Source organism: Tasmannia lanceolata, unplaced genomic scaffold (assembly GCF_043159265.1).
Source record: "Tasmannia lanceolata isolate RefF3 unplaced genomic scaffold, GAP_Taslan_0.1 ptg000001l, whole genome shotgun sequence".
Lineage (NCBI taxonomy): Eukaryota > Viridiplantae > Streptophyta > Magnoliopsida > Canellales > Winteraceae > Tasmannia > Tasmannia lanceolata.
In genome coordinates this window covers 3,020,337-3,092,425 of record NW_027518678.1, presented here as the reverse complement: position 1 = coordinate 3,092,425, position 72,089 = coordinate 3,020,337, and positions in this window count along the sequence as shown.

Here is a 72,089-nt window from a genome sequence, read left to right as displayed (position 1 = left end):
TTCATCTCTGTTTCTTTCGTTTTAAACTACATTTCGATTCCTTCAAAATGGAACTAATGTCAATGAATTACGAGTCGAATTAACTGAGTTATGGTCAATCAATCGAAGGTAGGTCAGTAAATTGCTAAACCAAAGCGCGAGTCTAACCACTTCCATCATAACTCTCAAAATACTTGGAGTTTTTCATCTCCGTTAAACTTCGATTCCTTCGAAATGAAACTAATTTCAATGAATTACGAGTTCAATTGAGTGAGTTATGGTCAATCAATCGGACGTATGTCAGTAAATTGCAAAACCAAAGCGCGAGTCTAACTATTTCCGTCATAACTCTCAAAATACTTGGAGTTTTTCATCTCTGTTTCTTTCGTTTTAAACTACACTTCGATTCATTCGAAATGGAACTAATTTCAATGAATTACGAGTAAAATTGAGTGAGTTATGGTCAATCAATCGGAGGTAAGTCAGTAAATTGCTAAACCAAAGCGCGAGTCTAACTATTTTCATCATAACTCTTAAAATACTTGATGTTTTTCATCTCCGTTTCTTTCGTTTTAAACTACACTTTGATTCCTTCGAAATGAAACTAATTTCAATGAATTACAAGTTAAATTTAGTGAGTTATGGTCAATCAATCGGAGGTAAGTCAGTAAATTGCTAAACCAAAGCGCGAGTCTAACTATTTTCATCATAACTCTTAAAATACTTGATGTTTTTCATCTCCGTTTCTTTCGTTTTAAACTACACTTTGATTCCTTCGAAATGAAACTAATTTCAATGAATTACAAGTTAAATTTAGTGAGTTATGGTCAATCAATCGGAGGTAAGTCAGTAAATTGCTAAACCAAAGCGCGAGTCTAACTATTTTCATCATAACTCTCAAAATACTTGGAGTTTTTCTTCTCCGTTTCTTTCGTTTTAAACTACACTTCGATTTCTTCGAAATGAAACTGATTTCAATGAATTACGAGTTAAATTGAGTGAGTTATGGTCAATCAATCGGAGGTAGGTCAGTAAATTGCTAAACCAAAGCGCGAGTCTAACTATTTCCATAATAACTCTCAAAATACTTAGAGTTTTTCATCTTCGTTTCTTTCGTTTTAAACTACACTTCGATTCCTTCAAAATGAAACGGATTTCAATGAATTACGAGTTAAATTTAGTGAGTTATGGTCAATCAATCGGAGGTAGGTCAGTAAATTGCTAAACCAAAGCGCGAGTTTAACTATTTCCATCAAAACTCTCAAAATACTTGGAGTTTTTCATCTTCGTTTCTTTCGTTTTAAACTACACTTCGATTCCTTCGAAATGAAATGGATTTCAATGAATTACGAGTTAAATTGAGTGAGTTATGGTCAATCAATCGGAGGTTAGTTAGTAAATTGCTAAACCAAAGCGCGAGTCTAACAAGCTCCATCATAAGTCTCAAAATACTTGTTGTTTTTTTATCTCCGTTTCTTTCGTTTTCAACTAAACTTCGATTCCTTCGAAATAGAACTAATTTCAATGAATTACGAGTAAAATTGAGTGAGTTATGGTCAATCAATCGGAGGTAGGTCAGTAAATTGCTAAACCAAAGCCCGAGTCTTACTATTTTCGTCATAACTCTCAAAATACTTAGAGTTTTTCATCTCCGTTTCTTTCATTTGAAACGACACTTCGATTCCTTCGAAATGAAACTAATTTCAATAAATTACGAGTTAAATGGGTGAGTTATGGTCAATCAATCCGAGGTAGGTCAGTAAATTGCTAAACCAAAGCGTGAGTCTAACTATTTTCATCATAACTCTCAAAATACTTGGAAGTTTTCATCTCCGTTTCTTTCGTTTTAAACTACACTTCGATTCCTTCGAAATGGAACTAATTTCAATGAATTACGAGTTAAATTGAGTGAGTTATGGTCAATCAATCGGAAGTACGTCAGTAAATTGCTAAACCAAAGCGCGACTCAAACTATTTTCATCATAACTCTCAAAATACTTGGAGTTTTTCATCTCCGTTTTTTTCGTTTTAAACTACACTTCGATTCCTTCGAAATTGAACTAATGTCAATGAATTACGAGTCGAATTAACTGAGTTATGGACAATCAATCGAAGGTAGGTCGGTAAATTGCTAAACCAAAGCGCGAGACTAACCACTTCCATCATAACTCTCAAAATACTTGTAGTTTTTCATCTCCGTTTCGTTCGTTTTAAACTACACTTCGATTCCTTCGAAATGGAGCTAATTTCAATGAATTACGAGTTGACCTGAGTGAGTTATGGTCAATCAATCGAAGGTAGGTCAGTAAATTGCTAAACCAAAGCGCGAGTCTAACCACTTCCATCATAACTCTCAAAATACTTGGAGTTTTTCATCTCCGTTTCTTTCGTTTTAAACTACACTTCGATTACTTCGAAATGGAACTAATTTCAATGAATTACGAGTTAAATTGAGTGAGTTATGGTCAATCAATCGGACGTATGTCAGTAAATTGCAAAACCAAAGCGCGAGTCTAACTATTTCCATCATAACTCTCAAAATACTTGGAGTTTTTCATCTCTGTTTCTTTCGTTTTAAACTACACTTCGATTCATTCGAAATGGAACTAATTTCAATGAATTACGAGTAAGATTGAGTGAGTTATGGTCAATCAATCGGAGGTAGGTCAGTAAATTGCTAAACCAAAGCGCGAGTCTAACTATTTTTATCATAACTCTTAAAATACTTGATTTTTTTCATCTCCGTTTCTTTCGTTTTAAACTACACTTTGATTCCTTCGAAATGAAACTAATTTCAATGAATTACGAGTTAAATTTAGTGAGTTATGGTCAATCAATCGGAGGTAGGTCAGTAAATTGTTAAACCAAAGCGCGAGTCTAACTATTTCCATCATAACTCTCAAAATACTAGGAGTTTTTCATCTCCGTTTCTTTCGTTTTAAACTAAAGTTCGATTCCTTCGAAATGAAATTAATTTCAATGAATTACGAGTTCAATGAGTGAGTTATGGTCAATCAATCGGAGGTAGGTCAGTAAATTGCTAAACCAAAGCGCGAGTCTAACTATTTCCATCATAACTCTCAAAATACTTGGAGTTTTTCATCTCTGTTTCTTTCGTTTTAAACTACACTTCGATTCCTTCAAAATGGAACTAATGTCAATGAATTACGAGTCGAATTAACTGAGTTATGGTCAATCAATCGAAGGTAGGTCAGTAAATTGCTAAACCAAAGCGCGAGTCTAACCACTTCCATCATAACTCTCAAAATACTTGGAGTTTTTCATCTCTGTTTCTTTCGTTTTAAACTACACTTTGATTCATTCGAAATGGAACTAATTTCAATGAATTACGAGTAAAATTGAGTGAGTTATGGTCAATCAATCGGAGGTAAGTCAGTAAATTGCTAAACCAAATCGCGAGTCTAACTATTTCCATCATAACTCTCAAAATACTTGGAGTTTTTCATCTTCGTTTCTTTCGTTTTAAACTACACTTCGATTCCTTCGAAATGAAACTGATTTCAATGAATTACGAGTTAAATTGAGTGTGTTATGGTCAATCAATCGGAGGTAGGTCAGTAAATTGCTAAAACCAAAGCGCGAGTCTAACTATTTCCTTCAAAACTCTCAAAATACTTAGAGTTTTTCATCTTCGTTTCTTTCGTTTTAAACTACACTTAGATTCCTTCGAAATGAAACTCATTTCAATGAATTACGAGTTAAATTGAGTGAGTTATGGTCAATCAATCGGAGGTTAGTTAGTAAATTGCTAAACCAAAGCGCGAGTCTAACAAGCTCCATCATAAGTCTCAAAATACTTGTTGTTTTTTTATCTCCGTTTCTTTCGTTTTCAACTAAACTTCGATTCCTTCGAAATGGAACTAATTTCAATGAATTACGAGTAAAATTGAGTGAGTTATGATCAATCAATCGGAGGTAGGTCAGTAAATTGCTAAACCAAAGCGCGAGTCTTACTATTTTCGTCATAACTCTCAAAATACTTGGAGTTTTTCATCTCCGTTTCTTTCGTTTGAAACGACACTTCGATTCCTTCGAAATGAAACTAATTTCAATAAATTACGAGTTAAATTGGGTGAGTTATGGTCAATCAATCCGAGGTAGGTCAGTAAATTGCTAAACCAAAGCGTGAGTCTAACTATTTTCATCATAACTCTCAAAATACTTGGAAGTTTTCATCTCCGTTTCTTTCGTTTTAAACTACACTTCGATTCCTTCGAAATGGAACTAATTTCAATGAATTACGAGTTAAATTGAGTGAGTTATGGTCAATCAATCGGAAGTACGTCAGTAAATTGCTAAACCAAAGCGCGACTCAAACTATTTTCATCATAACTCTCAAAATACTTGGAGTTTTTCATCTCCGTTTCTTTCGTTTTAAACTACACTTCGATTCCTTCGAAATTGAACTAATGTCAATGAATTACGAGTCGAATTAACTGAGTTATGGACAATCAATCGAAGGTAGGTCGGTAAATTGCTAAACCAAAGCGCGAGACTAACCACTTCCATCATAACTCTCAAAATACTTGGAGTTTTTCATCTCCGTTTCGTTCGTTTTAAACTACACTTCGATTCCTTCGAAATGGAGCTAATTTCAATGAATTACGAGTTGACCTGAGTGAGTTATGGTCAATCAATCGAAGGTAGGTCAGTAAATTGCTAAACCAAAGCGCGAGTCTAACCACTTCCATCATAACTCTCAAAATACTTGGAGTTTTTCATCTCCGTTTCTTTCGTTTTAAACTACACTTCGATTACTTCGAAATGGAACTAATTTCAATGAATTACGATTTAAATTGAGTGAGTTATGGTCAATCAATCGGACGTATGTCAGTAAATTGCAAAACCAAAGCGCGAGTCTAACTATTTCCATCATAACTCTCAAAATACTTGGAGTTTTTCATCTCTGTTTCTTTCGTTTTAAACTACACTTCGATTCATTCGAAATGGAACTAATTTCAATGAATTACGAGTAAAATTGAGTGAGTTATGGTCAATCAATCGGAGGTAGGTCAGTAAATTGCTAAACCAAAGCGCGAGTCTAACTATTTTCATCATAACTCTTAAAATACTTGATTTTTTTCATCTCCGTTTCTTTCGTTTTAAACTACACTTTGATTCCTTCGAAATGAAACTAATTTCAATGAATTACGAGTTAAATTTAGTGAGTTATGGTCAATCAATCGGAGGTAGGTCAGTAAATTGTTAAACCAAAGCGCGAGTCTAACTATTTCCATCATAACTCTCAAAATACTAGGAGTTTTTCATCTCCGTTTCTTTCGTTTTAAACTAAACTTCAATTCCTTCGAAATGAAACTAATTTCAATGAATTACGAGTTCAATGAGTGAGTTATGGTCAATCAATCGGAGGTAGGTCAGTAAATTGCTAAACCAAAGCGCGAGTCTAACTATTTCCATCATAACTCTCAAAATACTTGGAGTTTTTCATCTCTGTTTCTTTCGTTTTAAACTACACTTCGATTCCTTCAAAATGGAACTAATGTCAATGAATTACGAGTCGAATTAACTGAGTTATGGTCAATCAATCGAAGGTAGGTCAGTAAATTGCTAAACCAAAGCGCGAGTCTAACCACTTCCATCATAACTCTCAAAATACTTGGAGTTTTTCATCTCTGTTTCTTTCGTTTTAAACTACACTTTGATTCATTCGAAATGGAACTAATTTCAATGAATTACGAGTAAAATTGAGTGAGTTATGGTCAATCAATCGGAGGTAAGTCAGTAAATTGCTAAACCAAATCGCGAGTCTAACTATTTCCATCATAACTCTCAAAATACTTGGAGTTTTTCATCTTCGTTTCTTTCGTTTTAAACTACACTTCGATTCCTTCGAAATGAAACTGATTTCAATGAATTACGAGTTAAATTGAGTGAGTTATGGTCAATCAATCGGAGGTAGGTCAGTAAATTGCTAAAACCAAAGCGCGAGTCTAACTATTTCCTTCAAAACTCTCAAAATACTTGGAGTTTTTCATCTTCGTTTCTTTCGTTTTAAACTACACTTAGATTCCTTCGAAATGAAACTCATTTCAATGAATTACGAGTTAAATTGAGTGAGTTATGGTCAATCAATCGGAGGTTAGTTAGTAAATTGCTAAACCAAAGCGCGAGTCTAACAAGCTCCATCATAAGTCTCAAAATAGTTGTTGTTTTTTTATCTCCGTTTCTTTCGTTTTCAACTAAACTTCGATTCCTTCGAAATGGAACTAATTTCAATGAATTACGAGTAAAATTGAGTGAGTTATGGTCAATCAATCGGAGGTAAGTCAGTAAATTGCTAAACCAAAGCGCGAGTCTTACTATTTTCGTCATAACTCTCAAAATACTTGGAGTTTTTCATCTCCGTTTCTTTCGTTTGAAACGACACTTCGATTCCTTCGAAATGAAACTAATTTCAATAAATTACGAGTTAAATTGGGTGAGTTATGGTCAATCAATCCGAGGTAGGTCAGTAAATTGCTAAACCAAAGCGTGAGTCTAACTATTTTCATCATAACTCTCAAAATACTTGGAAGTTTTCATCTCCGTTTCTTTCGTTTTAAACTACACTTCGATTCCTTCGAAATGGAACTAATTTCAATGAATTACGAGTTAAATTGAGTGAGTTATGGTCAATCAATCGGAAGTACGTCAGTAAATTGCTAAACCAAAGCGCGACTCAAACTATTTTCATCATAACTCTCAAAATACTTGGAGTTTTTCATCTCCGTTTCTTTCGTTTTAAACTACACTTCGATTCCTTCGAAATTGAACTAATGTCAATGAATTACGAGTCGAATTAACTGAGTTATGGACAATCAATCGAAGGTAGGTCGGTAAATTGCTAAACCAAAGCGCGAGACTAACCACTTCCATCATAACTCTCAAAATACTTGTAGTTTTTTATCTCCGTTTCGTTCGTTTTAAACTACACTTCGATTCCTTCGAAATGGAGCTAATTTCAATGAATTACGAGTTGACCTGAGTGACTTATGGTCAATCAATCGAAGGTAGGTCAGTAAATTGCTAAACCAAAGCGCGAGTCTAACCACTTCCATCATAACTCTCAAAATACTTGGAGTTTTTCATCTCCGTTTCTTTCGTTTTAAACTACACTTCGATTACTTCGAAATGGAACTAATTTCAATGAATTACGAGTTAAATTGAGTGAGTTATGGTCAATCAATCGGACGTATGTCAGTAAATTGCAAAACCAAAGCGCGAGTCTAACTATTTCCATCATAACTCTCAAAATACTTGGAGTTTTTCATCTCTGTTTCTTTCGTTTTAAACTACACTTCGATTCATTCGAAATGGAACTAATTTCAATGAATTACGAGTAAAATTGAGTGAGTTATGGTCAATCAATCGGAGGTAGGTCAGTAAATTGCTAAACCAAAGCGCGAGTCTAACTATTTTCATCATAACTCTTAAAATACTTGATGTTTTTCATCTTCGTTTCTTTCGTTTTAAACTACATTTTGATTCCTTCGAAATGAAACTAATTTCAATGAATTACGAGTTAAATTTAGTGAGTTATGGTCAATCAATCGGAGGTAGGTCAGTAAATTGTTAAACCAAAGCGCGAGTCTAACTATTTCCATCACAACTCTCAAAATACTAGGAGTTTTTCATTTCCGTTTCTTTCGTTTTAAACTACACTTCGATTCCTTCGAAATGAAACTAATTTCAATGAATTACGAGTTCAATTGAGTGAGTAATGGTCAATCAATCGGAGGTAGGTCAGTAAATTGCTAAACCAAAGCGCGAGTCTAACTATTTCCATCATAACTCTCAAAATACTTGGGGTTTTTCATCTCTGTTTCTTTCGTTTTAAACTACATTTCGATTCCTTCAAAATGGAACTAATGTCAATGAATTACGAGTCGAATTAACTGAGTTATGGTCAATCAATCGAAGGTAGGTTAGTAAATTGCTAAACCAAAGCGCGAGTCTAACCACTTCCATCATAACTCTCAAAATACTTGGAGTTTTTCATCTCCGTTTCTTTCGTTTTAAACTAAACTTCGATTCCTTCGAAATGAAACTAATTTCAATGAATTACGAGTTCAATTGAGTGAGTTATGGTCAATCAATCGGACGTATGTCAGTAAATTGCAAAACCAAAGCGCGAGTCTAACTATTTCCGTCATAACTCTCAAAATACTTGGAGTTTTTCATCTCTGTTTCTTTCGTTTTAAACTACACTTCGATTCATTCGAAATGGAACTAATTTCAATGAATTACGAGTAAAATTGAGTGAGTTATGGTCAATCAATCGGAGGTAAGTCAGTAAATTGCTAAACCAAAGCGCGAGTCTAACTATTTTCATCATAACTCTTAAAATACTTGATGTTTTTCATCTCCGTTTCTTTCGTTTTAAACTACACTTTGATTCATTCGAAATGAAACTAATTTCAATGAATTACAAGTTAAATTTAGTGAGTTATGGTCAATCAATCGAAGGTAAGTCAGTAAATTGCTAAACCAAAGCGCGAGTCTAACTATTTTCAACATAACTCTTAAAATACTTGATGTTTTTTATCTCCGTTTCTTTCGTTTTAAACTACACTTTGATTCCTTCGAAATGAAACTAATTTCAATGAATTACAAGTTAAATTTAGTGAGTTATGGTCAATCAATCGGAGGTAAGTTAGTAAATTGCTAAACCAAAGCGCGAGTCTAACTATTTTCATCATAACTCTCAAAATACTTGGAGTTTTTCTTCTCCGTTTCTTTCGTTTTCAACTACACTTCGATTTCTTCGAAATGAAACTGATTTCAATGAATTACGAGTTATATTGAGTGAGTTATGGTCAATCAATCGGAGGTAGGTCAGTAAATTGCTAAACCAAAGCGCGAGTCTAACTATTTTCATAATAACTCTCAAAATACTTGGAGTTTTTCATCTTCGTTTCTTTCGTTTTAAACTACACTTCGATTCCTTCAAAATGAAACGGATTTCAATGAATTACGAGTTAAATTGAGTGAGTTATGGTCAATCAATCGGAGGTAGGTCAGTAAATTGCTAAACCAAAGCGCGAGTTTAACTATTTCCATCAAAACTCTCAAAATACTTGGAGTTTTTCATCTTCGTTTCTTTCGTTTTAAACTACACTTCGATTCCTTCGAAATGAAATGGATTTCAATGAATTACGAGTTAAATTGAGTGAGTTATGGTCAATCAATCGGAGGTAGGTCAGTAAATTGCTAAACCAAAGCGCGAGTCTAACTATTTTCATCATAACTCTCAAAATACTTGGAGTTTTTGATCTCCGTTTCTTTCGTTTTAAACTACACTTCGATTTCTTCGAAATGAAACTAATTTCAATGAATTACGAGTTCAATTGAGTGAGTTATGGTCAATCAATCGGAGGTAGGTCAGTAAATTGCTAAACCAAAGCGCGAGTCTAACTATTTCCATCATAACTCTCAAAATACTTGGAGTTTTTCATCTTCGTTTCTTTCGTTTTAAACTACACTTCGATTCCTTCGAAATGAAGCTGATTTCAATGAATTACGAGTTAAATTGAGTGAGTTATGGTCAATCAATCGGAGGTAGGTCAGTAAATTGCTAAACCAAAGCGCGAGTCTAACTATTTCCATCGTAACTCTCAAAATACTTGGAGTTTTTCATCTCCGTTTCTTTCGTTTTAAACTACACTTCGATTCCTTCGAAATGAAACTAATTTCAATGAATTACGAGTTCAATTGAGTGAGTTATGGTCAATTAATCGGAGGTAGGTCAGTAAATTGCTAAACCAAAGCGCGAGTCTAACTATTTCCATCATAACTCTCAAAATACTTGGAGTTTTTCATCTTCGTTTCTTTCGTTTTAAACTACACTTCGATTCCTTCGAAATGAAACTGATTTCAATGAATTACGAGTTAAATTGAGTGAGTTATGGTCAATCAATCGGAGGTAGGTCAGTAAATTGCTAAACCAAAGCGCGAGTCTAACTATTTCCATCAAAACTCTCAAAATACTTGGAGTTTTTTATCTTCGTTTCTTTCGTTTTAAACTACACTTAGATTCCTTCGAAATGAAACTAATTTCAATAAATTACGAGTTAAATTCAGTGAGTTATGGTCAATCAATCGGAGGTAAGTGAGTAAATTGCTAAACCAAAGCGCGGGTCTAACAAGCGCCATCATAAGTCTCAAAATACTTGTTGTTTTTCATCTCCGTTTCTTTCGTTTTCAACTAAACTTCGATTCCTTCGAAATGGAACAAATTTCAAAGAATTACGAGTAAAATTGAGTGAGTTATGGTCAATCAATCGGAGGTAGGTCAGTAAATAGCTAAACCAAAGCGCGAGTCTAACTATTTTCGTCATAACTCTCAAAATACTTGAAGTTTTTCATCTACGTTTCTTTCGTTTTAAACTACACTTCGATTCCTTCGAAATGGAACTAATTTCAATGAATTACAAGTAAAATTGAGTGAGTTATGGTCAATCAATCGGAGGTATGTCAGTAAATTGCTAAACCAAAGCGCGAGTCTAACTATTTCCATCATAACTCTCAAAATACTTGGAGTTTTTCATCTCCGTTTCTTTCGTTTTCAACTACACTTTGATTCCTTCGAAATGAAACTAATTTCAATGAATTACGAGTTAAATTGAGTGAGTTATGGTCAATCAATCGGAGGTATGTCACTAAATTGCTAAACCAAAGCGCGAGTCTAACTATTTCCATCATAACTCTCAAAATACTTGGAGTTTTTCATCTCCGTTTCTTTCGTTTGAAACGACACTTCGATTCCTTCGAAATGAAACTAATTTCAATAAATTACGAGTTAAATTGGGTGAGTTATGGTCAATCAATCGGAGGTAAGTCAGTAAATTGCTAAACCAAAGCGTGAGTCTAACTATTTTCATCATAACTCTCAAAATACTTAGAAATTTTCATCTCCGTTTCTTTCGTTTTAAACTACACTTCGATTCCTTCGAAATGGAACTAATTTCAATAAATTACAAGGTAAATTGAGTTAGTTATGGTCAATCAATCGGAAGTATGTCAGTAAATTGCTAAACCAAAGCGCGAGTCTAACTATTTTCATCATAACTCTCAAAATACTTGGAGTTTTTCATCCCTGTTTCTTTCGTTTTAAACTACACTTCGATTCATTCGAAATGAAACTAATTTCAATGAATTACGAGTAAAATTGAGTGAGTTATGGTCAATCAATCGGAGGTAAGTCAGTAAATTGCTAAACCAAATCGCGAGTCTAACTATTTCCATCATAACTCTCAAAATACTTGGAGTTTTTCATCTTCGTTTCTTTCGTTTTAAACTACACTTCGATTCCTTCGAAATGAAACTGATTTCAATGAATTACGAGTTAAATTGAGTGAGTTATGGTCAATCAATCGGAGGTAGGTCAGTAAATTGCTAAACCAAAGCGCGAGTCTAACTATTTCCTTCAAAACTCTCAAAATACTTGGAGTTTTTCATCTTCGTTTCTTTCGTTTTAAACTACACTTAGATTCCTTCGAAATGAAACTCATTTCAATGAATTACGAGTTAAATTGAGTGAGTTATGGTCAATCAATCGGAGGTTAGTTAGTAAATTGCTAAACCAAAGCGCGAGTCTAACAAGCTCAATCATAAGTCTCAAAATACTTGTTGTTTTTTTATCTCCGTTTCTTTCGTTTTCAACTAAACTTCGATTCCTTCGAAATGGAACTAATTTCAATGAATTACGAGTAAAATTGAGTGAGTTATGGTCAATCAATCGGAGGTAGGTCAGTAAATTGCTAAACCAAAGCGCGAGTCTAACTATTTTCATCATAACTCTTAAAATACTTGATGTTTTTCATCTCCGTTTCTTTCGTTTTAAACTACATTTTGATTCCTTCGAAATGAAACTAATTTCAATGAATTACGAGTTAAATTTAGTGAGTTATGGTCAATCAATCGGAGGTAGGTCAGTAAATTGTTAAACCAAAGCGCGAGTCTAACTATTTCCATCACAACTCTCAAAATACTAGGAGTTTTTCATCTCCGTTTCTTTCGTTTTAAACTACACTTCAATTCCTTCGAAATGAAACTAATTTCAATGAATTACGAGTTCAATTGAGTGAGTAATGGTCAATCAATCGGAGGTAGGTCAGTAAATTGCTAAACCAAAGCGCGAGTCTAACTATTTCCATCATAACTCTCAAAATACTTGGGGTTTTTCATCTCTGTTTCTTTCGTTTTAAACTACATTTCGATTCCTTCAAAATGGAACTAATGTCAATGAATTACGAGTCGAATTAACTGAGTTATGGTCAATCAATCGAAGGTAGGTCAGTAAATTGCTAAACCAAAGCGCGAGTCTAACCACTTCCATCATAACTCTCAAAATACTTGGAGTTTTTCATCTCCGTTTCTTTCGTTTTAAACTAAACTTCGATTCCTTCGAAATGAAACTAATTTCAATGAATTACGAGTTCAATTGAGTGAGTTATGGTCAATCAATCGGACGTATGTCAGTAAATTGCAAAACCAAAGCGCGAGTCTAACTATTTCCGTCATAACTCTCAAAATACTTGGAGTTTTTCATCTCTGTTTCTTTCGTTTTAAACTACACTTCGATTCATTCGAAATGGAACTAATTTCAATGAATTACGAGTAAAATTGAGTGAGTTATGGTCAATCAATCGGAGGTAAGTCAGTAAATTGCTAAACCAAAGCGCGAGTCTAACTATTTTCATCATAACTCTTAAAATACTTGATGTTTTTCATCTCCGTTTCTTTCGTTTTAAACTACACTTTGATTGCTTCGAAATGAAACTAATTTCAATGAATTACAAGTTAAATTTAGTGAGTTATGGTCAATCAATCGGAGGTAGGTCAGTAAATTGCTAAACCAAAGCGCGAGTCTAACTATTTTCATCATAACTCTCAAAATACTTGGAGTTTTTCTTCTCCGTTTCTTTCGTTTTCAACTACACTTCGATTTCTTCAAAATGAAACTGATTTCAATGAATTACGAGTTAAATAGAGTGAGTTATGGTCAATCAATCGGAGGTAGGTCAGTAAATTGCTAAACCAAAGCGCGAGTCTAACTATTTCCATAATAACTCTCAAAATACTTGGAGTTTTTCATCTTCGTTTCTTTCGTTTTAAACTACACTTCGATTCCTTCAAAATGAAACGGATTTCAATGAATTACGAGTTAAATTGAGTGAGTTATGGTCAATCAATCGGAGGTAGGTCAGTAAATTGCTAAACCAAAGCGCGAGTTTAACTATTTCCATCAAAACTCTCAAAATACTTGGAGTTTTTCATCTTCGTTTCTTTCGTTTTAAACTACACTTCGATTCCTTCGAAATGAAATGGATTTCAATGAATTACGAGTTAAATTGAGTGAGTTATGGTCAATCAATCGGAAGTACGTCAGTAAATTGCTAAACCAAAGCGCGAGTCTAACTATTTCCATCTTAACTCTCAAAATACTTGGAGTTTTTGATCTCCGTTTCTTTCGTTTTAAACTACACTTCGATTTCTTCGAAATGAAACTAATTTCAATGAATTACGAGTTCAATTGAGTGAGTTATGGTCAATCAATCGGAGGTAGGTCAGTAAATTGCTAAACCAAAGCGCGAGTCTAACTATTTCCATCATAACTCTCAAAATACTTGGAGTTTTTCATCTTCGTTTCTTTCGTTTTAAACTACACTTCGATTCCTTCGAAATGAAGCTGATTTCAATGAATTACGAGTTAAATTGAGTGAGTTATGGTCAATCAATCGGAGGTAGGTCAGTAAATTGCTAAACCAAAGCGCGAGTCTAACTATTTCCATCGTAACTCTCAAAATACTTGGAGTTTTTCATCTCCGTTTCTTTCGTTTTAAACTACACTTCGATTCCTTCGAAATGAAACTAATTTCAATGAATTACGAGTTCAATTGAGTGAGTTATGGTCAATCAATCGGAGGTAGGTCAGTAAATTGCTAAACCAAAGCGCGAGTCTAACTATTTCCATCATAACTCTCAAAATACTTGGAGTTTTTCATCTTCGTTTCTTTCGTTTTAAACTACACTTCGATTCCTTCGAAATGAAACTGATTTCAATGAATTACGAGTTAAATTGAGTGAGTTATGGTCAATCAATCGGAGGTAGGTCAGTAAATTGCTAAACCAAAGCGCGAGTCTAACTATTTCCATCGTAACTCTCAAAATACTTGGAGTTTTTCATCTCCGTTTCTTTCGTTTTAAACTACACTTCGATTCCTTCGAAATGAAACTAATTTCAATGAATTACGAGTTCAATTGAGTGAGTTATGGTCAATTAATCGGAGGTAGGTCAGTAAATTGCTAAACCAAAGCGCGAGTCTAACTATTTCCATCATAACTCTCAAAATACTTGGAGTTTTTCATCTTCGTTTCTTTCGTTTTAAACTACACTTCGATTCCTTCGAAATGAAACTGATTTCAATGAATTACGAGTTAAATTGAGTGAGTTATGGTCAATCAATCGGAGGTAGGTCAGTAAATTGCTAAACCAAAGCGCGAGTCTAACTATTTCCATCAAAACTCTCAAAATACTTGGAGTTTTTTATCTTCGTTTCTTTCGTTTTAAACTACACTTAGATTCCTTCGAAATGAAACTAATTTCAATAAATTACGAGTTAAATTCAGTGAGTTATGGTCAATCAATCGGAGGTAAGTGAGTAAATTGCTAAACCAAAGCGCGGGTCTAACAAGCGCCATCATAAGTCTCAAAATACTTGTTGTTTTTCATCTCCGTTTCTTTCGTTTTCAACTAAACTTCGATTCCTTCGAAATGGAACAAATTTCAAAGAATTACGAGTAAAATTGAGTGAGTTATGGTCAATCAATCGGAGGTAGATCAGTAAATAGCTAAACCAAAGCGCGAGTCTAACTATTTTCGTCATAACTCTCAAAATACTTGAAGTTTTTCATCTACGATTCTTTCGTTTTAAACTACACTTCGATTCCTTCGAAATGGAACTAATTTCAATGAATTACAAGTAAAATTGAGTGAGTTATGGTCAATCAATCGGAGGTATGTCAGTAAATTGCTAAACCAAAGCGCGAGTCTAACTATTTCCATCATAACTCTCAAAATACTTGGAGTTTTTCATCTCCGTTTCTTTCGTTTTCAACTACACTTTGATTCCTTCGAAATGAAACTAATTTCAATGAATTACGAGTTAAATTGAGTGAGTTATGGTCAATCAATCGGAGGTATGTCACTAAATTGCTAAACCAAAGCGCGAGTCTAACTATTTCCATCATAACTCTCAAAATACTTGGAGTTTTTCATCTCCGTTTCTTTCGTTTGAAACGACACTTCGATTCCTTCGAAATGAAACTAATTTCAATAAATTACGAGTTAAATTGGGTGAGTTATGGTCAATCAATCGGAGGTAAGTCAGTAAATTGCTAAACCAAAGCGTGAGTCTAACTATTTTCATCATAACTCTCAAAATACTTAGAAATTTTCATCTCCGTTTCTTTCGTTTTAAACTACACTTCGATTCCTTCGAAATGTAACTAATTTCAATGAATTACAAGGTAAATTGAGTTAGTTATGGTCAATCAATCGGAAGTATGTCAGTAAATTGCTAAACCAAAGCGCGAGTCTAACTATTTCCATCATAACTCTCAAAATACTTGGAGTTTTTCATCCCTGTTTCTTTCGTTTTAAACTACACTTCGATTCATTCGAAATGGAACTAATTTCAATGAATTACGAGTAAAATTGAGTGAGTTATGGTCAATCAATCGGAGGTAAGTCAGTAAATTGCTAAACCAAATCGCGAGTCTAACTATTTCCATCATAACTCTCAAAATACTTGGAGTTTTTCATCTTCGTTTCTTTCGTTTTAAACTACACTTCGATTCCTTCGAAATGAAACTGATTTCAATGAATTACGAGTTAAATTGAGTGAGTTATGGTCAATCAATCGGAGGTAGGTCAGTAAATTGCTAAACCAAAGCGCGAGTCTAACTATTTCCTTCAAAACTCTCAAAATACTTGGAGTTTTTCATCTTCGTTTCTTTCGTTTTAAACTACACTTAGATTCCTTCGAAATGAAACTCATTTCAATGAATTACGAGTTAAATTGAGTGAGTTATGGTCAATCAATCGGAGGTTAGTTAGTAAATTGCTAAACCAAAGCGCGAGTCTAACAAGCTCCATCATAAGTCTCAAAATACTTGTTGTTTTTTTATCTCCGTTTCTTTCGTTTTCAACTAAACTTCGATTCCTTCGAAATGGAACTAATTTCAATGAATTACGAGTAAAATTGAGTGAGTTATGGTCAATCAATCGGAGGTAGTGTAGACACCCCATTTTGATTCGTTTTAATCAACAAAGAAGTTAGTGTGATGTTGTCGAATTCTAGTGTTTTCCATTCCCGTGTTCGTCCCTTATGCTTTCTCAATCTTTCCGATCTATTCTGCAATGTTCCGCATTTTTCTTTTCGCTAGTGTTGAGGATGGTTATTCAGGAGAATCCAAGCTAGGGGAGAATTCAGACCCATTCGGTGGGCCCGCATTGGACATTTATTGGAGCTTGGACCGTCGGTGGGCCCGTATCGGATATTTGTTTAAATTTGGATCAATCAAGGGGCCCGCATATTGTTTCAATGAAAATAAGTGTTAAACCTTCTTCGATCCAACACCTAAAGATGATCATCAAGAGAACGGTCAAGATCTCAGAGAAGTCGTTTTAACAACCAATTTTGAAATGATCATCAGGTTGAGTTACTCAGGTCAGCCCATTGAAATGATTTAGGAGGACACAACCTACTTAGGTAGGGGACCCATCAATTGGATGGTCTGGATCGTCATAGAGGAATGATTTGAGGGGGCACAACCAATTTACATTGCGACCCACCATTTGAACGGTCAAGATCATCAATTGTCGCCCATCAAATGGACGGTTCGGATCATCAAATGGGAGTGATTTAAAAATGGGGTAACATATTCACATTTTGATCTATTGGATGGTTTGGATCAGCCCATAGGATTGATTAGTGGAGCACAAATTAAATCACATCGCAGCCCACTATTTGAACGGTCAAGATCATCAATTGTCGCCCATCAAATGGACAGTTCGGATCATCAAATGGGAGTGATTTAAAAATGGGGTAACATATTCACATTTTGATCTATTGGATGGCTTGGATCAGCCCATAGGATTGATTAGCGGAGCACAAATTAAATCACGTTGTCGCCCATCAAATGAACGGTTCAAATCATACTTTGGAGTGGGGCATATGATTTTATGCACAATTGGGAATTTGGTCACATATGGGACCCACTTGGGTTATCTTTTACCTACTCAAAAGGACTTTAAAAAACATGCATGGGGCCACACACATGTCAAAATTCAATGTCCACAATGGTGGCCACCTACCATGGAATATGTCCACAATGGTGGCCACCTACCATGGAATAAGTCCACAATGGTGGCCACCACCCTCCCATTCCTTTGCTATAAATAGTTCAATGAGGGAGAGTAAAAGACAACTCATTTCTCTTCTATGATGTGTTCTAACAAAGTTGCTATACCCCTCTCTTAAAAACAAAAACCCTTTCTCTCTCTCTCTCTCCCCATTCAAAGTGAGGAGAACAAAGAAGAAGAAAAAAAAAAGATCAAGAGGAAGAAGAGCGGAAGCGATCGCACATAGGCGGGATTCTCGTGTTTTTTTCGGCTTTTGGATTCGGCAAGGAACTCATCACAGGTAGGTACACTGTTCTCGGAATTTTTCAGAATTATTTGGTATACATGATTTTTAACGAAGAAAACTAAAAGATATACTAAACAGATTCCAAAAATACTGAAATTTCGTGGGAAAATAATATGTTACTGATTCATTTTACCATGAATTTGTAAAGATTTTTGGAGTTTATTTGGTATATTATTTAATGTTTTCTTTGAAAACTATCAGATTTTAGGATAATTTGTACTAACATCAGATCATCATTAAAATTCATAAACTTTTTACAGAAGTCTTATATTTCACATTTCTTTCTGCTGTAAAAGTTTCAAGTGATTTGGATCTGGTTTCATGTGTGGTGTAGTGTTAATTCATAATCTGGGCTGAAAATTGAAAAATCCGAAGTCAGTAGTAAATAATTTCTAAAATTCATGAAAATCTCACTGCATGCTATTTATATTCATATCGTATTTCTGTAGAAATTTCATAGAATTTAGATTTATATTTCTACTAGTTTCTGTGTTAATTGTGCAATCTGGTCATTTAATTGTTTAATCAAGATTAAATGTGAAATTAATGTAAAAATCTGCAAAACTCATACAGTAAGCTACATACATTCCCATCTTGGTGCTGTAAAAAGTTCAACTTATTTCGAATTTGTTTGCAATAATTTCACTTGTAAAATCACTCATATGCTTAAAATTGATAAAATCCATTGAAAATTCGAAATTAATTAAAAATCATTGTGAAAATTTCCAAAGAACTTTAAAATTCTGTCACATGTTCACTCCTTAATCCATTGAAACAGAAATTTTAGGATCTTTAGATTTCCCTGGAAAAATGGCCAGTGTATCCATAATCGTATCCCAATTGCAATCAATCTTTGACAATTTGAATATTTAAGCTATAACATGCTATTGGCTCCGAGGTTACTGTCCACGGAAATCCTGAGATTTGCCAGGCAATAAGATGCTATAACCTAAGTACTAAATTGCACAAGGAAAGAGCGCACGATTCCCTCCTTTGGATGCCATTCTGGGCCGAAATTGGTGAACCCTAGAACCATTGATATTCCTTAAGTGTCCAAAAACTGAAAATCCTTAAAATCTGAAATTCGTTAACCTCAAGAACTCAAATCGATTTATCTTGTGTCTTTCGGAACCATTGGATCATGGTTTCCGATCTAAGAACCATTAGAGCCCAATTTAGGAACCCTGGTGTCAGGTCGTGTCCTAGGTTTTAGGGAGTCCTAGAGTTAGGAGTCCAGCCTCATCACGAACGTTTGTTATGTATAACAACCGTGCCATAGGTCTAGTCACACTAGTCACCCAATCTTTCCTTAAGACAAGCCTAGTAAACTAGGATGTAGGCAAACCTGCATTAGTCTAAGGAACAATTTGCATTTAGATAAGAATCATATATCATCTCAGATGAAATCCTAAGATAATAAAATCCTCAACTTGAATTAAATAACTTCTCTCAAAACTGTTGAAACAGTCAATTCTGTCTAGGTCGGTGTCCTAGTTGAGTTAGGCATAAGTAGCTTAGCTTAGGTGCACCGAACTACGTCGACTCTGATCCCAGTAAGGCTTGGGTACGTAGGCAGCTTGGATGTCTGATGGCATACCACCCGCGAGTCGGCACCACAAACAAATTGTGGTGTTTTGTATATTAATTTTCTTGTAAATGCTTAATCAAATCACTTAGGATTTTCCATGAAATTAGAATTCTAGGAGAACTTTCACTTAGAATGAATCCAGACAAATTAATAAATCAAGATACACATCTAGGATTCACATTAAAATTAGATCATAGGATGCATGTCACTTAGTTCGCACATTAACATAGAGTTGAATGAGCCATTTAAAATAAATTTAAAAGAATTAGCTTTTGGAATCGAAGACCGATTATCGGGCAGGAATGGTGCATGTGGCGGATAACTCCCCATACCTTCCATTCTCGTAACCAGGTAGCGAGTCTAGATTTCTGGTTAATTACGGGTCCTAGATCCCACATCTAGGTGGCGACTCTGTCAGTCTCTTTCGTGTGGAATTCGGATTGCCTTAGTGATCCCAAGTTCACATAAAAGACGAATTACAATCAACAATTAAAAACACACGCCAATCGCGTGGATACGAGAGACCAAGAGAGAGCGCGTGGCGGCTCGCGCCCCACACTCCCTCACGGGCCAGGTACCACAGTTTGGCGACTCTGCTGGGGACCACCTAACTTCATTAAAATTTCAAAAGATAATTCATTTGAATTTAATTTAATTGGCTCATAAAAACTCTATACTTGTTAGATTAGTTTGTCTTGTTTTATTTTCTCATCACACTTTACTCAAACTTAATCTAACAAAACCTGAAGGCATCATAGATTGCGCAAACATATTGCACACACTTACATCACTTGCATCTAAACTCTGCATCTCACGTGCACACACGTCCTATTTTAGGAACCCGGAGTGTTATCTAGCATGGTTGACTGGGATTTCATCACCTGGTGCCTCTGTGCTAGAGAAGCATTCCACCCTTAGCCTAGTACCATTATGGTACGTAAACGGATCTCTTGTTCACGTACTGATACGCCGGACACTGGTACAGTATATCGAACAGGGATTCGCGCTAAGGGAACTCTTGGCCTTACCCCTAGATTAACCCACACATGCATGTAGTATACGAACACATGTGCATCACGTGTGTGAGCCTAGTTTAGGATATCCTGCCTATTTGTGTCTAGATTAGGCCGTAGACCATCTTCCAATGGCTACGATCGGTCCTAGGTACACGAACAAAGTCATGAGTCGAGATCCTCTCTCCACTCCGCTTGATTAGGATTAGGGTTGATGCCTTCAGGTCACACTGTTAAAATGTGCGAGATTAAAAAAAAAAATTTCCTTTAGGGGTTAGGATATAAATCCTATCATTTCCAAAGATCTCATAGGATTAGTCATTCTTGATCTATCCGTTGAAAGCAATCTTATGCTATCTCATCTAATCTTTCGATCGTATGCCTTTCATTCTTCTATCGTGTGATTCGATCATGTATTCATACTTTCCTTGTACTGGCAGGAACTTATCCTAATCTCGTGTTCATGTAATCCTGATCATTCTTATATCCCTTCTCTTGGCTTACGGGCACTATGTCTACTCGTACAATTCTTGATTGGATCCGTGGTACATTAAGAGAATCCCATATCTACGCCATAAGTGAACAAGAGAAAAATCTCTTCGGCTACGTGGCAACCATCAAGCTCGATTGGGGATTACTCTATGCCGCATCAGAGTGTTGGGATCCCGATCATCATGTCTTCCGTTTTGGCAACCAAGAAATGTGTCCCACCTTTGAAGAATGGTGTGCCTTATTGGAATATCCTGTGGATGGCCCTCTAGTGAAGCCATCCTGTGTTCCAGATTATCGTCCTTTGTTCCTTTGCTTGATGGATAATCCAGATGAATCCATGAACTCTTTCATGAAAGGCCAAGAAGTGTCCATGCAGCGACTGATTGACATTTACCCTCCTGTTGGATACATTGGTGCTGTTGATATTCAAAAAGCTCGACGGCGCGCTTTGAGATTCTGCTCCTTTGCTAGGTTCCTCACTGTCCAGCCTTCTCGCTTTGCGTCAGCTGTTCTTCTGGACCTCGTTGATCAAATGGATCGTGGCGCCAATCCAATTCCTACTATGCTTGCAGAAACTTTCAATGGATTGGATGATATGGCTCACCTTCGTGCCAGTTCAGGTCCAAGCTCTTATATTCGCTCTTTCGTTGGGTCTTTCTCAGGATGTCCTGCATTACTTCAAGTGTGGTTATGCCACAAGCTAAAAATTGCAGCTCCTGTCCATTTTGATCATACGTTATACACCTTCAGTGAATGGCGTCATGATGTTTCTTTCGATCATAAAAGCGATTGGGTTGAATGGTTAAATTCTCGCCAGGAAGATCAGATTTATTGGCAAATTCCCGGAATCCAAGAAGCTGTCTTCAACACCGGAGAAGCTAACTACGTTCGCCTTCTTGGTCTCAAAAAGACTTCCTTTTATGTTCCTGCCAGGATTCAGCGTCAGTATGGAAGGGAGCAATCCATTGTGCCTCCCCTTCATCATTTCTATCCGCCTGAGGGTCTCAAGCCCAAGATTGTCAAAGCTGTTTCATCTGCTTGGGATGCAAGAATCATCAAACCTTTAAAGGAGTCAGTTGAGGAAGATTGTCGTCCGAAGAAGAAGTCTAAAAAGAATGCTTAGTTCCATGTTTATCTTTGAAAGATTGAACCATGTACTCAAATTTTAATGATTGATCAATAAAGTCCATCCTTCTCTTTCATTATCTTTGTCTATGTGTGCATCATCGTCTATTCTTCTCTCTGATTTTAAAATATGTCTTTCGGATATTACAGGGCAATAAACATCATAGCTAACCCTAATACTCCTTGGGTTCGGGTCTCTTCGCGGTTAGAGAGGAAATCTGTTTCTCCGCCACCTTCTCTAAGAACCCCAGCATCTCCTTCTTTCCCGTCCTCATCCTCACCAATGGCAGACAACCAAGATGGTCTTCCACCCGCTGCTATTACCGATACTCTTACCTTGATTCTCCAACAGCTTCAAGAACTCAAAGAAGAAAACCGAGTTATCAAGGCTCAGCTTTCTGAAAAGTTGGGACCGTCGTTGTCCAAGGATAAAGGGCCTATGCGCCAAGCAGCTACTCCAGTAGCACCTGCCCAAACAGTGTTCATTAATATCCCTGATAAAGTCGAAGAAGACTTAGAAAAAGAGCAGTACAGCGAGAATCACAGTAGGCCTTCTCAGTCCATGGTTGATAAGTCTGTTATGGAGAAATTAGAGACTCTTACCAGGAAAGTTCAAGACATTCAGTTTCAAGACCAGGGTGGTTTCAATCCCAGTGATCTTACTTTATTTCCCGAAATTCGCCTTCCTGCCAATTTTCAAATGCCCGATTTCGACAAATATGATGGTGTGGGTTGTCCAATCACACATTTGCAAATGTTCACCATCATGTGTCAGCCTCAAGGGTTATCTTCTGAGCAAATGGCTCAATTGTTCCCAGTTTCCCTAACCAAGGTTGCGAGGAGATGGTTCATGGTCTTGGACAAGACTCGTTACAGGACATGGAAGGATATCGGCGAGCAGTTCATCAGGCAATTCAAATATGATGATGGGACAGAAATCACCAGAAAGGATTTAGAGAGAACAAAGCAAGACTTGAGGGAATCCTTTTTGATTTTTGTGAAAAGATGGAGGAGAATAGCAGCTCAGATGATGGAGCGCCCGTCTGAGGAAGAACAAGTCCAGATAATCATGAAAAATATTTCCCCCCAGCTCCAGTATCACATGTCTTTGCAATACTATCCAGACTTCAAACACTTCATCGTGGCTGGCACCCAGATAGAGGAGGCTATGGCTCAAGGTGTATTCAACCGTAGCAACCCAAACCCCAGAGATTTCAAAAAGTCCCCTCCAGCCCAAGTCAATAGTATTTTCCGTTCCAATGCTCAATCCTCTAGGTCCCAAGAACCTTTAGTAATGGACTATGCTCAAACCGCAACCGCACCTCGGCAACAAACCCGGGTAGAATTTACCCCTCTTCCCATTCCATCTTCAGAGGTGCTTAAGCAGTGTCTTGCTTCAGGTCGCATAACCTTACCTGCCATCCGGCCTCCCCCCAATCCTCTACCTGCAAGTTGGCGAGCTGACCTACACTGTGAGTACCACAGAGGTCCTGGTCATCTTACTGACAACTGCATTGCCTTGAAATTTAGAATCCAGAAACTCATTGATGAGAAAGTCATTGCATTCCAGCCAAGACCCAATGTCACCCAAAACCCATTACCTGGTCATGCAAATCCTCCTGCTGCCGTTAATGCCATAACCATAGGAGATCCTGAGTTTGACCCTCTTACCCTCATATGTGCCTTAGAACCCATCTCTGAACCCCAAATCATATTCTGTGATGAATCACACCTAAGAGAGTCTGTACCTCCCTTGGTAATCACCTATGAGCCACAAGTCCCTCAAATTATCACTTATGATGAGCCTGAATTGGATGAAGTCAGACATGTGACAAGGGGCGGAAGAATTTTCAAACCTGTTGAATTGAGAGTCGAAAATCCAGGGGCATTGGCTCGAGGAGAGGAGCCGCAATATGTGAAAGATCCAGATGATGAAGTTGTGCAGCAGTTAAAGAAAACTCAGGCTGTTATATCTGTATGGGGATTATTGATAGCATCAAAGAAACACAGAGAGGCTGTGTTAAAAGAATTGAATACAACACAGGTATCCTCAGAGATATCTCCGGAGCAACTGGCTGAAGTTGTTGCTCTAACCCAGGCCACCAGGGCCATTAGTTTCTCAGATCAAGAGCTGCCTCCTCAAGGTCGGAATCATGCTAGAGCTCTTCATGTCACTATTGTTTGTGGAGGCAAGAAAGTACCATCTGTGTTGGTAGATAACGGATCCGCGTTGAATGTGTGTCCATTAAGAACTGCCATTACCTTGGGTTTCGGTCCCACTGATTTTGCCGAATCAACCCTTGGTATCCTCGCATATGACAATACCCGAAGAAATGTGGTCGGAGTCCTCACCACCAAGATCGTTATGGGCGGTCAAGAATTTGAGGTTGAGTTTCAAGTTATTGATATCAAAGCCTCGTTCAATATGCTTCTAGGACGTCCCTGGTTGCATAAGGAAGGTGCTGTCGCTTCAACCCTTCACCAAAAATTGAAGTTCATTAAAGATGGGAAGTTGTTCACTGTCAGAGGTGATGAAGAGCCAGAAATAGGGCAAATAACAGGAGAAACTTTGATCCTTCCAGTTGCAAAAGCAGATGACTACAACTTGAATGGTTTCGCATTCGAGGTTGCTGTTATCTCTTACAAGGATGCCTCTCGGGAGGAGTTGTGTTTGCCGTTCGCCATCAGTTCTGTGGTGGCCAAGATGATGAGAAAAATGAACTACTTCCCTGGTATGAATTTGGGCCGTGATCCAAGCAAGGCATCTCACTGGCGCCCAATCAAAGCAAACCATGGAATTTTCGGTCTTGGATATGTACCTACTGAAGAGGAGGAGGAAGCCATGGAAAAATTGTTGAAATTGAAGGAAGAAATCCGCCGCACCGGAAGGGTACTCCTAATGGCTCCATATCCCTTATCAATGAATGGTCATTTTATCAAAGAAGGTGAGACGTTTCCATACTATGGGTTTTCTGAACCATGGTATGACTCAGTGACAGGGATCATGATACCCGGTTTTGAAATATTCAGTGGCCTTGCTCTCCCAGAAACAGAACCGCCGATATATTATGTTGAGAAAACTATTGAGGACTGGTTAGTCTACCTTGAGCCAGATGTGCTGGAATCTTTGTTTGAAGAAAATGTGCCTGATGTTGATTACTATTCTGAAGAACAAGAAGAGACAGATTGTGAAGATATGCTAGTGGCAGTTATTCAGAGTAATGATACCTTTACTGAACCTCAGAGTCAGATTGCACCTGCAACAGAAAATCTTTCAAACTGGAGTTCTGATGTTTTTCCATCTTATTTTATTGCTAAGTCAAGTCTAGTCAAGTCGAGTGAATCAGTGTCAGTGCCTAGTCCAGGCGAGTCATTTTCTGAGTTTATTTACTATGTGAATCCTGAACCTGTTCAGGATGAGTCCAATGATAATGATGTAACTTCTTTCAATTCAATGAAATCTGATTCTCAGTATGTCTCTGTGTTTGCTTCTGACTTTAATAATAATGATAACACTCCCTCCTCAGATGAGGAAGGGGGGATCGACGAAACTCCCCTTGAATTGCAGCATATGCTCAAACAAGAGGAGGAGCGCCGAGCCCAGCCTCTTAAAGATGAAATCGAAATTATAAACATCGGAACAGAAGATTTAATACAGGAAATACGAATTGGAAATACTCTATCCTCTGAAGAGCGCGATGAATTAATAAACCTACTTAAGGAATATAAAGAAGTTTTTGCCTGGTCCTACAAAGATATGCCCGGGTTGAGCGAAGACATTGTTCAGCACAAGCTACCTTTATTGCCTGGGATTAAACCTAAAAAGCAGAAGCTAAGGAGAATGAAGCCTGAGTGGGTCCTGAAAGTAGAAGAAGAGGTTACTAAGCAGTTGAATGCTGGATTTCTGCAAGTGGTGGAATATCCAGAATGGCTCGCAAATATAGTACCTGTACCGAAGAAAGATGGAAAGGTGAGAATGTGTGTAGATTTCAGGGATTTGAACAAGGCAAGTCCAAAAGATGATTTCCCTCTACCACATATCGATATCTTGGTGGACAATACGGCCGGGCATGAATTACTATCTTTTATGGATGGTTTCTCGGGCTACAATCAAATTAAGATGGCACCCGAGGACATGGCTAAGACCTCGTTCATTACACAATGGGGGACATATTGCTATCGGGTAATGCCATTTGGTCTTAAGAATGCCGGTGCGACATACCAAAGAGCAGCTACAGCCTTGCTCCATGACATGATACATAGAGAAGTCGAAGTTTATGTCGATGATATGATTGTAAAAGCCAAGGAAAGGAAAGATCATATCCCGAACCTTAAGAAGTTCTTTGAAAGAATTCTCAAATACCAGCTTCGCCTGAATCCTAGCAAGTGTGTGTTCGGGGTTACCTCCGGTAAGTTGCTTGGATTTATGGTGAGTCAAAGGGGTATAGAGGTAGATCCTCAGAAGATTAAGGCTATCCAGGAGATGCCACCGCCTAGAACCGAGAAGGAAATTCGGGGATTCCTAGGAAGGATACAGTTCCTAAGGCGATTCATCGCTCATCTGACATCAACTTGTGAACCTATCTTTAAGCTCTTAAAGAAGAACTCTTCCAAAGAATGGACAGAGGAATGTCAGCAGGCCTTTGAAAAGATAAAGCAAAGTTTGTCTGAGCCACCGATAGTAGCACCAGTGATACCGGGGCATCCATTGCTGCTTTACTTGTCAGTAACAGAAACCACAATGGGTTGTATGTTAGCACAGCAAGATCCAGAAACCAAGCATGAAAAGGCTGTGTATTATCTTAGCAAGAAGATGTTGGAGTATGAACAAAAGTATACTGTCCTAGAAAAAACCTGCTTAGCCTTGGTTTGGGCCACTCAGCGACTCAGGCATTACCTTTTATCACATAAGGTCCTGCTTTTGTCGAGGATGGATCCTCTGAAGTATCTCTTTGAAAAACCAGCCCTGACAGGCAGGACTGCCAGATGGTTATTATTGTTGTCTGAATTTGACATCACTCATGTAACCCAAAAATCAGTAAAGGGCCGAGCCATTGCTGAACAATTGGCGGAAGCACCCCGAGAAGAAAGTCAGCATTTCAAGCCGATGTTCCCAGATGAAGAGATCATGATGGTTGAAGATGAGTATCCAGAAACTGGTTGGACCCTCTATTTTGATGGAGCAGCAAACCAAACAGGACAAGGAGTAGGGGCATTGCTTGTGTCGCCTCGAAATGAGCATGTCCCCGTTGCCGTTAAGTTACAATTCAATTGCACCAACAATATGGCAGAGTATGAAGCATGCATTGTTGGGCTTGAGGCTGCATTGGCCTTAGGCATAGAGAATCTTGACGTATATGGAGATTCAATGTTAATCATTTGCCAAACCCAAGGAGAATGGAGAACCAAAGAAGAAAAGTTGCTGCCATATCATGAATACTTGGATGTTCTCGCTAAGCAATTCCAGCACATCACTTTCAGTTATTTGCCAAGGTTGAAGAATAGATTCGCCGATGCCTTAGCGACGTTAGCTTCTATGATTGACATACCTCACAATATGAAGATGAGGCCCATCACGGTTCAAGAGCAATGGGCTCCTGCATATGTTGATGCTATAGAGATAGCTGCAAGATGTCCCGATGGTAAACCATGGTATACGGACATAAAGAACTACATCTCGGGCCAGGGGCATCCCAATGAGGCGTCGAATAAGGAGATAAGGACTTTGCAGAGATTGGCAGTTAACTTTGTCATTTGTGGAGGAGAGTTATATCGACGGTCTTTCGATGGAATTCAACTCTTATGTGTCACTGAAGATCAGGCAGAAGAAATTCTCGCAGATGTTCATGAAGGGGTGTGTGGACCTCATATGAATGGGAAGATGTTGTCAAAGAAGATCCTACGTCTGGGGTACTATTGGCCAACATTGGAAGCAGATTGTCACACATTTGTGAAGAAATGCTATAAATGTCAGATACATGCGAATCTCATCCATGTACCACCTACCGAATTGCATTCTCTTACTTCTCCTTGGCCGTTTTCGGTATGGGGAATTGACATTATTGGCAAAATTTCCCCTAAGTCATCCAGTGGTCATGAGTACATACTCGTTGCAATTGACTACTTCACTAAGTGGGTTGAGGCCGCTTCTTATGCAAAGCTTACATCCGCATCAGTTGCTAAATTCATACGAACCAACATCATATGTAGATATGGGATTCCCCATGAACTTATCTCAGATAACGGATCTCATTTCAAGAAAGAAGTTATCATTCTTTGCGAAGAGTTCAAGATTAAGCATCACAAATCCTCACCTTATCGGCCGCAGACAAATGGAGCAGTGGAAGCTGCAAACAAAAATGTCAAGACTATCATTAGCAAGATGTCAGAAACTCATAAGGATTGGTCGAATAAGTTGCCGTACGCCTTGTGGGCTTACAGAACATCAATTAGAGCTTCAACTGGGGCAACCCCTTACTCTCTTGTTTATGGTATGGAAGCAGTGCTACCTGTAGAGATTCGTGTACCTTCGCTCCGAGTATTGACTGAAGTCAAGTTGCCAGAAAATGAATGGGCAGACGCCAGATATAAAGAGCTGAATATGCTAGATGAAAAGAGGTTAAAAGCGCTTTACCATGTGCAGGGTTATCAGCGCAGAATAGCCCGGGCTTTTAATAAAAAGGTTAAAATCAGAGATCTCGAAGAAGGCAATCTTGTTCTAAAAGAAAACCGAGCACCAGTGTTTGACCCAAGAGGTAAATTCAAGCCTAATTGGTCAGGGCCATACATCGTGGACCAAATCTTACCCGGAAAAGCCGTCAAGCTCTGTAATTTAAATGGAGAAATATTGTCGGAACCAACAAATCTTGATCAACTCAAGAGGTTCTATGCTTGAACACCAGAAGGCCGTCTTTTGGCCGAATAAAACCCAAATTCATAACCCAAAATCAAAAAATATATAACCTTTTGCAAACCCTTTCGAGCCTACATAAAATTTTCCTTCAAAACCCAATGTACTAGGGGCATTCGCCCTGAACTACGCATGATCTGATTCCTACACTGGGATACGTAGGCAACCTGTTCATAGGTTCGGTCGAGACCCTTGCAAAACCTTAAGCCATTCTTTGAAAAGCCCTGCCTCACCTATAAAGTCCTTTTGGTGTTCAAGTAAAAAGAAAAGAAGATAAAAAAAAATAATAAAAAAGAAAAGAAATGGAGCTTGAAGATCCGCTAGATTGAAAACCTGAAAAGGCGATCTAGGCAAAATTTAGGATCATTCCTCTGCTAAGTTGAAAACCTGAAAAGGCAGCTTAGGCAAAAGTTAAGGGGGTAGCCTGCTGAGTTGAAAACCTGAAAAGGCGATTCAGGCAGAAGTTAAGGTTGAACGGTCCGCCAAGTTGAAAATCTAAAAAGGAATACTTGGTCGTGGTAAGATGGGGTTCACGCCAGAAGAATTACATCGACCTCTGAACTCTCAGTAGGTCAGGCAAAAATAACAATGATTCCCGAAACTAAGGGCATTAATTTCAAAACAATCCGAAAGTTGATAGAAGGATATATGAAGTATCACTGTCTTAAAAAATAAGTGAAGATGTTTATCAGTGGAGAAACATTCTTTAAAAGAGGCTAACCTAACCCAAAAGAAAATACTGATAAGTCAGAAGCATCACGAGATCACTTGAGTAATCTTTCTTATTTTGTCTTTTTATTACCAATGTCTGTGGTTCTATTTTTAGAAAAATTTACAAATGCTATTTTAAAGAATTGTTGTAGGATGCAATCACTCTGAAGGCAGGTTCATTAACGGATTCCGAGAAACTTGGAAAAGGTGCGACTGTCACGAATGGCGAAAAATCTCTGAAGAATGATCTCTGGTCAATAACTAGAAGAAAGTTAGAGTGCCTCAAATTGGGGCAGGATGCTAATGAAGTGGCATCTCATATTCAAGCTTTGAAAGACCTTTGCTGCATGGTGGTATTGAATCATTTGCTTCCAAAGTTGTTAATTGGGGATTTCAGTTCCATTTCCCTGATAATCTTTATCAAAACCCAAACTTTCTTATCTTTTTGAGTTCATTCGAAAATGTTCTCTTATTCTCTTTGAGCATCATACAAATGTGATGTCTCATTTCCATGGAACTCCGTAAAAATACGGTGTTCCATTCTCTTCGAGTCCATACAACTATGGTCTCTTATTCTCTTTGAGCATCATACAAATGTGATGTCTCATTTTCTTGGAACTCCGCAAAAATACGGTATTCCATTCTCTTCGAGTCCATACAATTATGGTCTCTTATTCTCTTTGAGCATCGTACAAATATGATGTCTCATTTCCTTGGAAGCCGTACAAATACGGTATTTCATTCTGAGATCATTCAAAAATGTTCTCTTATTCTCTTTGAGTATCATACAAATGTGATGTCTCATTTCCATGGAATTCTGTAAAAATATGGTGTTCCATTCTCTTCAAGTCCATACAACTATGGTCTCTTATTCTCTTTGAGCATCATACAAATATGATGTCTCATTTTCCTTGGAAACCGTACAAATGCGGTATTTCATTCTGAGTTCATTCAAAAATGTTCTCTTATTCTCTTTGAGCATCATACAAATGTGATATCTCATTTCCTTGGAACTCCGTAAAAATACGGTGTTCCATTCTCTTCGAATCCATACAACTGTGGTCTCTTATTCTCTTTGAGCATCATACAAATATGATGTCTCATTTCCTTGAAAGCCGTACGAATACGATATTTCATTCTGAGTCCATTCAAAAATGTTCTTTTGATTCTATTTGAACGTCGTACAACAATGATATCTCATCCATACGAATATGACATCTCTTACTCTCTTGAAAGTCGTATAAATATCTCATCCTTCCTCGTCTATTCAAAAATAGTCTCTTATTCTTCTTTGGGATCCATACAAATATGGTTGCTCATTCTTTGGGAAACCGTACAAGGATGGTGTCTCATTCTGATATCTCATTCCTTGTGGGCCTGTATAACTACGGGGTCTCATTCTTATCAAATCCATACAGATACGTCTCTTAGCCCTTTGACCTCGTACAAATGCGAGGCTTCATTCTGGTTGAATCCATTCGAAATAATATCTCATGTCCTTTGAATCCATACAAATATGGAGCCTTGTTTTATCTGAGCCCATTCAAAAATGATGCTTCGTTCTCTTCAAAAAAAAAAAAAAAAAAAAAAAAAAAAAAAAAAAAAAAAACAAAATTTAAAAAAAAATAATAATAATAAAAAAAAAAAAACTTTCGAAAGTCCCATTATTCTCTCTGAGACGGTTTGAAAATGGCGACTTGTTTCCTCTGAAACCGTTCAAAAACGGTATTCCTTTCCCTCCTAAAATCCATTTGAAAATGGTATCCCATTCCTTCATTGCCTGTTCAAAAACGGCGCCGCATCTTTTATTCTGGATTGCAAGATCTTTCCATTCAGAATAAATCCGATTCTCCGCTATTCTAAACTGCCATCTCATGGTATTTAGAGTAAGTGCTTTTTGATATATGTTCAAGTTCTAGGATTTCATCTAAGGTCTTGCATTATATTAGGTTGCGTTGTGTTTAGAGAGTCCTTTGTCGATTAAAGCTACGCAAAATGGTTTTGTCATTCTTTGCTTTGGTATTCGATAACTACATCATCTCTACCAAAGAGGGGCATCTGTAGACACCCCATTTTGATTCGTTTTAATCAACAAAGAAGTTAGTGTGATGTTGTCGAATTCTAGTGTTTTCCATTCCCGTGTTCGTCCCTTATGCTTTCTCAATCTTTCCGATCTATTCTGCAATGTTCCGCATTTTTCTTTTCGCTAGTGTTGAGGATGGTTATTCAGGAGAATCCAAGCTAGGGGAGAATTCAGACCCATTCGGTGGGCCCGCATTGGACATTTATTGGAGCTTGGACCGTCGGTGGGCCCGTATCGGATATTTGTTTAAATTTGGATCAATCAAGGGGCCCGCATATTGTTTCAATGAAAATAAGTGTTAAACCTTCTTCGATCCAACACCTAAAGATGATCATCAAGAGAACGGTCAAGATCTCAGAGAAGTCGTTTTAACAACCAATTTTGAAATGATCATCAGGTTGAGTTACTCAGGTCAGCCCATTGAAATGATTTAGGAGGACACAACCTACTTAGGTAGGGGACCCATCAATTGGATGGTCTGGATCGTCATAGAGGAATGATTTGAGGGGGCACAACCAATTTACATTGCGACCCACCATTTGAACGGTCAAGATCATCAATTGTCGCCCATCAAATGGACGGTTCGGATCATCAAATGGGAGTGATTTAAAAATGGGGTAACATATTCACATTTTGATCTATTGGATGGTTTGGATCAGCCCATAGGATTGATTAGTGGAGCACAAATTAAATCACATCGCAGCCCACTATTTGAACGGTCAAGATCATCAATTGTCGCCCATCAAATGGACAGTTCGGATCATCAAATGGGAGTGATTTAAAAATGGGGTAACATATTCACATTTTGATCTATTGGATGGCTTGGATCAGCCCATAGGATTGATTAGCGGAGCACAAATTAAATCACGTTGTCGCCCATCAAATGAACGGTTCAAATCATACTTTGGAGTGGGGCATATGATTTTATGCACAATTGGGAATTTGGTCACATATGGGACCCACTTGGGTTATCTTTTACCTACTCAAAAGGACTTTAAAAAACATGCATGGGGCCACACACATGTCAAAATTCAATGTCCACAATGGTGGCCACCTACCATGGAATATGTCCACAATGGTGGCCACCTACCATGGAATAAGTCCACAATGGTGGCCACCACCCTCCCATTCCTTTGCTATAAATAGTTCAATGAGGGAGAGTAAAAGACAACTCATTTCTCTTCTATGATGTGTTCTAACAAAGTTGCTATACCCCTCTCTTAAAAACAAAAACCCTTTCTCTCTCTCTCTCTCCCCATTCAAAGTGAGGAGAACAAAGAAGAAGAAAAAAAAAAGATCAAGAGGAAGAAGAGCGGAAGCGATCGCACATAGGCGGGATTCTCGTGTTTTTTTCGGCTTTTGGATTCGGCAAGGAACTCATCACAGGTAGGTACACTGTTCTCGGAATTTTTCAGAATTATTTGGTATACATGATTTTTAACGAAGAAAACTAAAAGATATACTAAACAGATTCCAAAAATACTGAAATTTCGTGGGAAAATAATATGTTACTGATTCATTTTACCATGAATTTGTAAAGATTTTTGGAGTTTATTTGGTATATTATTTAATGTTTTCTTTGAAAACTATCAGATTTTAGGATAATTTGTACTAACATCAGATCATCATTAAAATTCATAAACTTTTTACAGAAGTCTTATATTTCACATTTCTTTCTGCTGTAAAAGTTTCAAGTGATTTGGATCTGGTTTCATGTGTGGTGTAGTGTTAATTCATAATCTGGGCTGAAAATTGAAAAATCCGAAGTCAGTAGTAAATAATTTCTAAAATTCATGAAAATCTCACTGCATGCTATTTATATTCATATCGTATTTCTGTAGAAATTTCATAGAATTTAGATTTATATTTCTACTAGTTTCTGTGTTAATTGTGCAATCTGGTCATTTAATTGTTTAATCAAGATTAAATGTGAAATTAATGTAAAAATCTGCAAAACTCATACAGTAAGCTACATACATTCCCATCTTGGTGCTGTAAAAAGTTCAACTTATTTCGAATTTGTTTGCAATAATTTCACTTGTAAAATCACTCATATGCTTAAAATTGATAAAATCCATTGAAAATTCGAAATTAATTAAAAATCATTGTGAAAATTTCCAAAGAACTTTAAAATTCTGTCACATGTTCACTCCTTAATCCATTGAAACAGAAATTTTAGGATCTTTAGATTTCCCTGGAAAAATGGCCAGTGTATCCATAATCGTATCCCAATTGCAATCAATCTTTGACAATTTGAATATTTAAGCTATAACATGCTATTGGCTCCGAGGTTACTGTCCACGGAAATCCTGAGATTTGCCAGGCAATAAGATGCTATAACCTAAGTACTAAATTGCACAAGGAAAGAGCGCACGATTCCCTCCTTTGGATGCCATTCTGGGCCGAAATTGGTGAACCCTAGAACCATTGATATTCCTTAAGTGTCCAAAAACTGAAAATCCTTAAAATCTGAAATTCGTTAACCTCAAGAACTCAAATCGATTTATCTTGTGTCTTTCGGAACCATTGGATCATGGTTTCCGATCTAAGAACCATTAGAGCCCAATTTAGGAACCCTGGTGTCAGGTCGTGTCCTAGGTTTTAGGGAGTCCTAGAGTTAGGAGTCCAGCCTCATCACGAACGTTTGTTATGTATAACAACCGTGCCATAGGTCTAGTCACACTAGTCACCCAATCTTTCCTTAAGACAAGCCTAGTAAACTAGGATGTAGGCAAACCTGCATTAGTCTAAGGAACAATTTGCATTTAGATAAGAATCATATATCATCTCAGATGAAATCCTAAGATAATAAAATCCTCAACTTGAATTAAATAACTTCTCTCAAAACTGTTGAAACAGTCAATTCTGTCTAGGTCGGTGTCCTAGTTGAGTTAGGCATAAGTAGCTTAGCTTAGGTGCACCGAACTACGTCGACTCTGATCCCAGTAAGGCTTGGGTACGTAGGCAGCTTGGATGTCTGATGGCATACCACCCGCGAGTCGGCACCACAAACAAATTGTGGTGTTTTGTATATTAATTTTCTTGTAAATGCTTAATCAAATCACTTAGGATTTTCCATGAAATTAGAATTCTAGGAGAACTTTCACTTAGAATGAATCCAGACAAATTAATAAATCAAGATACACATCTAGGATTCACATTAAAATTAGATCATAGGATGCATGTCACTTAGTTCGCACATTAACATAGAGTTGAATGAGCCATTTAAAATAAATTTAAAAGAATTAGCTTTTGGAATCGAAGACCGATTATCGGGCAGGAATGGTGCATGTGGCGGATAACTCCCCATACCTTCCATTCTCGTAACCAGGTAGCGAGTCTAGATTTCTGGTTAATTACGGGTCCTAGATCCCACATCTAGGTGGCGACTCTGTCAGTCTCTTTCGTGTGGAATTCGGATTGCCTTAGTGATCCCAAGTTCACATAAAAGACGAATTACAATCAACAATTAAAAACACACGCCAATCGCGTGGATACGAGAGACCAAGAGAGAGCGCGTGGCGGCTCGCGCCCCACACTCCCTCACGGGCCAGGTACCACAGGTAGGTCAGTAAATTGCTAAACCAAAGCGCGAGTCTTACTATTTTCGTCATAACTCTCAAAATACTTGGAGTTTTTCATCTCCGTTTCTTTCGTTTGAAACGACACTTCGATTCCTTCGAAATGAAACTAATTTCAATAAATTACGAGTTAAATTGGGTGAGTTATGGTCAATCAATCCGAGGTAGGTCAGTAAATTGCTAAACCAAAGCGTGAGTCTAACTATTTTCATCATAACTCTCAAAATACTTGGAAGTTTTCATCTCCGTTTCTTTCGTTTTAAACTACACTTCGATTACTTCGAAATGGAACTAATTTCAATGAATTACGAGTTAAATTGAGTGAGTTATGGTCAATCAATCGGACGTATGTCAGTAAATTGCAAAACCAAAGCGCGAGTCTAACTATTTCCATCATAACTCTCAAAATACTTGGAGTTTTTCATCTCTGTTTCTTTCGTTTTAAACTACACTTCGATTCATTCGAAATGTAACTAATTTCAATGAATTACGAGTAAAATTGAGTGAGTTATGGTCAATCAATCGGAGGTAGGTCAGTAAATTGCTAAACCAAAGCGCGAGTCTAACTATTTTCATCATAACTCTTAAAATACTTGATGTTTTTCATCTCCGTTTCTTTCGTTTTAAACTACATTTTGATTCCTTCGAAATGAAACTAATTTCAATGAATTACGAGTTAAATTTAGTGAGTTATGGTCAATCAATCGGAGGTAGGTCAGTAAATTGTTAAACCAAAGCGCGAGTCTAACTATTTCCATCACAACTCTCAAAATACTAGGAGTTTTTCATCTCCGTTTCTTTCGTTTTAAACTACACTTCGATTCCTTCGAAATGAAACTAATTTCAATGAATTACGAGTTCAATTGAGTGAGTAATGGTCAATCAATCGGAGGTAGGTCAGTAAATTGCTAAACCAAAGCGCGAGTCTAACTATTTCCATCATAACTCTCAAAATACTTGGGGTTTTTCATCTCGGTTTCTTTCGTTTTAAACTACATTTCGATTCCTTCAAAATGGAACTAATGTCAATGAATTACGAGTCGAATTAACTGAGTTATGGTCAATCAATCGAAGGTAGGTCAGTAAATTGCTAAACCAAAGCGCGAGTCTAACCACTTCCATCATAACTCTCAAAATACTTGGAGTTTTTCATCTCCGTTTCTTTCGTTTTAAACTAAACTTCGATTCCTTCGAAATGAAACTAATTTCAATGAATTACGAGTTCAATTGAGTGAGTTATGGTCAATCAATCGGACGTATGTCAGTAAATTGCAAAACCAAAGCGCGAGTCTAACTATTTCCGTCATAACTCTCAAAATACTTGGAGTTTTTCATATCTGTTTCTTTCGTTTTAAACTACACTTCGATTCATTCGAAATGGAACTAATTTCAATGAATTACGAGTAAAATTGAGTGAGTTATGGTCAATCAATCGGAGGTAAGTCAGTAAATTGCTAAACCAAAGCGCGAGTCTAACTATTTTCATCATAACTCTTAAAATACTTGATGTTTTTCATCTCCGTTTCTTTCGTTTTAAACTACACTTTGATTGCTTCGAAATGAAACTAATTTCAATGAATTACAAGTTAAATTTAGTGAGTTATGGTCAATCAATCGGAGGTAGGTCAGTAAATTGCTAAACCAAAGCGCGAGTCTAACTATTTTCATCATAACTCTCAAAATACTTGGAGTTTTTCTTCTCCGTTTCTTTCGTTTTCAACTACACTTCGATTTCTTCGAAATGAAACTGATTTCAATGAATTACAAGTTAAATAGAGTGAGTTATGGTCAATCAATCGGAGGTAGGTCAGTAAATTGCTAAACCAAAGCGCGAGTCTAACTATTTCCATAATAACTCTCAAAATACTTGGAGTTTTTCATCTTCGTTTCTTTCGTTTTAAACTACACTTCGATTCCTTCAAAATGAAACGGATTTCAATGAATTACGAGTTAAATTGAGTGAGTTATGGTCAATCAATCGGAGGTAGGTCAGTAAATTGCTAAACCAAAGCGCGAGTTTAACTATTTCCATCAAAACTCTCAAAATACTTGGAGTTTTTCATCTTCGTTTCTTTCGTTTTAAACTACACTTCGATTCCTTCGAAATGAAATGGATTTCAATGAATTACGAGTTAAATTGAGTGAGTTATGGTCAATCAATCGGAAGTACGTCAGTAAATTGCTAAACCAAAGCGCGAGTCTAACTATTTTCATCTTAACTCTCAAAATACTTGGAGTTTTTGATCTCCGTTTCTTTCGTTTTAAACTACACTTCGATTTCTTCGAAATGAAACTAATTTCAATGAATTACGAGTTCAATTGAGTGAGTTATGGTCAATCAATCGGAGGTAGGTCAGTAAATTGCTAAACCAAAGCGCGAGTCTAACTATTTCCATCATAACTCTCAAAATACTTGGAGTTTTTCATCTTCGTTTCTTTCGTTTTAAACTACACTTCGATTCCTTCGAAATGAAGCTGATTTCAATGAATTACGAGTTAAATTGAGTGAGTTATGGTCAATCAATCGGAGGTAGGTCAGTAAATTGCTAAACCAAAGCGCGAGTCTAACTATTTCCATCGTAACTCTCAAAATACTTGGAGTTTTTCATCTCCGTTTCTTTCGTTTTAAACTACACTTCGATTCCTTCAAAATGAAACTAATTTCAATGAATTACGAGTTCAATTGAGTGAGTTATGGTCAATCAATCGGAGGTAGGTCAGTAAATTGCTAAACCAAAGCGCGAGTCTAACTATTTCCATCATAACTCTCAAAATACTTGGAGTTTTTCATCTTCGTTTCTTTCGTTTTAAACTACACTTCGATTCCTTCGAAATGAAACTGATTTCAATGAATTACGAGTTAAATTGAGTGAGTTATGGTCAATCAATCGGAGGTAGGTCAGTAAATTGCTAAACCAAAGCGCGAGTCTAACTATTTCCATCGTAACTCTCAAAATACTTGGAGTTTTTCATCTCCGTTTCTTTCGTTTTAAACTACACTTCGATTCCTTCAAAATGAAACTAATTTCAATGAATTACGAGTTCAATTGAGTGAGTTATGGTCAATCAATCGGAGGTAGGTCAGTAAATTGCTAAACCAAAGCGCGAGTCTAACTATTTCCATCATAACTCTCAAAATACTTGGAGTTTTTCATCTTCGTTTCTTTCGTTTTAAACTACACTTCGATTCCTTCGAAATGAAACTGATTTCAATGAATTACGAGTTAAATTGAGTGAGTTATGGTCAATCAATCGGAGGTAGGTCAGTAAATTGCTAAACCAAAGCGCGAGTCTAACTATTTCCATCGTAACTCTCAAAATACTTGGAGTTTTTCATCTCCGTTTCTTTCGTTTTAAACTACACTTCGATTCCTTCGAAATGAAACTAATTTCAATGAATTACGAGTTCAATTGAGTGAGTTATGGTGAATTAATCGGAGGTAGGTCAGTAAATTGCTAAACCAAAGCGCGAGTCTAACTATTTCCATCATAAGTCTCAAAATACTTGGAGTTTTTCATCTTCGTTTCTTTCGTTTTAAACTACACTTCGATTCCTTCGAAATGAAACTAATTTCAATGAATTACGAGTTAAATTGAGTGAGTTATGGTCAATCAATCGGAGGTAGGTCAGTAAATTGCTAAACCAAAGCGCGAGTCTAACTATTTCCATCATAACTCTCAAAATACTTGGAGTTTTTCATCTTCGTTTCTTTCGTTTTAAACTACACTTCGATTCCTTCGAAATGAAGCTGATTTCAATGAATTACGAGTTAAATTGAGTGAGTTATGGTCAATCAATCGGAGGTAGGTCAGTAAATTGCTAAACCAAAGCGCGAGTCTAACTATTTCCATCGTAACTCTCAAAATACTTGGAGTTTTTCATCTCCGTTTCTTTCGTTTTAAACTACACTTCGATTCCTTCGAAATGAAACTAATTTCAATGAATTACGAGTTCAATTGAGTGAGTTATGGTCAATTAATCGGAGGTAGGTCAGTAAATTGCTAAACCAAAGCGCGAGTCTAACTATTTCCATCATAACTCTCAAAATACTTGGAGTTTTTCATCTTCGTTTCTTTCGTTTTAAACTACACTTCGATTCCTTCGAAATGAAACTGATTTCAATGAATTACGAGTTAAATTGAGTGAGTTATGGTCAATCAATCGGAGGTAGGTCAGTAAATTGCTAAACCAAAGCGCGAGTCTAACTATTTCCATCAAAACTCTCAAAATACTTGGAGTTTTTTATCTTCGTTTCTTTCGTTTTAAACTACACTTAGATTCCTTCGAAATGAAACTAATTTCAATAAATTACGAGTTAAATTCAGTGAGTTATGGTCAATCAATCGGAGGTAAGTGAGTAAATTGCTAAACCAAAGCGCGGGTCTAACAAGCGCCATCATAAGTCTCAAAATACTTGTTGTTTTTCATCTCCGTTTCTTTCGTTTTCAACTAAACTTCGATTCCTTCGAAATGGAACAAATTTCAAAGAATTACGAGTAAAATTGAGTGAGTTATGGTCAATCAATCGGAGGTAGATCAGTAAATAGCTAAACCAAAGCGCGAGTCTAACTATTTTCGTCCTAACTCTCAAAATACTTGAAGTTTTTCATCTACGATTCTTTCGTTTTAAACTACACTTCGATTCCTTCGAAATGGAACTAATTTCAATGAATTACAAGTAAAATTGAGTGAGTTATGGTCAATCAATCGGAGGTATGTCAGTAAATTGCTAAACCAAAGCGCGAGTCTAACTATTTCCATCATAACTCTCAAAATACTTGGAGTTTTTCATCTCCGTTTCTTTCGTTTTCAACTACACTTTGATTCCTTCGAAATGAAACTAATTTCAATGAATTACGAGTTAAATTGAGTGAGTTATGGTCAATCAATCGGAGGTATGTCACTAAATTGCTAAACCAAAGCGCGAGTCTAACTATTTCCATCATAACTCTCAAAATACTTGGAGTTTTTCATCTCCGTTTCTTTCGTTTGAAACGACACTTCGATTCCTTCGAAATGAAACTAATTTCAATAAATTACGAGTTAAATTGGGTGAGTTATGGTCAATCAATCGGAGGTAAGTCAGTAAATTGCTAAACCAAAGCGTGAGTCTAACTATTTTCATCATAACTCTCAAAATACTTAGAAATTTTCATCTCCGTTTCTTTCGTTTTAAACTACACTTCGATTCCTTCGAAATGTAACTAATTTCAATGAATTACAAGGTAAATTGAGTTAGTTATGGTCAATCAATCGGAAGTATGTCAGTAAATTGCTAAACCAAAGCGCGAGTCTAACTATTTCCATCATAACTCTCAAAATACTTGGAGTTTTTCATCCCTGTTTCTTTCGTTTTAAACTACACTTCGATTCATTCGAAATGGAACTAATTTCAATGAATTACGAGTAAAATTGAGTGAGTTATGGTCAATCAATCGGAGGTAAGTCAGTAAATTGCTAAACCAAATCGCGAGTCTAACTATTTCCATCATAACTCTCAAAATACTTGGAGTTTTTCATCTTCGTTTCTTTCGTTTTAAACTACACTTCGATTCCTTCGAAATGAAACTGATTTCAATGAATTACGAGTTAAATTGAGTGAGTTATGGTCAATCAATCGGAGGTAGGTCAGTAAATTGCTAAACCAAAGCGCGAGTCTAACTATTTCCTTCAAAACTCTCAAAATACTTGGAGTTTTTCATCTTCGTTTCTTTCGTTTTAAACTACACTTAGATTCCTTCGAAATGAAACTCATTTCAATGAATTACGAGTTAAATTGAGTGAGTTATGGTCAATCAATCGGAGGTTAGTTAGTAAATTGCTAAACCAAAGCGCGAGTCTAACAAGCTCCATCATAAGTCTCAAAATACTTGTTGTTTTTTTATCTCCGTTTCTTTCGTTTTCAACTAAACTTCGATTCCTTCGAAATGGAACTAATTTCAATGAATTACGAGTAAAATTGAGTGAGTTATGGTCAATCAATCGGAGGTAGGTCAGTAAATTGCTAAACCAAAGCGCGAGTCTTACTATTTTCGTCATAACTCTCAAAATACTTGGAGTTTTTCATCTCCGTTTCTTTCGTTTGAAACGACACTTCGATTCCTTCGAAATGAAACTAATTTCAATAAATTACGAGTTAAATTGGGTGAGTTATGGTCAATCAATCCGAGGTAGGTCAGTAAATTGCTAAACCAAAGCGTGAGTCTAACTATTTTCATCATAACTCTCAAAATACTTGGAAGTTTTCATCTCCGTTTCTTTCGTTTTAAACTACACTTCGATTACTTCGAAATGGAACTAATTTCAATGAATTACGAGTTAAATTGAGTGAGTTATGGTCAATCAATCGGACGTATGTCAGTAAATTGCAAAACCAAAGCGCGAGTCTAACTATTTCCATCATAACTCTCAAAATACTTGGAGTTTTTCATCTCTGTTTCTTTCGTTTTAAACTACACTTCGATTCATTCGAAATGTAACTAATTTCAATGAATTACGAGTAAAATTGAGTGAGTTATGGTCAATCAATCGGAGGTAGGTCAGTAAATTGCTAAACCAAAGCGCGAGTCTAACTATTTTCATCATAACTCTTAAAATACTTGATGTTTTTCATCTCCGTTTCTTTCGTTTTAAACTACATTTTGATTCCTTCGAAATGAAACTAATTTCAATGAATTACGAGTTAAATTTAGTGAGTTATGGTCAATCAATCGGAGGTAGGTCAGTAAATTGTTAAACCAAAGCGCGAGTCTAACTATTTCCATCACAACTCTCAAAATACTAGGAGTTTTTCATCTCCGTTTCTTTCGTTTTAAACTACACTTCGATTCCTTCGAAATGAAACTAATTTCAATGAATTACGAGTTCAATTGAGTGAGTAATGGTCAATCAATCGGAGGTAGGTCAGTAAATTGCTAAACCAAAGCGCGAGTCTAACTATTTCCATCATAACTCTCAAAATACTTGGGGTTTTTCATCTCGGTTTCTTTCGTTTTAAACTACATTTCGATTCCTTCAAAATGGAACTAATGTCAATGAATTACGAGTCGAATTAACTGAGTTATGGTCAATCAATCGAAGGTAGGTCAGTAAATTGCTAAACCAAAGCGCGAGTCTAACCACTTCCATCATAACTCTCAAAATACTTGGAGTTTTTCATCTCCGTTTCTTTCGTTTTAAACTAAACTTCGATTCCTTCGAAATGAAACTAATTTCAATGAATTACGAGTTCAATTGAGTGAGTTATGGTCAATCAATCGGACGTATGTCAGTAAATTGCAAAACCAAAGCGCGAGTCTAACTATTTCCGTCATAACTCTCAAAATACTTGGAGTTTTTCATCTCTGTTTCTTTCGTTTTAAACTACACTTCGATTCATTCGAAATGGAACTAATTTCAATGAATTACGAGTAAAATTGAGTGAGTTATGGTCAATCAATCGGAGGTAAGTCAGTAAATTGCTAAACCAAAGCGCGAGTCTAACTATTTTCATCATAACTCTTAAAATACTTGATGTTTTTCATCTCCGTTTCTTTCGTTTTAAACTACACTTTGATTGCTTCGAAATGAAACTAATTTCAATGAATTACAAGTTAAATTTAGTGAGTTATGGTCAATCAATCGGAGGTAGGTCAGTAAATTGCTAAACCAAAGCGCGAGTCTAACTATTTTCATCATAACTCTCAAAATACTTGGAGTTTTTCTTCTCCGTTTCTTTCATTTTCAACTACACTTCGATTTCTTCGAAATGAAACTGATTTCAATGAATTACGAGTTAAATAGAGTGAGTTATGGTCAATCAATCGGAGGTAGGTCAGTAAATTGCTAAACCAAAGCGCGAGTCTAACTATTTCCATAATAACTCTCAAAATACTTGGAGTTTTTCATCTTCGTTTCTTTCGTTTTAAACTACACTTCGATTCCTTCAAAATGAAACGGATTTCAATGAATTACGAGTTAAATTGAGTGAGTTATGGTCAATCAATCGGAGGTAGGTCAGTAAATTGCTAAACCAAAGCGCGAGTTTAACTATTTCCATCAAAACTCTCAAAATACTTGGAGTTTTTCATCTTCGTTTCTTTCGTTTTAAACTACACTTCGATTCCTTCGAAATGAAATGGATTTCAATGAATTACGAGTTAAATTGAGTGAGTTATGGTCAATCAATCGGAAGTACGTCAGTAAATTGCTAAACCAAAGCGCGAGTCTAACTATTTTCATCTTAACTCTCAAAATACTTGGAGTTTTTGATCTCCGTTTCTTTCGTTTTAAACTACACTTCGATTTCTTCGAAATGAAACTAATTTCAATGAATTACGAGTTCAATTGAGTGAGTTATGGTCAATCAATCGGAGGTAGGTCAGTAAATTGCTAAACCAAAGCGCGAGTCTAACTATTTCCATCATAACTCTCAAAATACTTGGAGTTTTTCATCTTCGTTTCTTTCGTTTTAAACTACACTTCGATTCCTTCGAAATGAAGCTGATTTCAATGAATTACGAGTTAAATTGAGTGAGTTATGGTCAATCAATCGGAGGTAGGTCAGTAAATTGCTAAACCAAAGCGCGAGTCTAACTATTTCCATCGTAACTCTCAAAATACTTGGAGTTTTTCATCTCCGTTTCTTTCGTTTTAAACTACACTTCGATTCCTTCAAAATGAAACTAATTTCAATGAATTACGAGTTCAATTGAGTGAGTTATGGTCAATCAATCGGAGGTAGGTCAGTAAATTGCTAAACCAAAGCGCGAGTCTAACTATTTCCATCATAACTCTCAAAATACTTGGAGTTTTTCATCTTCGTTTCTTTCGTTTTAAACTACACTTCGATTCCTTCGAAATGAAACTGATTTCAATGAATTACGAGTTAAATTGAGTGAGTTATGGTCAATCAATCGGAGGTAGGTCAGTAAATTGCTAAACCAAAGCGCGAGTCTAACTATTTCCATCGTAACTCTCAAAATACTTGGAGTTTTTCATCTCCGTTTCTTTCGTTTTAAACTACACTTCGATTCCTTCGAAATGAAACTAATTTCAATGAATTACGAGTTCAATTGAGTGAGTTATGGTGAATTAATCGGAGGTAGGTCAGTAAATTGCTAAACCAAAGCGCGAGTCTAACTATTTCCATCATAAGTCTCAAAATACTTGGAGTTTTTCATCTTCGTTTCTTTCGTTTTAAACTACACTTCGATTCCTTCGAAATGAAACTAATTTCAATGAATTACGAGTTAAATTGAGTGAGTTATGGTCAATCAATCGGAGGTAGGTCAGTAAATTGCTAAACCAAAGCGCGAGTCTAACTATTTCCATCATAACTCTCAAAATACTTGGGGTTTTTCATCTCTGTTTCTTTCGTTTTAAACTACATTTCGATTCCTTCAAAATGAAACTAATGTCAATGAATTACGAGTCGAATTAACTGAGTTATGGTCAATCAATCGAAGGTAGGTCAGTAAATTGCTAAACCAAAGTGCGAGTCTAACCACTTCCATCATAACTCTCAAAATACTTGGAGTTTTTCATCTCAGTTTCTTTCGTTTTAAACTAAACTTCGATTCCTTCGAAATGAAACTAATTTCAATGAATTACGAGTTCAATTGAGTGAGTTATGGTCAATCAATCGGAGGTAGGTCAGTAAATTGCTAAACCAAAGCGCGAGTCTAACTATTTTCATCATAACTCTTAAAATACTTGATGTTTTTCATCTCCGTTTCTTTCGTTTTAAACTACATTTTGATTCCTTCGAAATGAAACTAATTTCAATGAATTACGAGTTAAATTTAGTGAGTTATGGTCAATCAATCGGAGGTAGGTCAGTAAATTGTTAAACCAAAGCGCGAGTCTAACTATTTCCATCACAACTCTCAAAATACTAGGAGTTTTTCATCTCCGTTTCTTTCGTTTTAAACTACACTTCGATTCCTTCGAAATGAAACTAATTTCAATGAATTACGAGTTCAATTGAGTGAGTAATGGTCAATCAATCGGAGGTAGGTCAGTAAATTGCTAAACCAAAGCGCGAGTCTAACTATTTCCATCATAACTCTCAAAATACTTGGGGTTTTTCATCTCTGTTTCTTTCGTTTTAAACTACATTTCGATTCCTTCAAAATGGAACTAATGTCAATGAATTACGAGTCGAATTAACTGAGTTATGGTCAATCAATCGAAGGTAGGTCAGTAAATTGCTAAACCAAAGCGCGAGTCTAACCACTTCCATCATAACTCTCAAAATACTTGGAGTTTTTCATCTCCGTTTCTTTCGTTTTAAACTAAACTTCGATTCCTTCGAAATGAAACTAATTTCAATGAATTACGAGTTCAATTGAGTGAGTTATGGTCAATCAATCGGACGTATGTCAGTAAATTGCAAAACCAAAGCGCGAGTCTAACTATTTCCGTCATAACTCTCAAAATACTTGGAGTTTTTCATCTCTGTTTCTTTCGTTTTAAACTACACTTCGATTCATTCGAAATGGAACTAATTTCAATGAATTACGAGTAAAATTGAGTGAGTTATGGTCAATCAATCGGAGGTAAGTCAGTAAATTGCTAAACCAAAGCGCGAGTCTAACTATTTTCATCATAACTCTTAAAATACTTGATGTTTTTCATCTCCGTTTCTTTCGTTTTAAACTACACTTTGATTGCTTCGAAATGAAACTAATTTCAATGAATTACAAGTTAAATTTAGTGAGTTATGGTCAATCAATCGGAGGTAGGTCAGTAAATTGCTAAACCAAAGCGCGAGTCTAACTATTTTCATCATAACTCTCAAAATACTTGGAGTTTTTCTTCTCCGTTTCTTTCGTTTTCAACTACACTTCGATTTCTTCGAAATGAAACTGATTTCAATGAATTACGAGTTAAATAGAGTGAGTTATGGTCAATCAATCGGAGGTAGGTCAGTAAATTGCTAAACCAAAGCGCGAGTCTAACTATTTCCATAATAACTCTCAAAATACTTGGAGTTTTTCATCTTCGTTACTTTCGTTTTAAACTACACTTCGATTCCTTCAAAATGAAACGGATTTCAATGAATTACGAGTTAAATTGAGTGAGTTATGGTCAATCAATCGGAGGTAGGTCAGTAAATTGCTAAACCAAAGCGCGAGTTTAACTATTTCCATCAAAACTCTCTAAATACTTGGAGTTTTTCATCTTCGTTTCTTTCGTTTTAAACTACACTTCGATTCCTTCGAAATGAAATGGATTTCAATGAATTACGAGTTAAATTGAGTGAGTTATGGTCAATCAATCGGAAGTACGTCAGTAAATTGCTAAACCAAAGCGCGAGTCTAACTATTTTCATCATAACTCTCAAAATACTTGGAGTTTTTGATCTCCGTTTCTTTCGTTTTAAACTACACTTCGATTTCTTCGAAATGAAACTAATTTCAATGAATTACGAGTTCAATTGAGTGAGTTATGGTCAATCAATCGGAGGTAGGTCAGTAAATTGCTAAACCAAAGCGCGAGTCTAACTATTTCCATCATAACTCTCAAAATACTTGGAGTTTTTCATCTTCGTGTCTTTCAATTTAAACTACACTTCGATTCCTTCGAAATGAAGCTGATTTCAATGAATTACGAGTTAAATTGAGTGAGTTATGGTCAATCAATCGGAGGTAGGTCAGTAAATTGCTAAACCAAAGCGCGAGTCTAACTATTTCCATCGTAACTCTCAAAATACTTGGAGTTTTTCATCTCCGTTTCTTTCGTTTTAAACTACACTTCGATTCCTTCGAAAAGAAACTAATTTCAATGAATTACGAGTTCAATTGAGTGAGTTATGGTCAATCAATCGGAGGTAGGTCAGTAAATTGCTAAACCAAAGCGCGAGTCTAACTATTTCCATCATAACTCTCAAAATACTTGGAGTTTTTCATCTTCGTTTCTTTCGTTTTAAACTACACTTCGATTCCTTCGAAATGAAACTGATTTCAATGAATTACGAGTTAAATTGAGTGAGTTATGGTCAATCAATCGGAGGTAGGTCAGTAAATTGCTAAACCAAAGCGCGAGTCTAACTATTTCCATCAAAACTCTCAAAATACTTGGAGTTTTTCATCTTCGTTTCTTTCGTTTTAAACTACACTTAGATTCCTTCGAAATGAAACTAATTTCAATAAATTACGAGTTAAATTCAGTGAGTTATGGTCAATCAATCGGAGGTAAGTGAGTAAATTGCTAAACCAAAGCGCGGGTCTAACAAGCGCCATCATAAGTCTCAAAATACTTGTTGTTTTTCATCTCCGTTTCTTTCGTTTTCAACTAAACTTCGATTCCTTCGAAATGGAACAAATTTCAAAGAATTACGAGTAAAATTGAGTGAGTTATGGTCAATCAATCGGAGGTAGGTCAGTAAATAGCTAAACCAAAGCGCGAGTCTAACTATTTTCGTCATAACTCTCAAAATACTTGAAGTTTTTCATCTCCGTTTCTTTCGTTTTAAACTACACTTCGATTCCTTCGAAATGGAACTAATTTCAATGAATTACAAGTAAAATTGAGTGAGTTATGGTCAATCAATCGGAGGTATGTCAGTAAATTGCTAAACCAAAGCGCGAGTCTAACTATTTCCATCATAACTCTCAAAATACTTGGAGTTTTTCATCTCCGTTTCTTTCGTTTTCAACTACACTTTGATTCCTTCGAAATGAAACTAATTTCAATGAATTACGAGTTAAATTGAGTGAGTTATGGTCAATCAATCGGAGGTATGTCACTAAATTGCTAAACCAAAGCGCGAGTCTAACTATTTCCATCATAACTCTCAAAATACTTGGAGTTTTTCATATCCGTTTCTTTCGTTTGAAACGACACTTCGATTCCTTCGAAATGAAACTAATTTCAATAAATTACGAGTTAAATTGGGTGAGTTATGGTCAATCAATCGGAGGTAAGTCAGTAAATTGCTAAACCAAAGCGTGAGTCTAACTATTTTCATCATAACTCTCAAAATACTTAGAAATTTTCATCTCCGCTTCTTTCGTTTTAAACTACACTTCGATTCCTTCGAAATGGAACTAATTTCAATGAATTACAAGGTAAATTGAGTTAGTTATGGTCAAACAATCGGAAGTATGTCAGTAAATTGCTAAACCAAATCGCGAGTCTAACTATTTCCATCATAACTCTCAAAATACTTGGAGTTTTTCATCTTCGTTTCTTTCGTTTTAAAATACACTTCGATTCCTTCGAAATGAAACTGATTTCAATGAATTACGAGTTAAATTGAGTGAGTTATGGTCAATCAATCGGAGGTAGGTCAGTAAATTGCTAAACCAAAGCGCGAGTCTAACTATTTCCTTCAAAACTCTCAAAATACTTGGAGTTTTTCATCTTCGTTTCTTTCCTTTTAAACTACACTTAGATTCCTTCGAAATGAAACTCATTTCAATGAATTACGAGTTAAATTGAGTGAGTTATGGTCAATCAATCGGAGGTTAGTTAGTAAATTGCTAAACCAAAGCGCGAGTCTAACAAGCTCCATCATAAGTCTCAAAATACTTGTTGTTTTTTTATCTCCGTTTCTTTCGTTTTCAACTAAACTTCAATTCCTTCGAAATGGAACTAATTTCAATGAATTACGAGTAAAATTGAGTGAGTTATGGTCAATCAATCGGAGGTAGGTCAGTAAATTGCTAAACCAAAGCCCGAGTCTTACTATTTTCGTCATAACTCTCAAAATACTTGGAGTTTTTCATCTCCGTTTCTTTCGTTTGAAACGACACTTCGATTCCTTCGAAATGAAACTAATTTCAATAAATTACGAGTTAAATTGGGTGAGTTATGGTCAATCAATCGGAGGTAAGTTAGTAAATTGCTAAACCAAAGCGTGAGTCTAACTTTTTTCATCATAACTCTCAAAATACTTAGAAATTTTCATCTCCGCTTCTTTCGTTTTAAACTACACTTCGATTCCTTCGAAATGGAACTAATTTCAATGAATTACAAGGTAAATTGAGTTAGTTATGGTCAAACAATCGGAAGTATGTCAGTAAATTGCTAAACCAAATCGCGAGTCTAACTATTTCCATCATAACTCTCAAAATACTTGGAGTTTTTCATCTTCGTTTCTTTCGTTTTAAAATACACTTCGATTCCTTCGAAATGAAACTGATTTCAATGAATTACGAGTTAAATTGAGTGAGTTATGGTCAATCAATCGGAGGTAGGTCAGTAAATTGCTAAACCAAAGCGCGAGTCTAACTATTTCCTTCAAAACTCTCAAAATACTTGGAGTTTTTCATCTTCGTTTCTTTCCTTTTAAACTACACTTAGATTCCTTCGAAATGAAACTCATTTCAATGAATTACGAGTTAAATTGAGTGAGTTATGGTCAATCAATCGGAGGTTAGTTAGTAAATTGCTAAACCAAAGCGCGAGTCTAACAAGCTCCATCATAAGTCTCAAAATACTTGTTGTTTTTTTATCTCCGTTTCTTTCGTTTTCAACTAAACTTCAATTCCTTCGAAATGGAACTAATTTCAATGAATTACGAGTAAAATTGAGTGAGTTATGGTCAATCAATCGGAGGTAGGTCAGTAAATTGCTAAACCAAAGCCCGAGTCTTACTATTTTCGTCATAACTCTCAAAATACTTGGAGTTTTTCATCTCCGTTTCTTTCGTTTGAAACGACACTTCGATTCCTTCGAAATGAAACTAATTTCAATAAATTACGAGTTAATTGGGTGAGTTATGGTCAATCAATCCGAGGTAGGTCAGTAAATTGCTAAACCAAAGCGGGAGTCTAACTATTTTCATCATAACTCTCAAAATACTTGGAAGTTTTCATCTCCGTTTCTTTCGTTTTAAACTACACTTCGATTCCTTCGAAATGGAACTAATTTCAATGAATTACGAGTTAAATTGAGTGAGTTATGGTCAATCAATCGGAAGTACGTCAGTAAATTGCTAAACCAAAGCGCGAGTCTAACTATTTTCATCATAACTCTCAAAATACTTGGAGTTTTTGATCTCCGTTTCTTTCGTTTTAAACTACACTTCGATTTCTTCGAAATGAAACTAATTTCAATGAATTACGAGTTCAATTGAGTGAGTTATGGTCAATCAATCGGAGGTAGGTCAGTAAATTGCTAAACCAAAGCGTGAGTCTAACTATTTCCATCATAACTCTCAAAATACTTGGAGTTTTTCATCTTCGTTTCTTTCGTTTTAAACTACACTTCGATTCCTTCGAAATGAAGCTGATTTCAATGAATTACGAGTTAAATTGAGTGAGTTATGGTCAATCAATCGGAGGTAGGTCAGTAAATTGCTAAACCAAAGCGCGAGTCTAACTATTTCCATCGTAACTCTCAAAATACTTGGAGTTTTTCATCTCCGTTTCTTTCGTTTTAAACTACACTTCGATTCCTTCGAAATGAAACTAATTTCAATGAATTACGAGTTCAATTGAGTGAGTTATGGTCAATCAATCGGAGGTAGGTCAGTAAATTGCTAAACCAAAGCGCGAGTCTAACTATTTCCATCATAACTCTCAAAATACTTGGAGTTTTTCATCTTCGTTTCTTTCGTTTTAAACTACACTTCGATTCCTTCGAAATGAAACTGATTTCAATGAATTACGAGTTAAATTGAGTGAGTTATGGTCAATCAATCGGAGGTAGGTCAGTAAATTGCTAAACCAAAGCGCGAGTCTAACTATTTCCATCAAAACTCTCAAAATACTTGGAGTTTTTCATCTTCGTTTCTTTCGTTTTAAACTACACTTAGATTCCTTCGAAATGAAACTAATTTCAATAAATTACGAGTTAAATTCAGTGAGTTATGGTCAATCAATCGGAGGTAAGTGAGTAAATTGCTAAACCAAAGCGCGGGTCTAACAAGCGCCATCATAAGTCTCAAAATACTTGTTGTTTTTCATCTCCGTTTCTTTCGTTTTCAACTAAACTTCGATTCCTTCGAAATGGAACAAATTTCAAAGAATTACGAGTAAAATTGAGTTAGTTATGGTCAATCAATCGGAGGTAGGTCAGTAAATAGCTAAACCAAAGCGCGAGTCTAACTATTTTCGTCATAACTCTCAAAATACTTGAAGTTTTTCATCTCCGTTTCTTTCGTTTTAAACTACACTTCGATTCCTTCGAAATGAAACTAATTTCAATGAATTACAAGTAAAATTGAGTGAGTTATGGTCAATCAATCGGAGGTATGTCAGTAAATTGCTAAACCAAAGCGCGAGTCTAACTATTTCCATCATAACTCTCAAAATACTTGGAGTTTTTCATCTCCGTTTCTTTCGTTTTCAACTACACTTTGATTCCTTCGAAATGAAACTAATTTCAATGAATTACGAGTTAAATTGAGTGAGTTATGGTCAATCAATCGGAGGTATGTCACTAAATTGCTAAACCAAAGCGAGAGTCTAACTATTTCCATCATAACTCTCAAAATACTTGGAGTTTTTCATCTCCGTTTCTTTCGTTTGAAACGACACTTCGATTCCTTCGAAATGAAACTAATTTCAATAAATTACGAGTTAAATTGGGTGAGTTATGGTCAATCAATCGGAGGTAAGTTAGTAAATTGCTAAACCAAAGCGTGAGTCTAACTTTTTTCATCATAACTCTCAAAATACTTAGAAATTTTCATCTCCGTTTCTTTCGTTTTAAACTACACTTCGATTCCTTCGAAATGGAACTAATTTCAATGAATTACAAGGTAAATTGAGTTAGTTATGGTCAAACAATCGGAAGTATGTCAGTAAATTGCTAAACCAAATCGCGAGTCTAACTATTTCCATCATAACTCTCAAAATACTTAGAGTTTTTCATCTTCGTTTCTTTCGTTTTAAACTACACTTCGATTCCTTCGAAATGAAACTGATTTCAATGAATTACGAGTTAAATTGAGTGAGTTATGGTCAATCAATCGGAGGTAGGTCAGTAAATTGCTAAACCAAAGCGCGAGTCTAACTATTTCCTTCAAAACTCTCAAAATACTTGGAGTTTTTCATCTTCGTTTCTTTCGTTTTAAACTACACTTAGATTCCTTCGAAATGAAACTCATTTCAATGAATTACGAGTTAAATTGAGTGAGTTATGGTCAATCAATCGGAGGTTAGTTAGTAAATTGCTAAACCAAAGCGCGAGTCTAACTAGCTCCATCATAAGTCTCAAAATACTTGTTGTTTTTTTATCTCCGTTTCTTTCGTTTTCAACTAAGCTTCGATTCCTTCGAAATGGAACTAATTTCAATGAATTACGAGTAAAATTGAGTGAGTTATGGTCAATCAATCGGAGGTAGGTCAGTAAATTGCTAAACCAAAGCCCGAGTCTCACTATTTTCGTCATAACTCTCAAAATACTTAGAAATTTTCATCTCCGTTTCTTTCGTTTTAAACTACACTTCGATTCCTTCGAAATGGAACTAATTTCAATGAATTACAAGGTAAATTGAGTTAGTTATGGTCAAACAATCGGAAGTATGTCAGTAAATTGCTAAACCAAATCGCGAGTCTAACTATTTCCATCATAACTCTCAAAATACTTGGAGTTTTTCATCTTCGTTTCTTTCGTTTTAAAATACACTTCGATTCCTTCGAAATGAAACTGATTTCAATGAATTACGAGTTAAATTGAGTGAGTTATGGTCAATCAATCGGAGGTAGGTCAGTAAATTGCTAAACCAAAGCGCGAGTCTAACTATTTCCTTCAAAACTCTCAAAATACTTGGAGTTTTTCATCTTCGTTTCTTTCCTTTTAAACTACACTTAGATTCCTTCGAAATGAAACTCATTTCAATGAATTACGAGTTAAATTGAGTGAGTTATGGTCAATCAATCGGAGGTTAGTTAGTAAATTGCTAAACCAAAGCGCGAGTCTAACAAGCTCCATCATAAGTCTCAAAATACTTGTTGTTTTTTTATCTCCGTTTCTTTCGTTTTCAACTAAACTTCAATTCCTTCGAAATGGAACTAATTTCAATGAATTACGAGTAAAATTGAGTGAGTTATGGTCAATCAATCGGAGGTAGGTCAGTAAATTACTAAACCAAAGCCCGAGTCTTACTATTTTCGTCATAACTCTCAAAATACTTGGAGTTTTTCATCTCCGTTTCTTTCGTTTGAAACGACACTTCGATTCCTTCGAAATGAAACTAATTTCAATAAATTACGAGTTAATTGGGTGAGTTATGGTCAATCAATCCGAGGTAGGTCAGTAAATTGCTAAACCAAAGCGTGAGTCTAACTATTTTCATCATAACTCTCAAAATACTTGGAAGTTTTCATCTCCGTTTCTTTCGTTTTAAACTACACTTCGATTCCTTCGAAATGGAACTAATTTCAATGAATTACGAGTTAAATTGAGTGAGTTATGGTCAATCAATCGGAAGTACTTCAGTAAATTGCTAAACCAAAGCGCGAGTCTAACTATTTTCATCATAACTCTCAAAATACTTGGAGTTTTTGATCTCCGTTTCTTTCGTTTTAAACTACACTTCGATTTCTTCGAAATGAAACTAATTTCAATGAATTACGAGTTCAATTGAGTGAGTTATGGTCAATCAATCGGAGGTAGGTCAGTAAATTGCTAAACCAAAGTGCGAGTCTAACTATTTCCATCATAACTCTCAAAATACTTGGAGTTTTTCATCTTCGTTTCTTTCGTTTTAAACTACACTTCGATTCCTTCGAAATGAAGCTGATTTCAATGAATTACGAGTTAAATTGAGTGAGTTATGGTCAATCAATCGGAGGTAGGTCAGTAAATTGCTAAACCAAAGCGCGAGTCTAACTATTTCCATCGTAACTCTCAAAATACTTGGAGTTTTTCATCTCCGTTTCTTTCGTTTTAAACTACACTTCGATTCCTTCGAAATGAAACTAATTTCAATGAATTACGAGTTCAATTGAGTGAGTTATGGTCAATCAATCGGAGGTAGGTCAGTAAATTGCTAAACCAAAGCGCGAGTCTAACTATTTCCATCATAACTCTCAAAATACTTGGAGTTTTTCATCTTCGTTTCTTTCGTTTTAAACTACACTTCGATTCCTTCGAAATGAAACTGATTTCAATGAATTACGAGTTAAATTGAGTGAGTTATGGTCAATCAATCGGAGGTAGGTCAGTAAATTGCTAAACCAAAGCGCGAGTCTAACTATTTCCATCAAAACTCTCAAAATACTTGGAGTTTTTCATCTTCGTTTCTTTCGTTTTAAACTACACTTAGATTCCTTCGAAATGAAACTAATTTCAATAAATTACGAGTTAAATTCAGTGAGTTATGGTCAATCAATCGGAGGTAAGTGAGTAAATTGCTAAACCAAAGCGCGGGTCTAACAAGCGCCATCATAAGTCTCAAAATACTTGTTGTTTTTCATCTCCGTTTCTTTCGTTTTCAAATAAACTTCGATTCCTTCGAAATGGAACAAATTTCAAAGAATTACGAGTAAAATTGAGTTAGTTATGGTCAATCAATCGGAGGTAGGTCAGTAAATAGCTAAACCAAAGCGCGAGTCTAACTATTTTCGTCATAACTCTCAAAATACTTGAAGTTTTTCATCTCCGTTTCTTTCGTTTTAAACTACACTTCGATTCCTTCGAAATGAAACTAATTTCAATGAATTACAAGTAAAATTGAGTGAGTTATGGTCAATCAATCGGAGGTATGTCAGTAAATTGCTAAACCAAAGCGCGAGTCTAACTATTTCCATCATAACTCTCAAAATACTTGGAGTTTTTCATCTCCGTTTCTTTCGTTTTCAACTACACTTTGATTCCTTCGAAATGAAACTAATTTCAATGAATTACGAGTTAAATTGAGTGAGTTATGGTCAATCAATCGGAGGTATGTCACTAAATTGCTAAACCAAAGCGCGAGTCTAACTATTTCCATCATAACTCTCAAAATACTTGGAGTTTTTCATCTCCGTTTCTTTCGTTTGAAACGACACTTCGATTCCTTCGAAATGAAACTAATTTCAATAAATTACGAGTTAAATTGGGTGAGTTATGGTCAATCAATCGGAGGTAGGTCAGTAAATTGCTAAACCAAAGCGTGAGTCTAACTATTTTCATCATAACTCTCAAAATACTTAGAAATTTTCATCTCCGTTTCTTTCGTTTTAAACTACACTTCGATTCTTTCGAAATGGAACTAATTTCAATGAATTACAAGGTAAATTGAGTTAGTTATGGTCAAACAATCGGAAGTATGTCAGTAAATTGCTAAACCAAATCGCGAGTCTAACTATTTCCATCATAACTCTCAAAATACTTGGAGTTTTTCATCTTCGTTTCTTTCGTTTTAAACTACACTTCGATTCCTTCGAAATGAAACTGATTTCAATGAATTACGAGTTAAATTGAGTGAGTTATGGTCAATCAATCGGAGGTAGGTCAGTAAATTGCTAAACCAAAGCGCGAGTCTAACTATTTCCTTCAAAACTCTCAAAATACTTGGAGTTTTTCATCTTCGTTTCTTTCGTTTTAAACTACACTTAGATTCCTTCGAAATGAAACTCATTTCAATGAATTACGAGTTAAATTGAGTGAGTTATGGTCAATCAATCGGAGGTTAGTTAGTAAATTGCTAAACCAAAGCGCGAGTCTAACTAGCTCCATCATAAGTCTCAAAATACTTGTTGTTTTTTTATCTCCGTTTCTTTCGTTTTCAACTAAACTTCGATTCCTTCGAAATGGAACTAATTTCAATGAATTACGAGTAAAATTGAGTGAGTTATGGTCAATCAATCGGAGGTAGGTCAGTAAATTGCTAAACCAAAGCCCGAGTCTTACTATTTTCGTCATAACTCTCAAAATACTTAGAAATTTTCATCTCCGTTTCTTTCGTTTTAAACTACACTTCGATTCCTTCGAAATGGAACTAATTTCAATGAATTACAAGGTAAATTGAGTTAGTTATGGTCAAACAATCGGAAGTATGTCAGTAAATTGCTAAACCAAATCGCGAGTCTAACTATTTCCATCATAACTCTCAAAATACTTGGAGTTTTTCATCTTCGTTTCTTTCGTTTTAAAATACACTTCGATTCCTTCGAAATGAAACTGATTTCAATGAATTACGAGTTAAATTGAGTGAGTTATGGTCAATCAATCGGAGGTAGGTCAGTAAATTGCTAAACCAAAGCGCGAGTCTAACTATTTCCTTCAAAACTCTCAAAATACTTGGAGTTTTTCATCTTCGTTTCTTTCCTTTTAAACTACACTTAGATTCCTTCGAAATGAAACTCATTTCAATGAATTACGAGTTAAATTGAGTGAGTTATGGTCAATCAATCGGAGGTTAGTTAGTAAATTGCTAAACCAAAGCGCGAGTCTAACAAGCTCCATCATAAGTCTCAAAATACTTGTTGTTTTTTTATCTCCGTTTCTTTCGTTTTCAACTAAACTTCAATTCCTTCGAAATGGAACTAATTTCAATGAATTACGAGTAAAATTGAGTGAGTTATGGTCAATCAATCGGAGGTAGGTCAGTAAATTGCTAAACCAAAGCCCGAGTCTTACTATTTTCGTCATAACTCTCAAAATACTTGGAGTTTTTCATCTCCGTTTCTTTCGTTTGAAACGACACTTCGATTCCTTCGAAATGAAACTAATTTCAATAAATTACGAGTTAATTGGGTGAGTTATGGTCAATCAATCCGAGGTAGGTCAGTAAATTGCTAAACCAAAGCGTGAGTCTAACTATTTTCATCATAACTCTCAAAATACTTGGAAGTTTTCATCTCCGTTTCTTTCGTTTTAAACTACACTTCGATTCCTTCGAAATGGAACTAATTTAATTGAATTACGAGTTAAATTGAGTGAGTTATGGTCAATCAATCGGAAGTACGTCAGTAAATTGCTAAACCAAAGCGCGAGTCTAACTATTTTCATCATAACTCTCAAAATACTTGGAGTTTTTGATCTCCGTTTCTTTCGTTTTAAACTACACTTCGATTTCTTCGAAATGAAACTAATTTCAATGAATTACGAGTTCAATTGAGTGAGTTATGGTCAATCAATCGGAGGTAGGTCAGTAAATTGCTAAACCAAAGCGCGAGTCTAACTATTTCCATCATAACTCTCAAAATACTTGGAGTTTTTCATCTTCGTTTCTTTCGTTTTAAACTACACTTCGATTCCTTCGAAATGAAGCTGATTTCAATGAATTACGAGTTAAATTGAGTGAGTTATGGTCAATCAATCGGAGGTAGGTCAGTAAATTGCTAAACCAAAGCGCGAGTCTAACTATTTCCATCGTAACTCTCAAAATACTTGGAGTTTTTCATCTCCGTTTCTTTCGTTTTAAACTACACTTCGATTCCTTCGAAATGAAACTAATTTCAATGAATTACGAGTTCAATTGAGTGAGTTATGGTCAATCAATCGGAGGTAGGTCAGTAAATTGCTAAACCAAAGCGCGAGTCTAACTATTTCCATCATAACTCTCAAAATACTTGGAGTTTTTCATCTTCGTTTCTTTCGTTTTAAACTACACTTCGATTCCTTCGAAATGAAACTGATTTCAATGAATTACGAGTTAAATTGAGTGAGTTATGGTCAATCAATCGGAGGTAGGTCAGTAAATTGCTAAACCAAAGCGCGAGTCTAACTATTTCCATCAAAACTCTCAAAATACTTGGAGTTTTTCATCTTCGTTTCTTTCGTTTTAAACTACACTTAGATTCCTTCGAAATGAAACTAATTTCAATAAATTACGAGTTAAATTCAGTGAGTTATGGTCAATCAATCGGAGGTAAGTGAGTAAATTGCTAAACCAAAGCGCGGGTCTAACAAGCGCCATCATAAGTCTCAAAATACTTGTTGTTTTCATCTCCGTTTCTTTCGTTTTCAACTAAACTTCGATTCCTTCGAAATGGAACAAATTTCAAAGAATTACGAGTAAAATTGAGTTAGTTATGGTCAATCAATCGGAGGTAGGTCAGTAAATAGCTAAACCAAAGCGCGAGTCTAACTATTTTCGTCATAACTCTCAAAATACTTGAAGTTTTTCATCTCCGTTTCTTTCGTTTTAAACTACACTTCGATTCCTTCGAAATGAAACTAATTTCAATGAATTACAAGTAAAATTGAGTGAGTTATGGTCAATCAATCGGAGGTATGTCAGTAAATTGCTAAACCAAAGCGCGAGTCTAACTATTTCCATCATAACTCTCAAAATACTTGGAGTTTTTCATCTCCGTTTCTTTCGTTTTCAACTACACTTTGATTCCTTCGAAATGAAACTAATTTCAATGAATTACGAGTTAAATTGAGTGAGTTATGGTCAATCAATCGGAGGTATGTCACTAAATTGCTAAACCAAAGCGCGAGTCTAACTATTTCCATCATAACTCTCAAAATACTTGGAGTTTTTCATCTCCGTTTCTTTCGTTTGAAACGACACTTCGATTCCTTCGAAATGAAACTAATTTCAATAAATTACGAGTTAAATTGGGTGAGTTATGGTCAATCAATCGGAGGTAGGTCAGTAAATTGCTAAACCAAAGCGTGAGTCTAACTATTTTCATCATAACTCTCAAAATACTTAGAAATTTTCATCTCCGTTTCTTTCGTTTTAAACTACACTTCGATTCTTTCGAAATGGAACTAATTTCAATGAATTACAAGGTAAATTGAGTTAGTTATGGTCAAACAATCGGAAGTATGTCAGTAAATTGCTAAACCAAATCGCGAGTCTAACTATTTCCATCATAACTCTCAAAATACTTGGAGTTTTTCATCTTCGTTTCTTTTGTTTTAAACTACACTTCGATTCCTTCGAAATGAAACTGATTTCAATGAATTACGAGTTAAATTGAGTGAGTTATGGTCAATCAATCGGAGGTAGGTCAGTAAATTGCTAAACCAAAGCGCGAGTCTAACTATTTCCTTCAAAACTCTCAAAATACTTGGAGTTTTTCATCTTCGTTTCTTTCGTTTTAAACTACACTTAGATTCCTTCGAAATGAAACTCATTTCAATGAATTACGAGTTAAATTGAGTGAGTTATGGTCAATCAATCGGAGGTTAGTTAGTAAATTGCTAAACCAAAGCGCGAGTCTAACTAGCTCCATCATAAGTCTCAAAATACTTGTTGTTTTTTTATCTCCGTTTCTTTCGTTTTCAACTAAACTTCGATTCCTTCGAAATGGAACTAATTTCAATGAATTACGAGTAAAATTGAGTGAGTTATGGTCAATCAATCGGAGGTAGGTCAGTAAATTGCTAAACCAAAGCCCGAGTCTTACTATTTTCGTCATAACTCTCAAAATACTTAGAAATTTTCATCTCCGTTTCTTTCGTTTTAAACTACACTTCGATTCCTTCGAAATGGAACTAATTTCAATGAATTACAAGGTAAATTGAGTTAGTTATGGTCAAACAATCGGAAGTATGTCAGTAAATTGCTAAACCAAATCGCGAGTCTAACTATTTCCATCATAACTCTCAAAATACTTGGAGTTTTTCATCTTCGTTTCTTTCGTTTTAAAATACACTTCGATTCCTTCGAAATGAAACTGATTTCAATGAATTACGAGTTAAATTGAGTGAGTTATGGTCAATCAATCGGAGGTAGGTCAGTAAATTGCTAAACCAAAGCGCGAGTCTAACTATTTCCTTCAAAACTCTCAAAATACTTGGAGTTTTTCATCTTCGTTTCTTTCCTTTTAAACTACACTTAGATTCCTTCGAAATGAAACTCATTTCAATGAATTACGAGTTAAATTGAGTGAGTTATGGTCAATCAATCGGAGGTTAGTTAGTAAATTGCTAAACCAAAGCGCGAGTCTAACAAGCTCCATCATAAGTCTCAAAATACTTGTTGTTTTTTTATCTCCGTTTCTTTCGTTTTCAACTAAACTTCAATTCCTTCGAAATGGAACTAATTTCAATGAATTACGAGTAAAATTGAGTGAGTTATGGTCAATCAATCGGAGGTAGGTCAGTAAATTGCTAAACCAAAGCCCGAGTCTTACTATTTTCGTCATAACTCTCAAAATACTTGGAGTTTTTCATCTCCGTTTCTTTCGTTTGAAACGACACTTCGATTCCTTCGAAATGAAACTAATTTCAATAAATTACGAGTTAATTGGGTGAGTTATGGTCAATCAATCCGAGGTAGGTCAGTAAATTGCTAAACCAAAGCGTGAGTCTAACTATTTTCATCATAACTCTCAAAATACTTGGAAGTTTTCATCTCCGTTTCTTTCGTTTTAAACTACACTTCGATTCCTTCGAAATGGAACTAATTTAATTGAATTACGAGTTAAATTGAGTGAGTTATGGTCAATCAATCGGAAGTACGTCAGTAAATTGCTAAACCAAAGCGCGAGTCTAACTATTTTCATCATAACTCTCAAAATACTTGGAGTTTTTGATCTCCGTTTCTTTCGTTTTAAACTACACTTCGATTTCTTCGAAATGAAACTAATTTCAATGAATTACGAGTTCAATTGAGTGAGTTATGGTCAATCAATCGGAGGTAGGTCAGTAAATTGCTAAACCAAAGCGCGAGTCTAACTATTTCCATCATAACTCTCAAAATACTTGGAGTTTTTCATCTTCGTTTCTTTCGTTTTAAACTACACTTCGATTCCTTCGAAATGAAGCTGATTTCAATGAATTACGAGTTAAATTGAGTGAGTTATGGTCAATCAATCGGAGGTAGGTCAGTAAATTGCTAAACCAAAGCGCGAGTCTAACTATTTCCATCGTAACTCTCAAAATACTTGGAGTTTTTCATCTCCGTTTCTTTCGTTTTAAACTACACTTCGATTCCTTCGAAATGAAACTAATTTCAATGAATTACGAGTTCAATTGAGTGAGTTATGGTCAATCAATCGGAGGTAGGTCAGTAAATTGCTAAACCAAAGCGCGAGTCTAACTATTTCCATCATAACTCTCAAAATACTTGGAGTTTTTCATCTTCGTTTCTTTCGTTTTAAACTACACTTCGATTCCTTCGAAATGAAACTGATTTCAATGAATTACGAGTTAAATTGAGTGAGTTATGGTCAATCAATCGGAGGTAGGTCAGTAAATTGCTAAACCAAAGCGCGAGTCTAACTATTTCCATCAAAACTCTCAAAATACTTGGAGTTTTTCATCTTCGTTTCTTTCGTTTTAAACTACACTTAGATTCCTTCGAAATGAAACTAATTTCAATAAATTACGAGTTAAATTCAGTGAGTTATGGTCAATCAATCGGAGGTAAGTGAGTAAATTGCTAAACCAAAGCGCGGGTCTAACAAGCGCCATCATAAGTCTCAAAATACTTGTTGTTTTCATCTCCGTTTCTTTCGTTTTCAACTAAACTTCGATTCCTTCGAAATGGAACAAATTTCAAAGAATTACGAGTAAAATTGAGTTAGTTATGGTCAATCAATCGGAGGTAGGTCAGTAAATAGCTAAACCAAAGCGCGAGTCTAACTATTTTCGTCATAACTCTCAAAATACTTGAAGTTTTTCATCTCCGTTTCTTTCGTTTTAAACTACACTTCGATTCCTTCGAAATGAAACTAATTTCAATGAATTACAAGTAAAATTGAGTGAGTTATGGTCAATCAATCGGAGGTATGTCAGTAAATTGCTAAACCAAAGCGCGAGTCTAACTATTTCCATCATAACTCTCAAAATACTTGGAGTTTTTCATCTCCGTTTCTTTCGTTTTCAACTACACTTTGATTCCTTCGAAATGAAACTAATTTCAATGAATTACGAGTTAAATTGAGTGAGTTATGGTCAATCAATCGGAGGTATGTCACTAAATTGCTAAACCAAAGCGCGAGTCTAACTATTTCCATCATAACTCTCAAAATACTTGGAGTTTTTCATCTCCGTTTCTTTCGTTTGAAACGACACTTCGATTCCTTCGAAATGAAACTAATTTCAATAAATTACGAGTTAAATTGGGTGAGTTATGGTCAATCAATCGGAGGTAGGTCAGTAAATTGCTAAACCAAAGCGTGAGTCTAACTATTTTCATCATAACTCTCAAAATACTTAGAAATTTTCATCTCCGTTTCTTTCGTTTTAAACTACACTTCGATTCTTTCGAAATGGAACTAATTTCAATGAATTACAAGGTAAATTGAGTTAGTTATGGTCAAACAATCGGAAGTATGTCAGTAAATTGCTAAACCAAATCGCGAGTCTAACTATTTCCATCATAACTCTCAAAATACTTGGAGTTTTTCATCTTCGTTTCTTTCGTTTTAAACTACACTTCGATTCCTTCGAAATGAAACTGATTTCAATGAATTACGAGTTAAATTGAGTGAGTTATGGTCAATCAATCGGAGGTAGGTCAGTAAATTGCTAAACCAAAGCGCGAGTCTAACTATTTCCTTCAAAACTCTCAAAATACTTGGAGTTTTTCATCTTCGTTTCTTTCGTTTTAAACTACACTTAGATTCCTTCGAAATGAAACTCATTTCAATGAATTACGAGTTAAATTGAGTGAGTTATGGTCAATCAATCGGAGGTTAGTTAGTAAATTGCTAAACCAAAGCGCGAGTCTAACTAGCTCCATCATAAGTCTCAAAATACTTGTTGTTTTTTTATCTCCGTTTCTTTCGTTTTCAACTAAACTTAGATTCCTTCGAAATGGAACTAATTTCAATGAATTACGAGTAAAATTGAGTGAGTTATGGTCAATCAATCGGAGGTAGGTCAGTAAATTGCTAAACCAAAGCCCGAGTCTTACTATTTTCGTCATAACTCTCAAAATACTTGGAGTTTTTCATCTCCGTTTCTTTCGTTTGAAACGACACTTCGATTCCTTCGAAATGAAACTAATTTCAATAAATTACGAGTTAATTGGGTGAGTTATGGTCAATCAATCCGAGGTAGGTCAGTAAATTGCTAAACCAAAGCGTGAGTCTAACTATTTTCATCATAACTCTCAAAATACTTGGAAGTTTTCATCTCCGTTTCTTTCGTTTTAAACTAAACTTCGATTCCTTCGAAATGGAACTAATTTCAATGAATTACGAGTTAAATTGAGTGAGTTATGGTCAATCAATCGGAAGTACGTCAGTAAATTGCTAAACCAAAGCGCGAGTCTAACTATTTTCATCATAACTCTCAAAATACTTGGAGTTTTTGATCTCCGTTTCTTTCTTTTTAAACTACACTTCGATTTCTTCGAAATGAAACTAATTTCAATGAATTACGAGTTCAATTGAGTGAGTTATGGTCAATCAATCGGAGGTAGGTCAGTAAATTGCTAAACCAAAGCGCGAGTCTAACTATTTCCATCATAACTCTCAAAATACTTGGAGTTTTTCATCTTCGTTTCTTTCGTTTTAAACTACACTTCGATTCCTTCGAAATGAAGCTGATTTCAATGAATTACGAGTTAAATTGAGTGAGTTATGGTCAATCAATCGGAGGTAGGTCAGTAAATTGCTAAACCAAAGCGCGAGTCTAACTATTTCCATCGTAACTCTCAAAATACTTGGAGTTTTTCATCTCCGTTTCTTTCGTTTTAAACTACACTTCGATTCCTTCGAAATGAAACTAATTTCAATGAATTACGAGTTCAATTGAGTGAGTTATGGTCAATCAATCGGAGGTAGGTCAGTAAATTGCTAAACCAAAGCGCGAGTCTAACTATTTCCATCATAACTCTCAAAATACTTGGAGTTTTTCATCTTCGTTTCTTTCGTTTTAAACTACACTTCGATTCCTTCGAAATGAAACTGATTTCAATGAATTACGAGTTAAATTGAGTGAGTTATGGTCAATCAATCGGAGGTAGGTCAGTAAATTGCTAAACCAAAGCGCGAGTCTAACTATTTCCATCAAAACTCTCAAAATACTTGGAGTTTTTCATCTTCGTTTCTTTCGTTTTAAACTACACTTAGATTCCTTCGAAATGAAACTAATTTCAATAAATTACGAGTTAAATTCAGTGAGTTATGGTCAATCAATCGGAGGTAAGTGAGTAAATTGCTAAACCAAAGCGCGGGTCTAACAAGCGCAATCATAAGTCTCAAAATACTTGTTGTTTTTCATCTCCGTTTCTTTCGTTTTCAACTAAACTTCGATTCCTTCGAAATGGAACAAATTTCAAAGAATTACGAGTAAAATTGAGTGAGTTATGGTCAATCAATCGGAGGTAGGTCAGTAAATAGCTAAACCAAAGCGCGAGTCTAACTATTTTCGTCATAACTCTCAAAATACTTGAAGTTTTTCATCTCCGTTTCTTTCGTTTTAAACTACACTTCGATTCCTTCGAAATGGAACTAATTTCAATGAATTACAAGTAAAATTGAGTGAGTTATGGTCAATCAATCGGAGGTATGTCAGTAAATTGCTAAACCAAAGCGCGAGTCTAACTATTTCCATCATAACTCTCAAAATACTTGGAGTTTTTCATCTCCGTTTCTTTCGTTTTCAACTACACTTTGATTCCTTCGAAATGAAACTAATTTCAATGAATTACGAGTTAAATTGAGTGAGTTATGGTCAATCAATCGGAGGTATGTCACTAAATTGCTAAACCAAAGCGCGAGTCTAACTATTTCCATCATAACTCTCAAAATACTTGGAGTTTTTCATCTCCGTTTCTTTCGTTTGAAACGACACTTCGATTCCTTCGAAATGAAACTAATTTCAATAAATTACGAGTTAAATTGGGTGAGTTATGGTCAATCAATCGGAGGTAAGTCAGTAAATTGCTAAACCAAAGCGTGAGTCTAACTATTTTCATCATAACTCTCAAAATACTTAGAAATTTTCATCTCCGTTTCTTTCGTTTTAAACTACACTTCGATTCCTTCGAAATGGAACTAATTTCAATGAATTACAAGGTAAATTGAGTTAGTTATGGTCAATCAATCGGAAGTATGTCAGTAAATTGCTAAACCAAAGCGCGAGTCTAACTATTTCCATCATAACTCTCAAAATACTTGGAGTTTTTCATCCCTGTTTCTTTCGTTTTAAACTACACTTCGATTCATTCGAAATGGAACTAATTTCAATGAATTACGAGTAAAATTGAGTGAGTTATGGTCAATCAATCGGAGGTAAGTCAGTAAATTGCTAAACCAAATCGCGAGTCTAACTATTTCCAATATAACTCTCAAAATACTTGGAGTTTTTCATCTTCGTTTCTTTCGTTTTAAACTACACTTCGATTCCTTCGAAATGAAACTGATTTCAATGAATTACGAGTTAAATTGAGTGAGTTATGGTCAATCAATCGGAAGTACGTCAGTAAATTGCTAAACCAAAGCACGAGTCTAACTATTTTCATCATAACTCTCAAAATACTTGGAGTTTTTCATCGCCGTTTTTTTCGTTTTAAACTACACTTTGATTCCTTCGAAATTGAACTAATGTCAATGAATTACGAGTCGAATTAACTGAGTTATGGACAATCAATCGAAGGTAGGTCGGTAAATTGCTAAACCAAAGCGCGAGACTAACCACTTCCATCATAACTCTCAAAATACTTGTAGTTTTTCATCTCCGTTTCGTTCGTTTTAAACTACACTTCGATTCCTTCGAAATGGAGCTAATTTCAATGAATTACGAGTTGACCTGAGTGAGTTATGGTCAATCAATCGAAGGTAGGTCAGTAAATTGCTAAACCAAAGCGCGAGTCTAACCACTTCCATCATAACTCTCAAAATACTTGGAGTTTTTCATCTCCGTTTCTTTCGTTTTAAACTACACTTCGATTACTTCGAAATGGAACAAATTTCAATGAATTACGAGTTAAATTGAGTGAGTTATGGTCAATCAATCGGACGTATGTAAGTAAATTGCAAAACCAAAGCGCGAGTCTAACTATTTCCATCATAACTCTCAAAATACTTGGAGTTTTTCATCTCTGTTTCTTTCGTTTTAAACTACACTTCGATTCATTCGAAATGGAACTAATTTCAATGAATTACGAGTAAAATTGAGTGAGTTATGGTCAATCAATCGGAGGTAGGTCAGTAAATTGCTAAACCAAAGCGCGAGTCTAACTATTTTCATCATAACTCTTAAAATACTTGATGTTTTTCATCTCCGTTTCTTTCGTTTTAAACTACACTTTGATTCCTTCGAAATGAAACTAATTTCAATGAATTACGAGTTAAATTTAGTGAGTTATGGTCAATCAATCGGAGGTAGGTTAGTAAATTGTTAAACCAAAGCACGAGTCTAACTATTTCCATCATAACTCTCAAAATACTAGAAGTTTTTCATCTCCGTTTCTTTCGTTTTAAACTAAACTTCGATTCCTTCGAAATGAAACTAATTTCAATGAATTACGAGTTCAATGAGTGAGTTATGGTCAATCAATCGGAGGTAGGTCAGTAAATTGCTAAACCAAAGCGCGAGTCTAACTATTTCCATCATAACTCTCAAAATACTTGGAGTTTTTCATCTCTGTTTCTTTCGTTTTAAACTACACTTCGATTCCTTCAAAATGGAACTAATGTCAATGAATTACGAGTCGAATTAACTGAGTTATGGTCAATCAATCAGAGGTAGGTCAGTAAATTACTAAACCAAAGCGCGAGTCTAACCACTTCCATCATAACTCTCAAAATACTTGGAGTTTTTCATCTCTGTTTCTTTCGTTTTAAACTACACTTTGATTCCTTCGAAATGAAACTAATTTCAATAAATTACGAGTTAAATTCAGTGAGTTATGGTCAATCAATCGGAGGTAAGTGAGTAAATTGCTAAACCAAAGCGCGGGTCTAACAAGCGCCATCATAAGTCTCAAAATACTTGAAGTTTTTCATCTCCGTTTCTTTCGTTTTAAACTACACTTCGATTCCTTCGAAATGGAACTAATTTCAATGAATTACAAGTAAAATTGAGTGAGTTATGGTCAATCAATCGGAGGTAAGTTAGTAAATTGCTAAACCAAAGCGTGAGTCTAACTATTTTCATCATAACTCTCAAAATACTTAGAAATTTTCATCACCGTTTCTTTCGTTTTAAACTACACTTCGATTCCTTCGAAATGGAACTAATTTCAATGAATTACAAGGTAAATTGAGTTAGTTATGGTCAATCAATCGGAAGTATGTCAGTAAATTGCTAAACCAAATCGCGAGTCTAACTATTTCCATCAAAACTCTCAAAATACTTGGAGTTTTTCATCTTCGTTTCTTTCGTTTTAAACTACACTTAGATTCCTTCGAAATGAAACTAATTTCAATAAATTACGAGTTAAATTCAGTGAGTTATGGTCAATCAATCGGAGGTAAGTGAGTAAATTGCTAAACCAAAGCGCGGGTCTAACAAGCGCCATCATAAGTCTCAAAATTATTGAAGTTTTTCATCTCCGTTTCTTTCGTTTTAAACTACACTTCGATTCCTTCGAAATGGAACTAATTTCAATGAATTACAAGTAAAATTGAGTGAGTTATGGTCAATCAATCGGAGGTAAGTTAGTAAATTGCTAAACCAAAGCGTGAGTCTAACTATTTTCATCATAACTCTCAAAATACTTAGAAATTTTCATCACTGTTTCTTTCGTTTTAAACTACACTTCGATTCCTTCGAAATGGAACTAATTTCAATGAATTACAAGGTAAATTGAGTTAGTTATGGTCAATCAATCGGAAGTATGTCAGTAAATTGCTAAACCAAATTGCGAGTCTAACTATTTCCATCATAACTCTCAAAATACTTGGAGTTTTTCATCTTCGTTTCTTTCGTTTTAAACTACACTTCGATTCCTTCGAAATGAAACTGATTTCAATGAATTACGAGTTAAATTGAGTGAGTTATGGTCAATCAATCGGAGGTAGGTCAGTAAATTGCTAAACCAAAGCGCGAGTCTAACTATTTCCTTCAAAACTCTCAAAATACTTGGAGTTTTTCATCTTCGTTTCTTTCGTTTTAAACTACACTTAGATTCCTTCGAAATGAAACTTATTTCAATGAATTACGAGTTAAATTGAGTGAGTTATGGTCAATCAATCGGAGGTTAGTTAGTAAATTGCTAAACCAAAGCGCGAGTCTAACAAGCTCCATCATAAGTCTCAAAATACTTGTTGTTTTTTTATCTCCGTTTCTTTCGTTTTCAACTAAACTTCGATTCCTTCGAAATGGAACTAATTTCAATGAATTACGAGTAAAATTGAGTGAGTTATGGTCAATCAATCGGAGGTAGGTCAGTAAATTGCTAAACCAAAGCGCGAGTCTTACTATTTTCGTCATAACTCTCAAAATACTTGGAGTTTTTCATCTCCGTTTCTTTCGTTTGAAACGACACTTCGATTCCTTCGAAATGAAACTAATTTCAATAAATTACGAGTTAAATTGGGTGAGTTATGGTCAATCAATCCGAGGTAGGTCAGTAAATTGCTAAACCAAAGCGTGAGTCTAACTATTTTCATCATAACTCTCAAAATACTTGGAAGTTTTCATCTCCGTTTCTTTCGTTTTAAACTACACTTCGATTCCTTCGAAATGGAACTAATTTCAATGAATTACGAGTTAAATTGAGTGAGTTATGGTCAATCAATCGGAAGTACGTCAGTAAATTGCTAAACCAAAGCGCGAGTCTAACTATTTTCATCATAACTCTCAAAATACTTGGAGTTTTTCATCTCCGTTTCTTTCGTTTTAAACTACACTTCGATTCCTTCGAAATTGAACTAATGTCAATGAATTACGAGTCGAATTAACTGAGTTATGGACAATCAATCGAAGGTAGGTCGGTAAATTGCTAAACCAAAGCGCGAGACTAACCACTTCCATCATAACTCTCAAAATACTTGTAGTTTTTCATCTCCGTTTCGTTCGTTTTAAACTACACTTCGATTCCTTCGAAATGGAGCTAATTTCAATGAATTACGAGTTGACCTAAGTGAGTTATGGTCAATCAATCGAAGGTAGGTCCGTAAATTGCTAAACCAAAGCGCGAGTCTAACCACTTCCATCATAACTCTCAAAATACTTGGAGTTTTTCATCTCCGTTTCTTTCGTTTTAAACAAACTTCGATTACTTCGAAATGGAACTAATTTCAATGAATTACGAGTTAAATTGAGTGAGTTATGGTCAATCAATCGGACGTATGTCAGTAAATTGCAAAACCAAAGCGCGAGTCTAACTATTTCCATCATAACTCTCAAAATACTTGGAGTTTTTCATCTCTGTTTCTTTCGTTTTAAACTACACTTCGATTCATTCGAAATGGAACTAATTTCAATGAATTACGAGTAAAATTGAGTGAGTTATGGTCAATCAATCGGAGGTAGGTCAGTAAATTGCTAAACCAAAGCGCGAGTCTAACTATTTTCATCATAACTCTTAAAATACTTGATGTTTTTCATCTCCGTTTCTTTCGTTTTAAACTACACTTTGATTCCTTCGAAATGAAACTAATTTCAATGAATTACGAGTTAAATTTAGTGAGTTATGGTCAATCAATCGGAGGTAGGTCAGTAAATTGTTAAACCAAAGCGCGAGTCTAACTATTTCCATCATAACTCTCAAAATACTAGGAGTTTTTCATCTCCGTTTCTTTCGTTTTAAACTAAACTTCGATTCCTTCGAAATGAAACTAATTTCAATGAATTACGAGTTCAATGAGTGAGTTATGGTCAATCAATCGGAGGTAGGTCAGTAAATTGCTAAACCAAAGCGCGAGTCTAACTATTTTCGTCATAACTCTCAAAATACTTGAAGTTTTTCATCTCCGTTTCTTTCGTTTTAAACTACACTTCGATTCCTTCGAAATGAAACTAATTTCAATGAATTACGAGTTCAATTGAGTGAGTTATGGTCAATCAATCGGAGGTAGGTCAGTAAATTGCTAAACCAAAGCGCGAGTCTAACTATTTCCATCATAACTCTCAAAATACTTGGAGTTTTTCATCTCTGTTTCTTTCGTTTTAAACTACACTTCGATTCCTTCAAAATGGAACTAATGTCAATGAATTACGAGTCGAATTAACTGAGTTATGGTCAATCAATCGAAGGTAGGTCAGTAAATTGCTAAACCAAAGCGCGAGTCTAACCACTTCCATCATAACTCTCAAAATACTTGGAGTTTTTCATCTCTGTTTCTTTCGTTTTAAACTACACTTCGATTCCTTCGAAATGAAACTAATTTCAATGAATTACGAGTTCAATTGAGTGAGTTATAGTCAATCAATCGGAGGTAGGTCAGTAAATTGCTAAACCAAAGCGCGAGTCTAACTATTTCCATCAAAACTCTCAAAATACTTGGAGTTTTTCATCTTCGTTTCTTTCGTTTTAAACTACACTTAGATTCCTTCGAAATGAAACTAATTTCAATAAATTACGAGTTAAATTCAGTGAGTTATGGTCAATCAATCGGAGGTAAGTGAGTAAATTGCTAAACCAAAGCGCGGGTCTAACAAGCGCCATCATAAGTCTCAAAATACTTGTTGTTTTTCATCTCCGTTTCTTTCGTTTTCAACTAAACTTCGATTCCTTCGAAATGGAACAAATTTCAAAGAATTACGAGTAAAATTGAGTGAGTTATGGTCAATCAATCGGAGGTAGGTCAGTAAATAGCTAAACCAAAGCGCGAGTCTAACTATTTTCGTCATAACTCTCAAAATACTTGAAGTTTTTCATCTCCGTTTCTTTCGTTTTAAACTACACTTCGATTCCTTCGAAATGGAACTAATTTCAATGAATTACAAGTAAAATTGAGTGAGTTATGGTCAATCAATCGGAGGTATGTCAGTAAATTGCTAAACCAAAGCGCGAGTCTAACTATTTCCATCATAACTCTCAAAATACTTGGAGTTTTTCATCCCCGTTTCTTTCGTTTTCAACTACACTTTGATTCCTTCGAAATGAAACTAATTTCAATGAATTACGAGTTAAATTGAGTGAGTTATGGTCAATCAATCGGAGGTATTTCACTAAATTGCTAAACCAAAGCGCGAGTCTAACTATTTCCATCATAACTCTCAAAATACTTGGAGTTTTTCATCTCCGTTTCTTTCGTTTGAAACGACACTTCGATTCCTTCGAAATGAAACTAATTTCAATAAATTACGAGTTAAATTGGGTGAGTTATGGTCAATCAATCGGAGGTAAGTCAGTAAATTGCTAAACCAAAGCGTGAGTCTAACTATTTTCATCATAACTCTCAAAATACTTAGAAATTTTCATCTCCGTTTCTTTCGTTTTAAACTACACTTCGATTCCTTCGAAATGGAACTAATTTCAATGAATTACAAGGTAAATTGAGTTAGTTATGGTCAATCAATCGGAAGTATGTCAGTAAATTGCTAAACCAAAGCGCGAGTCTAACTATTTCCATCATAACTCTCAAAATACTTGGAGTTTTTCATCCCTGTTTCTTTCGTTTTAAACTACACTTCGATTCATTCGAAATGTAACTAATTTCAATGAATTACGAGTAAAATTGAGTAAGTTATGGTCAATCAATCGGAGGTAAGTCAGTAAATTGCTAAACCAAATCGCGAGTCTAACTATTTCCATCATAACTCTCAAAATACTTGGAGTTTTTCATCTTCGTTTCTTTCGTTTTAAACTACACTTCGATTCCTTCGAAATGAAACTGATTTCAATGAATTACGAGTTAAATTGAGTGAGTTATGGTCAATCAATCGGAGGTAGGTCAGTAAATTGCTAAACCAAAGCGCGAGTCTAACTATTTGCTTCAAAACTCTCAAAATACTTGGAGTTTTTCATCTTCGTTTCTTTCGTTTTAAACTACACTTAGATTCCTTCGAAATGAAACTCATTTCAATGAATTACGAGTTAAATTGAGTGAGTTATGGTCAATCAATCGGAGGTTAGTTAGTAAATTGCTAAACCAAAGCGCGAGTCTAACAAGCTCCATCATAAGTCTCAAAATACTTGTTGTTTTTTTATCTCCGTTTCTTTCGTTTTCAACTAAACTTCGATTCCTTCGAAATG